This window comes from Nuphar pumila, chromosome 3 (assembly GCF_984573655.1).
Source record: "Nuphar pumila chromosome 3, dmNupPumi1.hap1.1, whole genome shotgun sequence".
Lineage (NCBI taxonomy): Eukaryota > Viridiplantae > Streptophyta > Magnoliopsida > Nymphaeales > Nymphaeaceae > Nuphar > Nuphar pumila.
In genome coordinates, this window is record NC_143251.1 from 139752926 (window position 1) to 139825014 (window position 72089).

Below are 72089 nucleotides of genomic sequence, written 5' to 3' on the forward strand. Positions count from 1 at the left end.
TAGCTACTCGCCGGTTGCAAGCCGGGAGTTCAAGATCTCAATCGGTAGCTAGCCGAAGAGCCAGGGTGTCTATACCTGCCTCCAAGGTGTCTCAAGAAGCTATACCTGCCCCGAAGGTGTCTTAAGGAGCTATACCTGCCTCAAAGTTGTGTGCTTCATGCTACATCCTACATGTGTCTAGTGGGCAATGTTTTAACTCCTAAGGGTCACCTAGTAATGTCTGAGATATTCCTAAGTTACTCGCGAGGTACACACCTCAACATTGCCCCAAACCAAGCCTCCTAATAGAGTTCTCCATCACATTCTATGTGATCATCCTATACATAACTTTCTCTCAATATTCACATCTTAAAGTCAGTGTGTTATACAATAATCAATGAATGTCCACTAACTACTTTTTAACACATGTTCACATGTCTAAACTGTTAAGGATGATAACCCACCACAGATTAATTCACGACACTTACAATGTCACTCTCAAGACATAAGCATGACATTTCCCAGGGTAATACCTACTGTAAAACCTATAAATTTTTAAGAAAAAATAAATAAAAGAATTGTCTTATTTTGAGTTAAAAATGTATTTTTATCTTTTATTGTAAATTTGATGTGTTTTATATGCTTAATTATATCATTCTGACAAAAAGGGTAAAATGGTCATTTTAACTATTATAATAAATAGAATATTATTAAAACATTCAGCTTAATCATTTTAACGAGTCCTAAAACCATTTATACATTTTTATAGGGATTTCAAATTTAACAAGACACATTCTAATGATTTTTGGAATAATTTCTTAAAAAGGGTAATTTGGCAATAAAATTTCTTATAAAATATTTTAACATGATAAATTATTGTTTTAGAATACAATTTTGGTTTAAACTTAGATTATTCTTTGCTAAATAGATTTAACTAGATTTCATTTTCATTTTTTGTTTTAGTTTTGTTGTTTCATTTCACATTTTTTTTATTTTATTATGCCATTTTGGGGTCGGGCCGGAACTGGGTTCAATCCGGACCCGATGAGACTCTTGAGCTGGGTTGAACCAGATTCGACCCGACCCAGATTCGACATTCCACCCATAAAACCCTAACTGAGCCTTGTTTTCTTTTTCTTCCTTTCTCATTTCTTTTTCACCATTCGTAGCCCCTTCTTCTTCTCGCCCGCGAGTCTCCTTCTTTTCCTCCCTCTTTCCTCTGATGCCATCTTCCCCTTCTTCTTCTTTTCTTTCTTCCCCTTTTCTTCTCCTTCTCCCTGTGTTTCCTCTTCGCTCGAGTGTCGATCATAGGGCAGCCATTGCCATAACCCTCTTCAGCCGCTGCCAGAGACCCAGCGAGGTCGTCCTCTCCCATTTGCCGCCTGTCTCCACCACCCCCACCACTTGGGTTTCATGCACCGCTCTAGCTCGTCGCTCCTCACTCAGGACCCTCTATTTGTTGGGTGCTCCAACCACTGTTGGAGCCTTCTTTTCCTTTGACCATGAAGATTCGTTCGGGTGAGCCTCTCCCCAACTTTCCTTCTATAACCTCCTTTCTTCTTTCTCGATGGAGTATTGTTCGATTGGGGTAGAGGGCCGTGTTCCACCAAGGAGAGTTCGGTGGGGATGTTTTAGTTGTTCAACATTGTTGAACCCTGTAAAGTAGGGTCATCTATCTTGGTGGTTCTCTTGGTCATCCTTTGGCAAGTTCTTTTTAAGTTTTTTTTCCTCCTACGTTTGTTTGTTTTGTAGCTTGGTAGTTCTGAGTTTTGATTTAGATAAGGATTTCACAAACAACGCATTGCAATGGTTGTTGTAAATCCTTCCTTTTATCTTTGATGGCCGGTTTTGAATTTTCGAGATTGGATTCTTCAGTCTTTCTTTTATGTGACTGCTGCTTAGATTAATCAATCTCTTTGGGATTGAATTTTGTTGGAAATTATAAAGATCATGTTTTCGTCATTTTATGATTTCTTTACAATCAAAGTTTTTCTTCTTTAATTATTGATAATTTAAATTTATCTTTGTCTAATTTCCATCACGAAGTCGCTTTTTTAGTCCATTCTTACCTCCATGATCATAGTTTGATTGCTTTTGGAGGGTTAGGTGAAATGCTTTTGATTTCACCCTCTTTCACCATTTGCCATTATTGTTGTCATCAATTTGTTCTTGGTCTATTTCATTGTCATCTAGAATGATCATATTTTGCATTCATCTTATAATTTTTTTTGGTTCTTTTTCTATCTTTTTTGTGTTTTGGATTTGATTCCAATAGGTATATATAAACTTTTCATTGGAATCGGGTACCTCATTTTTTGTGCCATCACCAAGGTGATGCACAGGTTACCGATTTGTGTTTTGATTCTTATCGCTCGTGAGTGAAAGCATATTTAGAATTTAGCATTTGTATGTGTGCAACTATAACGCTTTCTCCTTGTGAGAGGGACGAGTAGATCGTGTCATGTGATAGTTACGCTAGACTTTCAGGACCCCGAGTTTTGTTTTACCTTTTGTCGCATTGAAAATGTAGGAGTCCTAAACTAAAAATTTAGAATATAATTCATGTTGTATGATAGAAATCTAAAAGTTAGTTTGCACGCACACTGAATTCGTAGCACAGTCACATTGCTAGAAAATGTTAGAATTGTATTGCATTGTCTATATAATTGTACATTGAAATTTTTTAATAAAATCACAATATAAGTATTCTCCACCTCCATATGACCTAATTGGTACAAATTTTGCAATTATGAAAATTATCAACTTCGGCCTTAAAAATCTTGAAATTTTCAAAAAACTCATCTTTGTTTTTCATAAGCTAAACTTAAGAAAATTTAAAAGTCATAAATAAAGTTATGAAATAGAGATTACCCCCACGAGTTGGAGTGCTTTTCAAATCACAAACATTACTATATAAGAGTTCAAGAATTTTAGAACTTCTTTCCATTCCATGACTGCACACATCAGATTTATTATAATGATCATGCTTGCATATAGGAATTAATCTTAACTGACTCATTTTCTTACCATAACTAAAATGCACAGATCAAGTCTAGCATGCCATAATTCAAGAGAGTCAAGTAAGTAAGCATGAATGTAATCAATCTTATTGGTCATATTCAGTTTAAACATGGCATAAGAAATAAAGTCTTTGCCTATAAACATATAGTTTTTTCATAATATTAAGTTGTCAGATTCAAACACTAGCTTAAAACCTTGTGTGGTCATTAGAAAGGTTGATATAAGGTTCTTAGTCATTGTGGGTACATGAATATATTCATGAGAATAAGACATTTTTCATATGTGAATTAGAGTTTCACAGTCCTTTTCCCTTCAACCCTCACATGATGAAAGTCTTTCATATACACTTGATTGTCTTTCCCCCACAATATCATATGTTTTAAACACACTTCGGCTATGATAAATATAAATTTTAGATCATGAATTCACATACCACCCTTTGTTTATTTGAGCCATGAAAATCGAGCTTACTACAACCACTAGGTTCTCTTCAGAAGGTTCTACCTTAATGTCTTGTCTCTTGTAATGATGGAACTCTCTCGCATAATGTTCTGGTTTGCCACACACATAGCAAGAAATAATTTTATATTTGGATTTCTTGAAATATTTGGGTTTTTTATTTTTAGACTTCAAGTCGACCTTGAACCTTCGCTTACGATCCATCATATTCACTTTAGCACCAACTTCTTTAACATTTTCTCTTTTATCGTTGTGGCAAGCTTCTTCTTCAATCCGAAGATGATAAAAAGTTGTTTTAGGTGAAAACCTCATTCTTATATTTTAACATATTACGATAATCCTTTCATAAATTAGACAATATTTCTATAATAGCAACCATTTGCAAGGACTCGTTAAAGTTTATGCCTTCTACATTAAGTTGGTGAGCTAACAATTACATTTCATCAACTTGAGGTAGGAGTTTTTCATCCAAAAATTTAAAATCCATATATTTGGTAACATGAAGAGCTTTTGGTTACCCGCGTCCTCCATGTTGTATTTATTCTAAATATCTTTCCAGAGTTTTTGCGCAAAATCCACTTTTGAGTAAAGATCAAATAATGAGTTGGGCAGGGCATTCAAAATGTGCCCTTGGCACATGTAGTCATCTTCCTTTCACTTGTGATACTTCATATTCTCAACAATAGTTTTTTATTATTGTTATGGAAGACATGGTTCAGTCAACACATACGCTACCTTGGCTATGGTCGGGAAGATCATTACTTTGTTTTGGCACTACTTGAAATCGATTCTATCAAATCAGGATTACAACCAAGACTGTATCTCTCATACAATTTCAACCTCTTCTATCACTGAAAAAGATGACCACCACGAGCAGCTTTAGAAAGAAGACAAAGGGAGAGGGAGGTAGCTGGGGTTTATATAAATTGCAGCAGAATGGTCTAGAGGACCATTTGCATGGGCTCATAAAGGCCAAATAGGTGGCATGCAAACATTTAAGGTCCAAACAGGTAGCATGCACCTATTTAAGGCTAAAACGGTCACCCACAATGAGTTGCATGTGCCACTCTCTAACCCAACATGCCAAAGTCGTTGAGATTATGTGTTGCTCCCCGAAAAGTCAAAAATGACCTTGGACTACCACATGACCTTGGACTACCTTTGGTCAACCACCAAAACGGTTTAGAAAAAGAATGGCTTTTTAAAAGATATATTACGGTACAATATGGTCCAAAAAGATGTAATAAAAGATTGGTCAATGTCAAACTAGTTCAAAGTTCAATTGACAAGCCTCCTAAGGGCCTTGCCCTCTAAACGAACTCTATACATTTTAAACTCATTGTGTTTCTAAAAAATGATTAATGTGGGACTAAATAAATTTCATAAAGTGAGCTTTTATCCAAAATTCATTTCTCAAAAAACATAGGCAAAAAGAATATTATTTGGCCAAAGAGCTTGATTCAAAAAGCTATTTATTTTGAGTCAAAACCACAAAGAGATCAATTTGAAAAGAACATGTGATTCCAAATCACATGGTGGAGGAGTTGTCTGCTTAGGTTGAGCAATGGATAAGCGATAAGCAATAAGCAATGGCTTATCCCTTGACTTTTACCCATTGCTCTCATTAATGCAAGGAGTCTGACATTTATGGAAATAAAAAATAGAATTTTTTTTGTCATCCCGTGCGTAAGAGCTTGGCTCAATTATGTTCTAATGGCATGAGATGGATTCACTTAAGGCGAGCCCGTGTTAGAGAGAAGATGAAAGGAGGTGATTAGAGTGGATCAGATAACGAGTGATGAGGCTGGAGTTGTCAACTACATTCTTGTGAAGATGTAGTTGAAAATTCCCCATCTCCGCTCTTATCAACCACCAACGTTATTCCATCTCTCAAGTCGGAATTTACAAACACCAATAGGGGTAGAGGGATTCATTAAATCCTCATCTCTCCTCCCAATTCCTGTTCCCAAACAGAGTTTAAGAAGCATTGAAATCCTACTGAATCACTGGAAATCCCACTGGAGTTGGGATTCTCAAGCCATTGGATTCATGAAAGGAAATTTGGGGAATTATTGGGAAACTGATGAGAAGCATTTCAGATTATTAATAATTGAAACACCACTTTTTTGAGTTTTGCACGAAATCCCAATTCCAATGATTTCCTACAACTGCTTTTAAAAGTGACCAACATGCCTCCATAGGGATTCGTTTTGTAGTTGAAGGTCCCATACAATTATAGACCCAAGTTGCACCACCATGAACAAGTTAACAAACTTTACATTCCATGTAAATTAAGAGTTTGTTGGCGAATCCCTAAAAAATCAACATGGACAGGAAGTGTACCTGAATTCGCCATAGTTCGTGTAGGTAATTCGGCGTTCTCCTCAGCCGGTCGACGCCCACAATGAGCCCAGGCCTTAGGTCGACGGTGAGCCGGACCCTTTCCGCAGAGTCCTAATGCGGAACATAATTTTGGCAGGGAAATGCTACAAGTCTCTCATCATCCTAGTAGCCCCTAACCCCTTATGTAATGGGAGATTAGGCAGTTACGTGAATGTGGTTATTCCACATTCACGTAACTCCCACCCACAACCCCATTATGTGGTCACTAACGTGACCCACTAAGAGGGTGTCAAACAGGGTCACATTCGTGGGTTGGATCCAAAAACTAATAATGTCCAACATTCTCCCACTTGACCCATTGACACCAAAAGTGTACTAAATCGAGGTGTATACCGTTATCTCGATTTAATTCTTTATGTGAGTTCACATGCTACCCTTTATCACAAGGATGAATCGTATGAGTCAAGGATATGAACACCCCTTTATGAAATGTCATATTTCCTTGTATTACGCTACAATTCACCTTCAGTGCTTAGGCATGTAAAAAATTGCCTTTATGAATAGGTTGGTCTCTCACCTATTCTATTGGTCCTTTAATATTGTTATTCTGCTATTCTCTCTAACCCATATGAGAGATTCTTTATGCAAAATCAACAATGACACAAAACCTTAGAGAATCAAAACATAAACACAAATGTGATCACATAATGTATTGTCATACATCAGAAGGAATAAAAAAGACCCATACCCTTTACATGTTGGGAATATAATCCCGGTGCTAGCCCTTTAGTAAGGGGATCCGCAGTCATTTCCTTCGTCTCAATTATATCAATACATACCAGATGATTCTCAGTCCTTTCTTTAACAACAAAATATTTTAACTCCATGTGTCGACACGATGTTGAGCTCTTGTTGTTATTTGAAAAGGACACAACTGCTTCATTGTCACAAAAGATCTTTAGCGGTTTCTCAATAGAGTCCACTATACCAAGACCCATAATGAAGTTCCTTATCCAAATGGTATGTGACGAAGTCTCGTATAGAGCAATAAATTCCGCCTTCATGGTATGAGCAGCAGTGGTAGACTGCTTTCCACTTCTCCATGAGACAACACCACCCACTAGAAGGAAAATGTATCCAGTAGTGGATTTTCTACTGTCAATACACCATCCTAAGTTCGCATCAGAGTATCCAACGACCTCTAGGTGGTCAGCTTTCCTGTAGGTCAACATATACTCTTTCGTTTCTTGTAAATAGCGCATGACCTTCTTCGTTGCCTTCTAGTGCGCAATGCCTGGATTTGACTGATATCTACCAAGCATTCCTACAACAAATGCTATATCAGGTCGAGTGCAGGTCTGCGCGTACTGTAAACTCACAATTGCTCTGTCAAGGGAGAGGACGGAGCGGTACAAAACTCCAATGGACAGGTTGTTAAGAACCACCCCATGGGCAAAGATCTGGCTTCCCTAGTCATTAGAGTTAGGGGAAGAGACTATCAGACATTATCCTAGGTGGTAGATCCTATGGACTTCTGCAGAAGTTGGATGCATCCGTTGCCAAGTACCTGCCTTTGGGGAATCCTCTCTTGGCTAAAGTCGTCAAACTTCGCAATATCATCTTGAGGACAGTCTTTTAAGCTCAATTTATCCCCTTTCACTATAGGTGCCGAACTAGGAGAACAATTCTCCATCCCATATCTTTTAAGAACCTTAAGGATATAGGATTTCTGAGATAGGCCAAAGACACCCTTAGTTCTGTTACAACGGATCTCAATTCCAAGGACATAAGTGGCCTCACCCATGTCTTTCATATCGAAATGAGAGGAAAGAAAGTCTTTTGTTTCATGTAAAAAACTCAAATCATTAGTTGCAAGAAGAATATCGTCAACATATAAAACCAAAATTATGAACTTACTCCCACTAGTCTTAATGTAAATACACTGATCAACAATGTTTTCAGTGAATCCAAAGTTCATTATTACCTTATTGAACTTCTTATACCACTGGTGGGAGGCCTGTTTAAGTCCATAAATTGACTTATTCAATTTGCAAACTAAGTTATTTGAGTCATCTATACTGAAACCAGGAGGTTGTTGCATGTATACCTCCTCATCTAGATCCCCATTCAGGAAGGCAGTTTTCATATCCATCTAATGCAGCTCTAAATCAAAATGAGCTACGAGGGTCATGATTATCCTCAATGATTCCTTAGTTGAGACAGGAGAAGAAGTCTCATTATAATTAATGCCCTCTATCTGTGTGAAATCTTTTGCAACAAGCCTAGCCTTGTACCTCTCCACATGACCTTTAAAGTCTGTTTTGGTTTTATAAACCCATTTACAACCAACAGGTTTAACTCTATCAGGTCGAGATATAAGATCTCACACTTGGTTCTTTGCCATAGAGTCAAGCTCTTCTTTCATGGCATTAATCCAATATGTTGATCTTTCACTTTCAATGGCTTCTGCAAATGTGAAGGGATCTTCATCAATGTCTATGAAATCATTTGACTCTTGTAAATACACCACATACTCCGGATGGATAGCAGATTTTCTAATTTTGGTGGACCTCCATACAGGTGCTACAGGTGGTTCAAAATGAGCCTCTGTATCCTGTTGTTGTATATCCTCATCAACAACCGGATCTAGTTGGGATTGATATTCATTGACTGGACTTTCTCTTGCATTACTCGAAGGAACAATGATAGAGAAAATTGAGTCTTTATTCTTAGCAGGTGTGAAACCTGAATCCTGCATTTCCTCAAAATCAATATTTTGAGATGCATCTATCCCAACAGAACCATTTTCAAGAAATCTTGTTTTATCTGTTTCCACTATCTATGGTGTATGAGATGGACAATAAAACCTAAAGTCGTTCGATCTTTCTGGATAACCAATGAAGAAACCACTAGTTGTCCTAGAATCAAAAGCTTTTATATGTGGGTTATACAATTTAGCTTCTGTTGGACATCCACATATGTGCATATATGATAAAGAAGGTTTTCTACCTGTCCATAACTCGTAAGGAGTCTTTTGAACATCCTTCGCAGGAACCTTATTCAGAATATGCACTGCTGTCTTAAGAGCTTCACCCCACAAGGTCAAAGGGAGGTTTGAGTGATTCAACATCGCTCGAATCATTTCTTTAAGCGTACGATTTCTCATTTCAGCTATACCATTTTCGTAAGCACTACCAGGCATGGTATATTAAGGCACAATGCCTTCTTTTTTTAGAAACCGCGTTAATGGACCTTCCTTTTGTCCCATCTCAGTGAAACGACCATAATATTCGCCACCTCTATCTGACCTGACAACCTTAATAACTTTACCAGTTTGTTTCTCTACTTCTTTCTTGAAGTCCTTAAAAACCTAAAAGACTTCTGATTTTTCAGATAATAAGTAAAGATACATATACCGTGAGTAATCGTCTATAAAGGTGATAAAATATTTTTCACCCGTATAACACGGTGAAAAAGGGCCGCAGACATCCATATGCACTATTTCTAACTTTCCATTGCTGCGTTTGACATCTTTCTTATATGTGTTAGAGTGCTTAGCCTTTATGTAGTCAACACATGGCTCTATATTCGTAAAATCAAGGGATCCAAGGTTTCCCTCTTTCACGAGTCTTTGGACTCTTTCTTTCAAGATATGTTCTAACCTCCGATGCCAAAGTAAATAGGATTGATCATCCTTTAGGCCACGTTTATTGTCAATCATTGTGTTCTCAATGGAGTGAGATTTCTGAATTTGGAATTTGGTTCTCAATCGATACAAACCATCACTCATATATGCAGAACCTATATTCATTGAATTTTTTCATAATAATAAGTTCAGATTTTTCAAATTTAAATACAAAGTCAAACTTATCAAGTTTTGAAATTGAAATTAGGTTTCGACTATAAGATGAAACATAAAAAGTATCAAGCAAATCCAATATAAATCCCGACTCCAACACAATTCTGCTGGTCCCAACGCTCTTGACATGCGAACACATCTTATTTTCTGAGAAGATGCTTCTTTCATGCTCCGTTGGTTCCCTTTTGTTCAGAAATGCCTGCAAAGAGTTGACAATGTGCACCGTGGCACCAGAATCAATCCACCAACTATGCAGTGGAACATGAATTAGATTGCACTCATGAGAAACGAATGACCTATTACCTTTATTTTCGAGCCACTTCTTGTATTTCAAACAATCCACCTTCTTATGCCCATTCTTTTTGAAGAAGAAACACTTTATAGAAGGGCCACCTAACTAGGATTTGGATTTCGCTTGAGAGTTTGAATTCTCCCCAGTGGCTCTTTTCTGATTTTTCCTTTTGAATGAGCTTTTTTTTTGCTTCAACCTTTGTTTATCTTTATGAGAGGCCATATGTGCACTTGGCACCCTCTCACCCTTCAATCTCTCCTCTTTCTCAACACACTTAGCCAAGAGGTCATTAAAAGACCATTTATCATTATGTGTGTTGTAGGATATTTTAAAGGGTCCATACTCAGTAGGTAACGAGGTTAAGATCAGATGGACTAAAAAGGACTCAGAGATGGCAAACTTCATGTCATTCAGTTGAGTTGCAATATTCCTCATTTCCAAAATATGATGTCGGATGTGACTGTCACCAACATATTTCATAGACACTAATTTGGACATGAGCCTACTGGTCCTTGCCTTATTAGAAGTGACGAACTGAGCCTCAATGGCTCTCAGAAATTCCTTAACAGTCCTATAATGAGGAATGACACCTCGAATATTCTTAGCCACCCGAGATTGCAAAAGCAACAGGCTAAGTCTGTTCGAGCGCTCCCACTTCTCAGAGGCAGCCTTCTGATCGGCTGTGCTCTGCTCTGTAAGAGCGGAAGGTTCGTCAATTCTAAGGGCCAGATCTAAATCCATATAGCACAAAGTGAATAATACAATTTCTTTCCAATCAGAAAAAAATGATCCGTCTAAAATGGGGATATTACCAGAACCGTCGATAAGGAAGAAGCCTGATAAAACAAGGAACGAAAAACGAAAAGACATTATTATTATTGCTCAAACAAGACTCGTGTTAAAAAGGTAAAAGTGAGACCCTTTATTTTCACCTTTTCTGAGATAAGCGTAGTTGAGCCATTATCGTTTCACTTTGGTGAAAACGACAATACTCATAATTGCTCCGTCTCTTCAATTCTCAAGGAATTGACTTTAGTTGGTGAAACTAGTAGATCATGAATCCAGAGACAATTCGGCACTGTACCTTTGGGTACAAACATGCTTCATGGGCTGAAATACATAACTTCTATCACACCCTGTGTAAATTTGGAACACAACAACCTACCTTTGGGTAAAATCGATGTTTCATAAATTCACACATAATCATAATAACGAATATTAATACGGTCCAAAGAATCCTTAATTAACACGAGTCAGATCACTTTGGTGATTACATGAATCGGTCAATCAAGATCTTTTACCGAAAATCCTATTCGTATTATGAAGCACGCTCATGCACACATTTTAATGCATGTATATTCATAACATAATATCAGTTCATACTTCAACAAATATGCATAAACTAATTGTCATGAATTTAGTTACAATTCATGCTTAAAATCATCATGCACAACTTAACCAATGCAAAGTACATGAATTAACATGCATAAGTCATGCATTATTCAAAATAAATACTTTATAAAGCATGAAAAATAACAAAAACATGCTCATATGGGTAAAACCCAGGGTCCTCAAGTAGGAACCAGTCTGAAACCGCCCCGAATCGGTCATCTAAGGGTCTGAACCGGTTCTAAACCTTATAAACTGATACTTAATATGAACAAAAGTTCATAAAACCCTATAACTGTATACCAAAATCCCTGTATCTCTTTATATTTATGAAAACAGGGTTTCAACATCTCAGAACCGATGAAAAACTGGAAAGAACTGGTCAAAAAGAGCTTTGTACCGGTTCTGAAAGGGGTCGGATCAGGTTCCTGATCCGATTCAGTCTTAATAGTGTTCGGATCCTACTTTCATGGATCTGACCCGGTTTAAATGGGATCCGGGTCTGACCCGACCCATACTTGATACGGGTCGGACCCGGCCCGAACAGAACCCGGGTTAGACCCGGTCCGAAATGGACTCGGGTTAGACCCGGGTCGGACCCGGTCCAAAACGGACCCTGGGTTAGACCCGGTCCGAAGCAGAACCGGGTGAGACCCGGTCCTAAATGGACCCCGGGTATGACCCGGTCCGAAGCATAACCAGGTTAGACTTGGTCCTAAATGGACCCCGGGTACGACCCGGTCCATAATAGAACCGGGTTAGACCCGGTCCTAAATGGACCTCGGGTTCAACCCGGCTCTTAATGGGTCTGGATCGGACCCGGTCCTAAATGGACCCGGGTCAAACCCGATCCAAGAGAAAGACCCGATTCTTTCCGGATCAGACCCAGACCTGGTACCATTATGGGTCCGAGTCAGATCCAAAAATGAATAGCAGACCCGATCCACCCAAAAAAGGTTTGGATCGGGTCTGTCATCGGGTCTTCTCGCCGGACCCGATCTGGTCCCCTTAAAAACACAAAAACAAAAAACCCGATGGTTTTCTATTTATGGTTTTCAGGGAAACCGAAAGGGTTTCCGCCCTTTTCGGTTCCACGGCGACCCACGTCGCTGTAACGGCAACTGACACCGGTTGCCGATGACCTGCGTCACCCCACGGTGACGCTGATCCGACGACCGCCCCCGTTAAAAGACGTCGCCCTACGACAACGATTCGCGACAATGTCGTCCGATGGCTAAAGACCTACACCACCTACCGGTCCGACGATAGTCCGAGCGGTGTCAGCAAGGTTGCCGCCGACCAACGGCTGCCCTTGTCAGCAAAACGCCCCACGACAAACCCACTTCCCCCGGCGACCCAGGTAAGGGTTAAACATTTTTTTTATTGTCGCCGGTTTACAGGTTACTCCGGCGATGAGGTGGGGCTACATGGGGTCCGACAAGGTGGCTGCTGCTACCTGCAGCTCTCAGCAAAAGCCCTCAGTCGGCCGATAGCTACGGAGGATTTTCAGGCGATGGTTCCAGCGACCATCCCGGCAACAACGGATCATCCCTGCAGCCCGACGGCCACAGGTATATTCCGATCATCCTTTCTTTTTTCTTTTATAAGGATTTGATCTGCTGCTTACCGGTGGTTGTCGCCCCATGGTGACTCCACCGACATCGTAAATGCCGAAATGACCTACACTGCCATACGCAGCGGAAATGCGTGGCAACATGGGCCCATAACCCAATGTTGGTGAATCCCTGAAAAATCAACATGGTCAGGAAGCGTACCTGAATTCGCCATAGTTCATGTAGGTAATTCGGCGTTCTCCTCAGCCGGTCGATGCCCACAATGAGCCCAGGCCTTAGGTCGATGGTGAGCAGGACCATTTCCGCAGAGTCCTAATGCGGAACAGAATTTTGGCAGGGAAATGCTACAAGTTTCTCATCATCCTAGTAGCCCCTAACCCCTTATGTAATGGGAGATTAGGCAGTTACGTGAATGTGATTATTCCACATTCACGTAACTCCCACCCACTACCCCATTACGTGGTCACTAACGTGACCCACCAGGAGGGTGTCAAACAGGGTCACATTCGTGGGTTGGATCCAAAAACTGATAATGTCCAACAGAGTTGGCCTACAACTCTCTGCTGCATATAAAGGTCTTGTATATAAGGGGACATTTGTTACAAGCCGGAGAAAGCCACTTTCTCCCAAAAGCTCTTTCCTTTCCGGTCAGGATCAAGTGCCATCACATGGCATACTTTGAGCATGCATCTGACTGCCCTCCATCTGCTTTTAGGACAAACTGTCAGCCAAAGATGGAGAGCATCAGGTGCTCGTCACACTTCAAAGTGTGCCATGTGATGGCACCTGATCCTGCCTCTCTCTCTTAGGCAAAAGTCATTGCACAAACCCCTTTTCATAAAAAAATGGAGTAAGCACTTCTAAAGTATGTGTGAGACCCACATGTCTTTTTCCCTTGGGTAAGTGAAAAAGACCACGTATGTTTGGTTTGCATCTTATGTGATTTGGAATGACATGCAAATGTGATTTGAAGTAATATAATTTCAAATCAGGCAAGGGGTGTGTCACGGGACCAATGAGGCTCAGCGTGGTTGGTAGGTGCTGTCAGTGCACGTCTCCCTGTGATGGGAGGTTGCAGGTTCAAAATGATACGTGAAATAACAACTGGTGGGGTATGCTTAACCCCAGCTTCCTTTCCACAAAAAGGGTCTATGAAATAAAGGTGAAAGTAAAGTCGAAGACAAAACATTCAGGTGGCACAAGATAGTTGTGAGGGCTTATTCCTGAAACATGCAAGTACAAGATATCATTTCCATCATTTCTGGAGTCATTCCAAGATAGCGGGACCCGTTCCAATTCCAGTTATGCTGCTTGACCTTTTAAAAACTGAACCAAATTGAAACCTCTACAACTTAACCAAGCAATAAAGCAGAAAAAGTGAATATCTGATACCCTTCACTGCTCTGCAATTATTGAATTAGATTGAAGCCTTCACATTTTAAGCCAAGGCAGTGAAGCAAAGAGTGAATACCCTTCATACTTGTTAGCGTCTAAGATTTATTTTGCAGTTTTACCTACCATGAAAGTAAATAAGAATTCAATTACGTGCCAGTACAAAATCAAGAAATTATAGGAATAATAAATAATTAATTAACATAAATGAGATAAGGGTTGGTACGTGGGTGATCGGTGATCCTTTCAGTATATATATATATATATATATATATATATATATATATATATATATATATACAGGGTCACTGGGAGTGGTCGTCGGTTGTCTCCTCTGCGTTGTGTTGAGGCTCCCTCCGTGCTGTTTCTCTTTTCTCTCTCTACCTCCTCTCTTTCTCTCTGCAGGGGCGTCCTGGGGTACTCTCTCTCTCTCTCCGTTCATCCTTATCAGAGATGTTGTCGAGGCATGCATATATGATCTGATTCGATGTTGAATACACTATTTAGATTATCCTCTATTCTTTTTCTTCTTGGAGCCTATTGTTTATAGACCTAGCGTTTTGTAGGTGTATCGGTTTTTCTTTTTTTGTTTTTGTAATCACTTCTTATCAAGGGTCGATAATCGGCAAATAAACGAGGGAAGCAGAAGAAATGGGTTTGTGGGTGTCAAGGAAATCGATCTAATTTTATAGCAAAAACATGGTGGTGACTCTTATCTTTAAAAATGGTTTGATTAGACCTTCTTGTGTTGCATCTATTGAATGGTTTTGTTACCATAACATGCCTTCTTTTGTCCGATTAAAGATGGTGTTTCTATGTCGTTGTCTGTATCCTTTTGATGTTTTTTTATTGTTTGTGACCATAATACCATGGTCATGGTTGTAATATTATTGTTTGCTTGTTCATTCTTAGCGAAGTATATGTTTTCTAATGGTTATAATGTTTGGTCTTATGGTTGAATATGTTGCATTCTGGAGTTCTGTTTTGTTGTTGTAATCCTTGTGTCTCTGCCGCTATGCTATTTGTCATTTCTTGGGGGTTTGACTACCTCCCAGCAGACAATTAAAGTCTTATATTGTTGCCATGTATATGTTTTGCAGGCCAATTATCAGTCTAGTGGGTTTCTTGTTTTTCTTGTTCTTCTTTTCTCATTTCTTACTGTTATAATTTCTTGCTGAAAGTTGAAGTCCACATAAGAGATTGTGATGATTTGCATTGGGCGTGATCTTTTGCTTCCTGTGAGCTTCTGTAAGTGCAAATCATTTGTACCCGGCCTTCCTAGAAAACCAGCCAAAGAATGCTCTTGAAATTATTTCTACAAGTAAAGAACTTTAATTCCAATAAAGACGACTCTTGAGTCTTGACACTACTATCCATTTGGTTTGGGCTGGGTTTTTGTTCTCTTGTTTATATTATGCTGTCTGAATGTGGAATCCACATGAAAATGAAGCTGAACATGTACCTGATGTACCCTGAGCGATTAGGAACCAAATTTTTGGAAATAAATCTGCTTTTAGGCAAGAATCCTATCACGCATTTTCAATGGCCTATCAAGTCCCAGCAATAGTGTCAGAAGCTCTGCTGGAAAAGGATTTTATCTTCTGTCCTTCACATTCTGCTCATCCCGAATGTTGTAGCTCTATTAGTTGATTAGATGCTTTGTGTCGAATGTTGGTGTTCATTCTGATTCTTCAGATGCTGCTTGAATTGAATGTTTTCCTGCCTAGAGCAGAAACATCACTGCCAACCACTGAATGGTTGATAGTAATTTAGGTCATATTCAATGACAATATGCAATTTGCACATGAGAGATTTAGGTTTACATAACTGGCCAACCCAACAGAGTAAATCATGTGCCCCATTCTCACTGACCAACAAACAAGGGAGAAAAAAAATTTATTCTGATACAAAGGAAGTAATGTGTTGTCTCGAGTTATCAAAGGGATCTTTAGGATGGATTATTAGTAGGAGCAAGAGCAAATTTTGCATACTAATTAGCTCTTTAGAGTATAGTTGTTGTAGGAGCGAAGCACCATGCAATCCGGGTCTAAAGGATCCATCTGGATGCAGTTCTTAGTTTAGTGTTTTATCACAAATATAAAAATAAAAATATTATTTCCAAATGCTTAGAACAAGCATAGCAGGGAGAGGCAAGAAGCCTCTTTAACTAGGCCACAAGAGGGCTCTTAGAGCCCTTGGGGAGCTCCCAACGGCTCTAAACAGCTCTAAGGGCCAATTACATTAATGTCCTTTCACTTTAAAGGACAAAACAAAGAAGGAATAAAGAAAACATAAAGAAAAAGAAGAATTACAATGCTGCCTCTAATGGGCAGCTACTACTACATAAAAAGGAAAAGACTAAAATGCCCATAGAGGACATTACTAATTACATCATAAATATATATACATGAGTTTGATTTAAATTTGAATTTGAATTATGTAATGGAACTATCTCAGATTCAATTTAGAATTAGGGTCTTTTCCAAACTTCTTTTAGTTCTTTCATAAAGGTTCTTGGATTCCAGGGGAAAAAGGACCGAGAATGTGATACAAAATGATCTAGAAGTAATTTTATACTTCTGCTAATTCTGAAAATGGGGCTAAGCTTCAGATAAAGTCACTGATGGATTAGCTGCTTTGCTTAAGTGTCCATCAGCAATATGCATCACTATGTTTGGAGGGATCACAAGCAGACTTACATTGCCCAATCTTAGTTTTATTTCTCCACACATAAGTCTGGAGAATCTAGATCTGGACACAGCTCAGGTTGCATTTAAGTGTCAATGTTGTCCTATGTAGTCAAAAGCCCCAACTAGGCATCTACTAGTCCCCTTAGTTGGTCTAGGCTTTAGCAAAATGCCCAGGCTTTGCAATTCCTAGGTGGGTACCTTAAAAGGTACAAATTTTGCTGACTAGGCACCGACTAAGGCACCTACTCGACGACCAAGCTGTCTCTGCCTAGGCATGAGGATAGTTTTAGTCATTTATTATTCTTATATATGTTTTGTTATTTTTTTGTGTATATATATAATTATACATATGTGTGTGTGTTTGTGTGATTTATTCTGTAAAATCATGAAAACATGCTTAGTTATTATATATATATATGTGTGTGTGTGTGTGTGTGTGTGTGTCTATGTCACAGGGATTCGGCTAGCAGGGTGCCGCACCCGCGTCCACGCGACGCGATGCATGTGCGGGTGGGCACCGGGTGCGGTCAACCCGACCCTGGGTGCGGTCAAAGCACCCAAGGTCATTTTGGTCCAATTTTTCAAACATAAAAACAAAAAATTGACAAGAAATTTTTTTTTGCCCTATATGTCACAGGGATTCTCCAACTAGGTGCCGCACCCGCACCCGATGCAGTCAACCTGACCCTAAGTGCAGTCAACGCACCCAGGGTCATTTATGTCCAACTTTTGGACTTTATATATATATATATATATATATATATATATATATATATATATATATATATATATATATATATATATATATATATATATATATATATATATATATATATATATATATTTTTTTTTTTTTTTGCTGCACCCCCGCACCCGGGTTTTTTGGAAGTGCCGCATCCCCGCACCCGCACCCATGTGACATTGGTGTGTGTGTGTGTGTGTGTGTGAAACATTGAAAGCATGCACAGTTAATTTTAATTGATTATGCTTTTTATATATGTGTGTTACTTTATTTCTGATGAATTTTCCTATAAAAGCATGTTTAATATTATGAATTATGTAATATGTTATTTATATATGTATGTGTTACTGTGCTTCCGTTAAAAGTTGAAAGCATATTTTGTTGACTATACTGAATATGTTATGAATAATTGAATATATATATTGTGTGTGTGTATATTCTGGTTATGTAAATTAATAAATTTTGTGAAAGCATGTGTAATTTTGTACTTGTGTAATGAAAACATCTTATTAGTAAAAGAATTAAACATATTTTTATGTATATTTTAATTGGGGTACCGACTAGTCCTGCCTAGTCCTCGACTAGTCTCTTTAGGTCTCTACCGACTAGGCACCACCTAATGCTTTTGACTACATAGATGCTGTAAGATGGTCTGCAAGCCTTTGAACTGGTTCTTACTAGTTTCATACATTAAAGAACTTTTTTTTATGCCTTCCATACTTATTTAATTTTTATTGGTTCAGATCACATCGACAATGGTGAAAGCTGTTGTTGTGTTTGGTAGCAAGGAGGGTGTCAGTGGCACCATATACTTGACTCAGGATGGAGATGGTATTACAGTTTTTTTTATGTTGGAAGTTATCTATTCTAAATATGCCTATTTGAGATCTTGATGTGCATTGTTCATTTTTTTTATATGGATATTGTCTCCCATACACAGGCCCAACAACAGTAACTGGCACTGTTTCTGGCCTTAAGCCTGGACTCCATGGATTCCACGTCCATGCCCTTGGTGACACAACAAATGGCTGTATGTCGACTGGTATTGTTCCACCGACCTTGTGGATTTATGTTAGAAGTTAGAACAAGTTAATGGGCATGTTTGTTTTTGTCACAGTTGTGATTCCTCAGTCTGTGAAATTCTAAACTGAGTTTTTCCATCCTGTGATTGTTGGTCATAACTCATAAGGTTCACACCTATGACCAACTTTCATAGGTTAAAAGATCTCAACTTTCACATCTGAGGTTTAAGAATCACGTCATAGATAGCTGAGAAAGTTCAAGAATCACAGGGCAAAGAAAACCTGCCCAATGTTTACTCTCTTCTACTAGTGTTTTTCTTTTGACTATTTCTTCTTTCTCACTGTTCTTGAATGTTGGATTGTATAATCAGGACCACATTTTAATCCTGCCAACAAGGAGCATGGTTCCCCTAAAGATGAAATTCGCCATGCTGGTGACCTTGGGAACATCACTGTTGGTGATGATGGTAATTGTTTTGCTTTGTGTTGTAACATAAACTTCATAGCCATTTTTTCTGAAGATTTTGCTTTCTCTGTGGGTATTTTTCTTTCATTCTCTTAACTTGAATCATGAGTTAGGTGCCTTGGGACAAGATTGCTTCAGTTTGGGACTCAAGTTGCTCGGTGTCTCCACCAATAAGGTTGATGGTGTCTAGGATCCATGTTATTTTTCACCAAGTGGCTAGCCATTGGGTTTGGCCTTGACTGGACTCAGCTGTCTGACTCCTGAATTGTAGTATAGATTTCAGACGAATGTTTTGTCAATCTTTTTGATCTTCAGGCTTTTGCTTTTTCCTTTCCTATTGCATGTTAATTTCTAGGAAATCTAGCATAGTTTTTTGAACACCCTTATGCTTCCTTAATGCTGACAGGTTGGTATTGTCTGCATGATTTGTGAACTTGGCATCCTAAACAATAGTGTTCGTGTTGGGTCTCATAATTTTCTTTTGGCATTTAGTAATTCCTTCATTTTTTCTGGTTTGCAATTTTAGGTACTGCTACTTTTACGATCACCGACAGCCAGGTGGTTTGATTTCTTATCCGCTTTTTTCCTGCTCATAATATATTCAGGTTACTTTTTCTTTTTTCTTCTTACTGGTAATAATACTTTATTCAATCATATAATATTCATGTTTCAGATTCCTTTATCTGGACCAAATTCGATTGTTGGAAGGGCCATTGTGGTGCATGCTGATCCTGATGACCTTGGAAAGGGTAATGTCTGTTATTCTTTATTCTTTCTAGATGGCAACTCTTGTATTCAGCTTCACACAAATTGATCATTCTTTTAAGTTGCATTATATACAAATTAATTCTTTCTTATGTGAGTTCTTTTTATGTGCTGTTTATTTTTTCTTGCTCCCTTAGTTGATGTCTGATCAGAGTTTTTCAAAGCTCTTCCATAGTTGGGATATTTTGCCTTTCCTAGCTCCAAGCACGTGTTTGCATGCACGCACACACGTGTTAAATTATGTACCTTATTACCTAATGTAATATATATATTTTATATATATAAGGTAATACATATACATATATTAATATATATGTATATGTATCTACTTTTTATATATATAAAATATATATTTCTTATTATTTAGTCATAGGGGTAGTTTCGTCTTTTCTTCCATTTTACGCACATTCACCTTTTGAATGTGTTTGTAATTTCTTTTTACTTTTTCTTTTTCTTTATTTTTATTTCTTTTATTTTTTCACTTAAAGGAACCTTGGGGGGCCCACTCAAATAGACGTTGGGCCCCTCCAACGGTCACATTTGTGACCGTTGGAGGGGCTCCAACGTCTATGAGTGGAGCCCCTCCAAGGCTCCCTTTTGGATTGTTATAAATAGGGGCTCTCCCCTTGTATTCTCTTATGGCTTTGAGTCAAAGCCCAAGTTCTCAATAAATTGATTCCATTGTTTTTATGCCTTTGTGCATTTGTGAGTTATTTGTGGGTTGTGCTTTTTGTGCACAAGTGTTCTAAAGTGTTCTTATTGTGCTTTCGTGGTGGGTTGAATATCAAGAATATTAAGGTCTTGATATTAGTATCTTGTTGAAGATACTTTTACATGGTATCAGAGCCTCGTTGGAAGAAAGAAGATCGTGTATCTCGCCTCTTGTGAAGCACCTCGAAAATCGTGCCCTCAAGCTAGTGAAGTTTTTGAGTAAAGCATTTGCTCCGGGCAATATTTTAGAAGCAACTTTCGTCAAGAAAAGGTTGAAAATCCGTTAAGGTACGCTTTATTTTTCATCTTCTCCTCTCCATAATGGGTGAAAAAGACTCCCACTTCTCCCTTGGTTTTAAACTTAGTGGTTCGAACTATCATGTTTGGGCCGGCAACATGGAAGCCCATATCAAAGGGAAAGGTCTTTGGAGTTATGTTCAAGGTTCCATATCGGAACCCGAACCCAAGCTTTCTATTATAGAGAAAGGGGAAATCAAGATTCTTGAAGGAGAAGATAGACAAAAGGCCTTAGAAGAATATTCCAAAAGGCATGATGAGTGGGAAATGAAGAACTTCAAAATATTGTCTTGGATTTTTTCGTCCGTAGAAACCAAGATCAATGCCAACATCATCAAATTTAAAAAAGCCTCCGAAGCTTGGTTATACCTTGAAAAAATGTATACGTCAAGGGACTTGTCTCACAAATACTACCTCCAAAAGAAAGTCTTGACTCTTCAACAAAATGATTTATCTATTCGGGAATATTTTGCCGAATTATCATCTATTTGGGACGAGCTTGCCATGCTCGAACCAAAATGGAGCGGAGAAGCTATTGAATTAAGGCACAAACAACTAGAGGAAGATCGCTTCTTCAACTTCTTAAATGGTCTTAGACCCGAATTTGAGCAAATTCGGTCCTCCCTTCTATCGGCTTTTACCTCCCCATCTATTGAAGATGTCATCACCAAGCTAAGTGGTGAGGAAACACGTATGGGGATTAGTAAAAATAACCCAAGTATTCTTGCTACACCTTCTCAAAATGACTATGAAGTGGTCAATGCCGTGTCAAGACCCGGTAATAATTTGAAGACCTACAAACCGCCCCATTTCAAAAATCAAGGGCAAAATGATCGATATGGCAAGAGAGATTATAGCAAATTAACTTGCCATTTTTGTAAAGAACCGGGACATATCAAACCCAATTGTCCCAAATGGAAGAAGTTCCTCGCCGCGGCTTTAGCATCCCAATCAGAGGAACGGCCTTCAACATCAAATGAACCTCTTTCGCTTCATCAAATTATGGATGCTCTTCAACCTCTTCTCAAAGGAGGCACCTCTGGAGCCGCCATGTCATCTTCTTCCTCTCTTGGTAAGACATCTTGGCTACTTGATTCTGGTGCTTCGTTCCATATGACTCCAAGTCATTGTTTTCTTTCTAATTATTCTGAAAATCGTCTTCCATCTTTTGTCTCAACCGCGGATGGAACCCCTCTTGAAATTAAAGGAATGGGAAATTTTGAAAAACAAGATTTTTTTATCCCAAAAATTCGTCTTATTCCAAAGCTAAACTTAAATTTACTTTCCGTTTCTCAACTCTCGGACTATGGTTGCGATATAAAGTTCTTTTCTAATAAATGTTGGATACAGGATCGCCAGTCCGGGAAATTGATTGGGGAAGGCTCTAGGAGAGGAGACCTCTACTATGTTGATTTTCTTAAAATTCCCAAGAATCAATTTTGTAATGTTGCTCAAAACAAAGATATTCATGTATGGCATAAGAGATTGGGTCATCCCAACATTGTTAAAATCTCTTATTTGCCTTTTATTAAGCATCTTTGTAATGAAAATTTTGTTTGTAATGAATGTATTCTTGGAAAAATGAGAAGTCTTCCTTTTCCTCAAAGATCCATGTTTACAACAAAACCTTTTGAAATTGTTCACTCCGATGTATGGGGTCCAGCTCCGGTGATATCCAAGGGAGGCTTTTCTTACTATGTTATCTTTGTGGATGATTTCACTAGGTTTAGTTGGATATATTTTCTTAAACATAAATATGAAGTTTTTTCAACCTTTAAAACATTTCATATGATGGTTTTAAATCAATTCAATGGAAATTTTAAAATTTTTAGAACCGATTCGGGTGGTGAATACCTTTCCAATGAATTTAAAAGCTATCTTGAAAACTATGGAATTCTTCATCAAAAGTCTTGTCCCAAAACCCCCCAACAAAATGGGTTGGCTGAACGGAAACATAGGCATATTATTGAAACCACACGAACTTTGCTCATTTCTCAAAATATACCGAAAAAACTTTGGGCGGAGGCCGCTCTTACTTCTGTCTATCTCATAAATAGACTTCCATCTAAAAACTTGAACAAGATTTCCCCGTTTGAAAAATTATACGAAAAAGAACCTGATTATAGCAGGTTAAGGGTTTTTGGATGTAAATGTTTTGTCCTTACTGATAAAAATGACAAACTCTCCCCTAAGGCCATTCCTTGTGCCTTTCTTGGTTACTCTGAAACTCATAAAGGTTTTCGCTGTTATGATGTTAAGAGTGATAAACTTTATGTTTCCAGAAATGTAAGCTTTTTGGAAAATGTTAGTGGTTTCGAAAAACTTGAAACTAATGACGAGAATATAGATTATTCTTTTCTGTTTGATTTATTAACTGAAGATGATGATACTAGCGATGATGAAACAAATCAAAATGATGAAACTCATACTGATCAACCCATTAATGAAGAACCACATAGAGATCCTATAACCTATTCTCATAGAGATAGGAGTACTTTTAGAAGTGCCCTCGAAAGATATGATAATGAGTCTACCCCTTCAAGTGAAGGAAATCTTCGTAGGACCGAAAGATCAAGAAAACCCTCTTCTAGGTTCATCTCATATGAGTCTTTTTCACCAAAATATAGAGCTTGTCTAAGCGCCATTCACTCGTACATAGAACCTAGGGATTTTGAGGAAGCACGAAAATACCCAGAATGGATAATTGCTATGAATAATGAACTTGAAGCCCTAAAGAAAGCGAAAACCTGGGAGTTTCAAGACCTTCCTAAAGATAAGAAAGCAATAGGATGTAGATGGGTATTTAAAGTCAAAACTAAGTGTGATGGGTCTCTTGAGAGATATAAGGCCCGCTTAGTAGCAAAAGGATATGGTCAAAAATATGGGATTGATTATGAGGAGACTTTTGCCCCCGTTGCTCGGATGGTCACCGTCCGATGTCTTATAACCGTTGCTTCAATAAATAAATGGAACATCTATCAGATGGATGTTAAGAATGCGTTTTTAAACGGAGATCTAAACGAAGAAGTATATATGGATGCTCCTCCTGGAATGGAGTATCCTAAAGGGAAAGTGCTTCGTCTTCGGAAAGCACTGTATGGTTTAAAACAAGCTCCCAAAGCTTGGTATGATAGGTTTAACTCCGTGATGTTAGATAATGGTTTTTCATCATGCTTTACTGATACTGCTTTGTTTGTTAGAAAGTCTAATGCAGGGATTGTTATTCTGTTGCTATATGTGGACGACATGCTTATTACTGGGAGTGATTCTAAAGGGATTAAAAGCATAAAGTCCATTTTAAAGGATAAGTTTGAAATGTCTGACTTGGGTTTCTTAACTTATTTTTTGGGTATTGAGGTTGCATACTCTCATAGAGGGTATTTTTTGTCTCAAACTAAGCTTGCATCTGAGATTATTGACAGGTCAGGTATTACAGATGATAAAGTTTGTGAAACTCCTGCTATAGTAGGAGAAAAAATGAAGATTGATGATGGTGTTCCTCTCTCCGATCCTACTCCCTACAGGCAGCTCGTAGGATCGTTGATGTATCTAAGTATCACCAGACCAGATATCTCACATGCGGTGCATACGGCAAGTCAATTTCAGCATGCACCAACTTCTGTTCACATGGGTGCTATCTTACGTGTCGTAAGATACCTAAAGCACACTATTAATAAGGGAGTTTTTCTATCTTCTTCTTCTGAATTAAGGTTAATTGCTTATACTGACTCTGATTGGGGAGGTGACCCAAATAACCGTCACTCCACCACTGGTTTTTGTGTTTTCTTAGGAGACTCATTAATCTCATGGAGATGCAAGAAGCAGCAAAAGGTGTCTCTATCATCAACTGAAGCCGAATATCGTGCCATGGCAACTACTACCATGGAAATTGTTTGGATTCACCAATTGCTGGAAGACATGGGAATCACTATTGAAGGACCTACCAAGCTTTGCTGTGACAACAAAAGTGCGATTTATATCGCCAAAAATCACACCTTTCATGAGCGGACCAAACACATAGAGATGGATTGTCATTATGTTCGAGAGGCGTACCTCAAGGGAATCATTGACCTTCCATATGTCACGTCCGAATATCAATTGGCGGATTTCTTCACCAAAGCCTTGTGTGCTCCGCGTTTCAACTTTCTTCTTAGCAAACTCTCGGTCATCCTGCCCTAAGTTTGAGGGGGGGTGTTAAATTATGTACCTTATTACCTAATGTAATATATATATTTTATATATATAAGGTAATATATGTATCTACTTTTTATATATATAAAATATATATTTCTTATTATTTAGTCATAGGGGTAGTTTCGTCTTTTCTTCCATTTTACGCACATTCACCTTTTGAATGTGTTTGTAATTTCTTTTTACTTTTTCTTTTTCTTTATTTTTATTTCTTTTATTTTTTCACTTAAAGGAACCTTGGGGGGCCCACTCAAATAGACGTTGGGCCCCTCCAACGGTCACATTTGTGACCGTTGGAGGGGCTCCAACGTCTATGAGTGGAGCCCCTCCAAGGCTCCCTTTTGGATTGTTATAAATAGGGGCTCTCCCCTTGTATTCTCTTATGGCTTTGAGTCAAAGCCCAAGTTCTCAATAAATTGATTCCATTGTTTTTATGCCTTTGTGCATTTGTGAGTTATTTGTGGGTTGTGCTTTTTGTGCACAAGTGTTCTAAAGTGTTCTTATTGTGCTTTCGTGGTGGGTTGAATATCAAGAATATTAAGGTCTTGATATTAGTATCTTGTTGAAGATACTTTTACAACACGGACATTGAGTCTCTGGTTTAGACAATTTAGTACCATATTTGCCTCACACACGCACGCAGAATTGAGTCTGTGATTCCAACAATTTGGTATCATCTTGTAGCACCTCACTTCCACATTTTTTTTTACTAAACTGGCCATATAGTATCGCAGTCATTTACTATGAGCTTGCTTTGAATTAAAAAGTTTAAATAGACCCAAGGGGTTAGGCATTGTGGGATGGGGCCTAGGCAATTTAATGGGCAGCCTAGGTTCAAATCCCATGGGACTCACCCCCCTGCGTAAGCCGAAGCTTGGCGGCTCCCTAATGTCGAGGGGTAAGCCCTTGGAGTTTTACGCTGACAGGACAGCAACCATAAGTATGGCAGGCTGAGCCAGTGCTGCTAGGTCTGTGTGCCTGGGACGGCTTCTCCGAGTAAAAATAAAAATAAAAAGTTTAAATATTAAAACATATTGTAGAAAAGGACAAAAATGGATAGTTCAGATTGCATCAAAATGTAACTATTAAAAGAAAACCTTTACACCCAAATTGTTTGTAATTTTACACTCACCCACACAATCCGATCATAATGAAAATGTACAAGTAGGTGGATTCTACTCATTGGTAAGGTAAATTTGACCATCAAATGTTATTCTAGCCTTTGGGATATCTTTTAACTGATCATTTGTTTGCTATTTTAGTAGGTTCAAACAAAGCCTCTTTAAGTTATAGTTTTGCTATTTTGATAGGTTCAAACAAAACCAATAAATCATATGTTTAAGTTTGAAAAGATGCATAAAGCAATGGTCCAACTTGCATTAATCACCTTGCCACATATAGCTCCTAGACACGTACTTGTTTCATTCGACTGCACCTAAATGGTACATAGCCATTTTAACAAATATTTTGTGGTTCAATCTATTCGAAGCCAAGTAGTCTGCATGACAGTGTGTGTGTGTGTGTGTGTTATTATGTTAACATATACCCATTACATAACACACACACACACACACACACACACACGAGCGACTCAGCTGAGTCTGTGCAAATGACGTTGGAATGACCAAGTTGACTCAGTGAGTTTTCAAACACTGTTATACGGAAGTCATGGCTTCTTTATCTATCACTCTATGTGCAGAATGGCTTCTATAAGTGACGCAGTGGTGATGCTGGCAGCGAAACATCAATCGACTGATTGCACTGATCTGATTTGGGTGGTCGAACGATATTCAGAAAAGGAGAGAAATGCCCACTGGAAATCAGTGGGCCTGCTTCTTTTTATTGAAAATAACAGATTCAATAGATAAAAGACATTAGACTGAATGAATGAAAAAAAATACGTGAACTAATGCAATAAAGAATAAACACTGATAAAGAAAACAAAGAAAAGGAACTGCTGAAGAATAAGGCTGCTGTCAGAGAAAACTGTAATCTGTCCTTCGTAAAACCCTAGGAGAGGGTTTTAACTATTCAGCTGGCGGATCCGGGTCTCGGATCCAGTCATGGACCCGAGACGAGATCCGGGTCTTCTTCTTGATGGATCTGGATCCGGGTCACAGGTCTTGGAGTAGGGCTTGGGTCCATCCTGCCCTGCATCATTCTCCCCTGGTGGGAAAGAAGTCGGCTCTGACGACTTGTTGTCTCCACAGTAAGCATATAGATCAGACATCTTAAATGTAGGAGAAAAGTGCCAAGTTTCGGGCAGCTCAAGGAGGGAAGATCGGTCAAATAGGCCCGCTAGCCGGGGCAACCCGGTCTCCTTGGTGGGAAGGAGAACTATCCTGACCCTGAAAGACAAATGTGTACGTATTCCTACGGCCATCATGGATGGTCTTGCGGTCAAACTGCCAGGGACGTCCCAATAGGATGTGACACGCACTCATGGGCGCCACGTCACACCACACTTCATCGTGGTAATGCTTCCCCATAGAGAACCGAACTAGACAACGCAGGGTGATGGGCACCTCGTTGCCTTTCTTGAACCATGCCATTTTATAAGGTTGAGATAATTTTTCTGTTTTTAGGTTCAAGGTGGACACGACACTCTCGGACACCATATTCTCGCACGCTCCAGTATCAATGATAACATCACACGCACGCCCCTCACAGTTACACCGGGTTCTAAAAATATTATTTCGTAACCATTTCGTGGGGGCCGACTCTCGGGATGTGGTCAACACATGACGGATGGTTAACAAATTTTCGATGCTGCCATCGAACTCTACGACTTTCACCTCGTCATTCCCTTCAACAAGCGACTCACCCTCGCTCTCACTATCGGACGCAGACTCAACAATGCCCTCTGCTAGGTGAGTGTTCTTATTCATGGTGGGACACTTGGACGCAATATGGCCTAACTCTTGACACCTAAAACATCGAACAATGGACTCATTGGGCTTACCCTTGGATCTGGTGTGGTACGCGGGTCCAGACTGATCGGGTTTGCTAGGGTCGACTCCTTGGGTGGACTTTGAGTCTTCTTTCCTAGGGGAGCTCGCTTCCCTGGTTGGGAAACTCAACTTGGGTTGACTGGACTGATCACTACGGGAGGTCCTATGTTCCTGCCTCCTTTTCAATTTCTCCTCTACATTCATAGCATAACTACTTGCTTGATCCAGTGACTCGACTGTGATACAACTGAAGTCGTCAGAAATAGCAGGACGGAGACCAGAAATATACCTCGTGACCTGCTGGCGGGCGGTCTCCTCGATCTGCACTCGTAGGGAAAGACGATGGAACTCCGCAGTGTAATCCGCCACGGTATTGGTGCCTTGACGCAGGGTCAAGTACTCCTTGTAGGCTCTCTCGGCATGATATGACGGCACGAACTTAGACTGCATCAACCGCTGCATTTCTTCCCAAGTCTGTACACGCTCCAATCCCTATCGCTCCCTTGACCGCTGCATCTCAACCCACCATGTCTGCGCTAGGCCTCTCAATCGAGTAGAGGCTAGGGAGACACGACGGTGCTCAGCGACATCGTGGTAGTCGAAGAAGAATTGGACGGCATATGACCAATCAAAGAACTGCTCTGCATCGAACCGGCCTGCGAACTCTGGAAGCTCTAACTTCACCCCATACGTGGAGGGGCGCTCTGGTGCTCTTTGCTGACGGGCCTCCACCATGCCTGCAGGGTATTTATCCCAAAAAGTATCGTCCCACACTGCTCTATCATCGCGGTTCTGCTCACCTGGCTGCTGGTGTTGTGCGACTCCAATGACGTGTGGACGGCGCTCAGGTCGCGCTGGTCCCTGTTGAATCTGCCTCGGTCTGGTTGGCCCATGGGCGGGAGCCATCTGTGTCCCACATTTGGGGACCGGTATGACAGGTGGTCCTGCGATAGGTGGAAGGGTCGGTCGGGTCTCGGGCCCTAGGTGGGTAGAAATTGGATAGTATGGGTTTGGGTTATAGGTCGGTTTAGGATAATGGTATTGGGTAGGGTATGGTATTGGGTTTTGGATCTGGGTTGGGTTACCGGGTTGGTTCTGATTCGGGTATTTGGTTGGGTTGGTATTGGACTGAGATGACTCGCCCGACTGGATATGGATCAGGCCTAATCCTAGACTATTCGTCGGACCCAGATTTGGATAGGTTGGATCAGGAATTGAGTTGTGGGGGTAAGAGGCGTGGATTGAACTCAATCCCCGATCCATACGATTATGGGTCTGGTTTTGACCCGGCTCAAAATCAAGCTGGAGCTCCGCCCGGGTCCGATACAAGTTTTGGTCGGTATAGGATCTATTTTGGGGTTCAAAAGTAACGGGTTGGGTCGGATTTGTAGGAAATTGCGAACCGAACCCAACTGGGTAGGCTGGATAGGAGGGTGTGAGACCCGGACCCGCTCTCGAGAACCCAAAGGGTGGTCCTCGATAACCGGGTCCGGACCCAATTAACATAGGATCCAGACCGGACCCTGAGAGGTCAGGCTCAGTCCAAGCAAAATCAGCCCCCCGAACCTGCGGTTGGGTTGCGACATTTCCCCCGCGCGCAGGTGCTGGGAAAGTCGACAGACCCTCCCCCGCCCGGGGTACGTCTGGTGCGACGGTTGCCTGACTGGGTAGCACAGCCGGGCCACGCGGGCCGTGCCCGCCCTGCAACCCCTGCTGCGTGGGTCGGTGCCAGGAAGGCGCACCCAAACTGCAGTTGGGGAGCCCCTCTTCAGACTGGTCCGGCATCATGCTCGGGCCACGCGTGCCGTGCCCGACCTGCAGCCCCTGCTGCGTGGGTCGGTGCCAGGCAGGCACACCCAAATGGCCACTGGGACCCCCCTCTCCCCCCAACCGAGTGGTTACCCCACTACTGGGCATCAGCGGTACCTCGGGGTGGGGCGACGTGAGGTTGGCGTACCTGCGCAGCTCCCTTCCTGCATTTTCTGGTGGTGCGGCAGTCTGTACAGCTGGTTGGGCTGGATCGCCAGCCACCGCTCCCACGAGGACGCCAGGGCTGCCGCCCCTAACTAGATCCATTTGCTGTGTAGAAGGCGTGGGAGTCGTTGCCGGTGATTCGATCCTCGCAACCCTATCTTCGACCCCATCAAGTCGGCGTGATATTCCGGCCACGTCACGGCTGATACGCAACACATTCTCTTGCATCTTCGTCATCACTTCCATCATCCGCAGCATCGGATCTGCGTTGCCGGCATCTTCCTGCTCGATCGTCGTCGCCGGATTGCCCCTCACCTCCGAAGCCATCTTGCGTACGAGGGGAAAGGCGCTGGCTCTGATACCACTTTGACGCAGTGGTGATGCTGGCAGCGAAACACCAATCGACTGATTGCACTGATCTGATTTGGGTGGTCGAACGATATTCAGAAAAAGAGAGAAATGCCCACTGGAAATCAGTGGGCCTGCTTCTTTTTATTGAAAATAACGGATTCAATAGATAAAAGACATTAGACTGAATGAATGAAAAAAATACTTGAACTAATGCAATAAAGAATAAACACTGATAAAGAAAACAAAGAAAAGGAACTGCTGAAGAATAAGGTTGCTGTCAGAGAAAACTGTAATCTGTCCTTCGTAAAACCCTAGGAGAGGGTTTTAACTACTCAGCTGGCGGATCCGGGTCTCGGATCCAGTCATGGACCCGAGACAAGATCCGGGTCTTCTTCTTGATGGATCTGGATCCGGGTCACAGGTCTTGGAGTAGGGCCTGGGTCCATCCTGCCCTGCATCAATAAGTCACCATATTTTCTTTACAATTATGATCCAAAAAACTGATTAGTTAGAGGGGCTTCTTGTGGAAAGCACTGGTTCTTCATCCACAGCTCTTTGTCAGATATTCTGCTCGTTCAGTTCACCACGTTGTATTTACAATTGCTACTGGTTGTCAATCAAATGGCTTTCTATAAGTTCCTTAGTTGTGGTTCTTAATACTGACATCAGTGAATTTTATCTGTTTCTTTTAATACTTTGATATGTTTCTGATTCTTCATGGTGCTTTTAGGTGGACATGAGCTCAGCAAATCTACCGGAAATGCTGGTGGCCGGGTTGCTTGTGGTGGGCTCTCTTTCCTAGTTCTCTTGTTCTTTTCATCAGAACTTTCAGTGGCAGCAAGCTATCTTCTCATCAATGCGTTCACAATCCGTTTGCAGGTATTATTGGACTGCAGGCATAGAAATCAGCCGTTGTCATCTTGCATTATGGTGCAGAGGAGTATCAGGACACTTTATGTTTGGAATAAACGATAATAAACTGGACAAATACTGCTTATTAAGCATTCTGTTCATGTTCTACCTCATTCTAGTATTTGCTACTCTTCTTTTTTGATTTTTTGATTTTGTATGTGGTGAGTAGCCATGTGATGAACTCTCGTAGAATCTAGAATCTGATGATGTTATATTAGAAAATCAAGAACTTCAAACTCTCAGGCATTAGAGATCCTGAAAATTGCAGTAGCTTATGTTTACTATGGATGGTTATTGTTTTTCATTATCGTTTCTTTTTGAAGCCATAGTGACAAATATCGGCTATATTTTGAAAATATCACAAAAAAACAAACATGATATTTTGGTATTTTCAGAATATCATGATATTATCATTTATAACGTACGGTAATGTTTACCATTATATTGGTTATTTAAGGGGAAAACGGTACTTTCATCTTTTTATTTTTACTTTTGCGAATAAACTTGTAAGAAAAAAGAAAATTATCAATTTCTCACAAGAATTTGGCTGGCTTTATGCTGCCGTTTTTTTAATCCCTGATGTCACTAAGGTTGAAGCTTAGCTTGAGCAAGATGTGCTTGTAAAACTGAAAAAAGCACAGCCAATATCTCGTGAGAAATTGAAACTTTTATCAGATGAAACAAAAAAATTAATGTTATGAAAAATATATGTGAAAAGGCTAAATCATTAAAATATATTTGTATATAAAAAGGCATATTCTGAGATATAGCCAATAAAAACAGAAATTGTGGTAAAATAGGGATGGCAGTGGACCGGGGCGGGAAGGGGGATAAGGTCTCCACCCCCGCCCTGTCTCAAAATCCTGCCCTCCATTCCTGCACGGGTTTTGATTTTAACCTCTATCCTCATTTCATGTCCTCCATCCCCAGTCCAAATGAAGCGAGGTGGGGCAGAGCCCCGTTTTCCCTCAGTCCATTGCCATCCCTAAAGAAGGATTGAGGACGGGCCGGGGCAAGGGATTGGGATGAGCAGGGTGGGGAAAATCGGAAGTCCATCCCCTCACGGGTTTTGATTTTAACCTCCATCGCCGCCTCCATCCACGTTTCATGTCCTCCATGCCCGGTCTAAATGGGGGGAGGCAGGGTGGGGCCCCATTTTCCCCCAGCCATCCCTATGGTAAAATTGTTATATTTCAAAAAATGAAAATAATGTGAACATATTGCAATATTCTGAAAATTGACACAATATTTTTCACACTGATACTTGACCACATCCTTTACAAAACCAAGCACTGAGGGGGATGACATTTTTTTTTTTAAAGGCAAGCTGGGGTTAGGCAGACCCGCCCCCACACCCCACCACCACCAGTTATTATTCAACGTACCACTGGGGTTTTGAACCTGTAACATCCCTCCACAGGGAGATGTGCACTGACAGCTCCTACCAACCACGTGGAGCCCCCGTTGGTACCCTGAGGGGGTTGACATAGTAGGGTTAGGCCGAGACCCTCATGCAGGTGGTTAAGGTTCGAATCCTGCAGGCATCATATTCCATTGAGGAAGCTGATGCCAAGCATAGGCCCTGAGGGAGAGGATCTTAGCCTTGGAGAGTTTTACTTCCCAAGGGGTCGATCTATGATCTAGCTGCCACCCGGACCAGGGTTTCTCCAAGTGTTTTTTTTTTTTTACTGTTAAGACTAAGAATTGTGATCGAGATTATAAGCATATCGATGATCCTTATGGCATTATATATATGACCTAATTCTTGCTAATAAATACTTGTATGACTTATTTAATTTTTTTAATTTAGTGTAAATCATGGTCACTAAAGTTGTGTCTATAGTCAGCAAAACTCCATTTAAAACGTGCATTTTTCAATAAAACTTTGAAAACCAAGAGACTAATCCAACTGCATCTTTTTCATGAAATCGGCGAAACAGCTCGTCCTTTCGAGAGAAATGTTTAAAACATGAAAAACTCTTCTTTTGAATTTCAATCTTGCATTTCTTAAACCTTCCTTGATTTTCAAAGTAAGTTGTTATATATATATGTTTGATTTTTTCTTACATTTTTTCTGGATTCATAACTTGAAGAAACCACACCCAACATGAAGACCTGGTCGTGCTGGCCCAGCCCACCATACTTACGGTTGTCCTGCCTTCAGCGTAAAACTTCGAGGCTAGGACCCCTGCCTCGGGGCCTATTCTTACCTTGATTTATAAAATTAAAACTGAATTAAACTTTGTCTATACCATTTGCCCATTTTTTAGCTCAATCATTTTTTTTTTTTTGCAGTTTCTCCATCCATCTTTTTGAAAGGCAAAATCTGGCTCATTCTTGTAGTCAGCCAAGCTGAGATCCAGCTTATAATGAGCCCGAGTTAAACGAGCCGAGTTTGAGCCTGAGACGACTTGTTTACAGACAAAGTACATTGTTTTATAGTTTGAAGAAATAGAATTACAAAAAAAATGCATTGTTTCAGAGTTAGAAGTAATAAGATTCTACCGCTAAACCTAATTTTTGCAAACCAAATAGTTCAACAATATGTTACACAGATACTATATGATGTAAGATATATCTAAAATATATTTCTTATTGCCCAAGGCACTCATACTAGTCGAGCTGAGCTGAATCTCTATTGTTCATTTTCAGCTTACTGAGCTTCAGTGGCGGAGCCAGAAGTTTTTCGTTGGGTGGGCAGACTTCAGGTGGTGATGATCGACCTCTATCGGTGGCGCAATGGCTCGAAGCCTCCGTGGTGGTGAAGATCATAGATTGAGATCGAAAGCCTGTTTCGGTAGTTGAGCCACCTCCTTCTCGGTGGTGATCCAGCAGCAAGCCGAAGGTCTTCCAACTGAGGTGCCTCCTCAGCTCCCTCTCGGAGGGGACGGTCCTCGCCACAGCATGAGGCGGAGCAACTCCCTCGGCTGGCTCCATCCCATGTCCACCGTCACCTGCGTCTGGGTGCCATAGGGTACTCTGTATCGCAGGGAGGCTTGATCTCCACTCCTGCACCACCCTGCTCTGATCTTCTTCCACAAGCATTCGCAAGGAAAGAATGCAACCACCAAATCGTGCGGAATGAAGAAGAAGACCCGAGTCGTATCATATTTCGATTCGGTTTCTAATTCTGGGGTGGGCTACCGCCCACCGATGCCCACCCCTGGCTCCGCCACTGCTGAGCTTACTTTACGAGTTTGAACAAGCAGTTTAGGAGCCAAATATGAGCCGAGCCACGAGCTGCTCAGGCTTGTTTCCCAGCCCTAGTTATGAGATCCCAATATGTTATCGTAGGCCATTTTGAATTAAAAGGCCTGGTAAATTGTGGTATACGGTTCATGGATCATGATCCAAAATGAAGAATCCATTAACAGGGTATACTTATTGCTTCGTGCCATGTAAACTATAGAAGCCAGGCAGCAAAAGCATCTGGTTAGTGGTACTAGATCTCACCACTGAGTGGTCTTTCAAATGGGTTTAGTGTGGCTACCCCATGGAGTTTTATGCTGAATTTTTGGGTATGTGCATAAAAAGTATTGACCTGAATAATATTCGGGCCAGCCCAAATCGGACCTAAGAAATATGCAAGCGGATTTGAGTTATGATGTTTGCCGAGTATCCAACCTGACCCAGTTTTTTTGCTGGGTACCCAACTCGTGTTTTATGTGTGCTTATTTTTTTTTTTTTGAAAGGCAAGCCGGGGCTAGGTAGACCCCTACCAGTTATACAATGATACCATTGGGATTTGAACTTGCAACATCCCAACACTGGTGACGTGCACTAGCTGCTCCTACCAGACAAGCAGAGCCCCGGTTGGTTTTATATTAAAAATAAACTGAAATTTTACAGATCTGGATTTGGGATTTGATTTTCAAGACTTGGCAAAACTCGAACCCAAATCTAATGGGTTGCCGTTGACAGCACTACCCCCAACTTCCCTACCCAACACACACAAAATAAAAATGAAAACATAAAAAAACCAAAGATGGGGATGTAAATGGGCCGGACTCGGGTCAGATCTAGGCAATACGTACCTTGTCTGAATCCAACTAATTTAAAATCTGAAATTTACACGTATTCAGATTTGGATCTTACTCGGACTTGAACTTGCATGAAAAATTCAAAAATGAGTCCTGATCAGATTTGGATCTGATGTCGGATAATATGTGATCCATTGACATCCCATAGCTAGAGACCCTTGAATTTTGAGTACGGGTTCCATCATTTGACACAAGATGGGTTTCATCCTACATTCAATCCTAGCCATCCAATCAACAGCTAGAATTGGTCCACATTTCCACCTGGATGTGGACTGACCCTAACCGTCCAGATCCTTCAGTTGGATGGCTAGGATCGACATAAGATGGAACCCATCCTGCGTCAAAGGGCGCCAGATTTGACATGGAACATGTCTCTAAGGGTTTTAGATGCTTCCTATAAGGGTATCCTTGAAGCTATCTCGGGCCGTCAACTGAGACTTTAAGACACTCTAAATCTTGATTTGAACTATCCAAGGCTCTATGTTCTGACCGAGTCAGGTCGCGCCACCGCCAAGGAAATACACAAGCTGCTGTTTCAAGTTTTTCAAACACAACCTACCCCATGGTGACTTTCTGGGGCAAGGGGTAAGCTCTCAGAGTTTTATGCTGTCAGGACAGGAAGCAGATCAGGTCATGTTGAACATGAGTGTTTTTGCTCATGCTGACATCGTGACATTTTCATGTTTAAAAAAAAAATTAATTTCACTGTATAGATGTGATCTAGATGCTTGGTTCTTAGACAATCCAATTATGATGTATAATAAAGATCTTTTAAGACTTGAAAATCAATGGTTCAAAATTTTTGTAAATATTCAAGCATACAAAATCACATTTCTTGATCCGATTACGGTAATCCAATAGTCAATTCCAAAGAAATGAACTTCACCTAATGCATATGCAGGGTTAGATTTGCAAAAGTTATGAAAATGTTGGTTTATGCTAGTTTATATATTTTGTTGGTTTACATATTTCAGTTTTCTTATATATATATATATATATATATATATATATGTGTGTGTGTTGAGGGGGGGAAGGGGTTGCTATTGATGGCATGTAACTATTGAGATTGAAATCATATGTTCAAGCTTTATCGAGACAATCTGATTGCATAGATATGTTCAGGTTTGTGAGCTAAGGATCAAACCTTGTGTCATGTTATTTCAATTTAATAATATGGTTTTTTTAATCATGAATTTTAGTGCATTGTAGCATCATTTATTTTTTAAACTTTTAAAAACCTACTTACATGTCACAATCACATAAATCAAGATTCATTTCCTACAACAAACCTTGTTGATCACATTCATAATGTCCAAACTACAAGAAAAAAGTTTCAAAAAAAAAAAAAAAAAAGATTATTCACACTCACCAAATATTAATCCCAAATCTGACCGGTAGTTCAGAAAAAAATCAAGAACGTGATTTGTGACATTGGTTGAGAGAAAAAGACATGATAATTACACTTGACCTGTTCCTCTTCACACCAACCACAAGCAAACATCACCATTAAGACACTGATTGTTGGCTGCTCCTTTTTCTCAAGACAGTAGACAGAGTTTGAGTCCCTATTTATCAAAAGTAAGAAATGGGATGAAAAAATCCACCCAAGTTACTTATCAGCCAGCAGGGAAAGATGACCTAATATTTTAGCTATTATATTTAGCTGTCTGCTTTTATGGTTTCATAGTCAGACCCTTTCATAAAGCAGGAGTGGAAGTGGTGGAAAATGCTGATTGGTTCGATCTCGGTTAGCAAATTGATTATTGAATCCTCTTGAATGGACATTGTTAGCGTTTTCAACAAAGCACTGAGGAAAGGACAGAGCGAGAGAGAGAGAGAGAGATGATGTTAGAGCGATCTTATAGATTCTTTAGAGATTTGGATGACATTGTTTGTGATTGGATCCTGATATGTTAATCAATCTAGGGGTCCTTGATTGCAAAGGAGTGTGAAAGAATAAACTAAGGTTGTCAGACTAGGAAGAGGAAAACGATACTGAAAGCAGTAGCAAGAAGTGATGCATTTTAAAATGTATAAAAAGTGGAAAACCAGGAATAAAAAAATATATATATATAAGAATTGAATAAGAATCAAAATGAAACACAAACAAAAATTAAAATAAAAGTGATTAATATTACTTTTCATAATTTTTAATTACAAGAATTAAATTTTTAACCAAATCTAAAAATGATGACTACCCATTTAAAGAAAGCACTAGACAAAACTCATAAAAAACATGAAAAGTTGAGTAAGAGAACATATAAGAAGAATAGATGAAACTTGTGAAAAGCATAACAGAAGCATGAGAAAATCGAGGTTCCCATCAAGTTTTGGAAGCGAAGCGTATCGCGCTTCCTAAGCTAGTTTCCCAGAAGCGAGTTTTTCACCTATCTAAGAAAGCTTCTGATAACTCTAGGATAAACCTCCATACTAGTTTTCTTTAGTTTCTTCATCATTATTGTAATGACTCTCTAATGTAATCTGGTAGCGGTCTTGCCTAACCCCAGCTTGCTTATCCAAAAAAACAAAAAAAAGAAAAAAGATAACGCTTACTCCTAACTAGTAGAATCCAACCATGCCTGGACCGAGCAGCATTAGATGGGGTGTACTGAACACGAGCTTGGCAAGGTAGGCGCAAGGAACATGGGTGGCTTGGCCCATGTAGGCCAGGCACGAGCTGAGTTTTAGGAGTTTGGTCCAACCCATGACACGCTTCGGCCCAGCACACTCCGTTCATGGGCCGATTCTTGACGTAGATACAGCCATTGGCAAGGTGGTCAGCTCATCCATACAAATTTTGTGCTACCTCAGCTTGATCACTAGGTTAGATTAAGACAACCTTGGCAGCAGAACTCAGACCTAGGTTGGGTTTAAGTCATTGACTCCGTCCATCCTCTTTGACAAGCCGGTCTGCCTGTTATCCAAGATATAGGCCAGGCTGGCCCATTGCTCACCCTTAGCTAGTTGGTTGCTGTCAATCAAGGCTGGGGCGACTATTTACCAAAACCACATGTTGGGCAAACTTGAAAGGTCAAGAAAGTAGGTTCCATTATTTAGTAACTGTCTTGGCCCATATAATTTTCAGCAGCCAACTTCCACACAATTTAGGTAGGGGTGTTGAATGAGTTGAGCTAGCTTGGGCTCGGACTCATCTGATTAAGTAAACGAGCCCAGTTTGACCAATGGTTCAGGCTTGTTACATGTAAATGATTCAAGCTTGAACATGCACTTTAGTGAACAAATTAAGCTCCAATAGCCCAGGCTTTGGCTCAAGCCCGGCTGGTTTGCAGCCCTAAATTCAGGCATTTAGAAAAAACTTTTACAGAAAGATAGGAATTAGGGGTCTAGAAAGTAGAAGCATAATCAATTATCAAGCTGAAAGCCCAGGATCGAATCCCTCTGCCACATGGGGCGGCTGGTAGGGGTCTGCCTAACCCTAGCTTGCCTTTCAAAAAATAATAATAATAATAATCAATCAATGAGGGGGAGATTAATTTACATATTTGGAAGCATGTGAACTGCTGCCACAATGCACAAGAATGCTCTCAAACCTATGGACTCCAACTTGCTTTTCTATAGTCATTTGATGCTGTTTGTTATCATATACCAAACACACTTCAGTCGTATAGTTCACTGTTGTTTGGTATATGATAACAGAAAGCGATTCTGAATGATCCAACCGAACGTCCCCTAAGTAAATCATGCAATTCTCTTATATCAGTTTGCAAGTTGTATATCTTTATTTTAGTAGCCTTTTTTTTCAAAAAAAAATCCTATTGAATAACTTCGTCAAGGACTGTTTTAACGCTTGCAACCATAGTAACCAAACATTTAAATTTGCAAATCTCGGCAGCCAAATTCTCATGATAAATTGAAAAATTTTATAAATCTCCCATTTTTTCTAGCAAAATATCGGCAACAGTGGATACATACATTTTTTTTAAAATGTTTTTTATGAAAACTATAAATATAAATATAAATTTTTAAATCATGCATTTTTCATGAAAATTATCCGTTAAAAATGTAAATATTGTGATAAAGTGTGCTATTTATATTTTTTGCAAATCACAATATTTTTAAAAACTCGTGGTGAGAAATGTTTTGTCAATTCAATCTCTCTTTTTTTCTGAAATGTGTTCAAAAAATCAGTAGTGTTTGTCACACTGCCAATGATATTAACCAGCACGGCCAGGTCTTCGTGCCGAGTGCAGTTTCTTCGAGTTATAAATCCAAAAACAATTGCAACTTTATTCAGACTAACTCTTGTTTAATTTGCGCAAGCAAAAAAAAAGTTGCAAGATGTCACTGTCTTGAGCGACCGCAGACTTCGTCGTCTCCAATAGTAACTAAGATCAATTCAATTTCAATTAAGCATTAATTGTTTATTTATCATGACGAAGAAAAAGATTATTCTTTTTACCAAACATATGCAAAATGAATCACGATCTTATAATCTTATAAGAGTTAGCACAACCATAGTTGGCCAACTATTTTTGTATTATTATTCCCACATCCACCCAAACAGCAACTCATGTCACTCAAGTGAACTTTAGTTTCCACACCAACTTCTATGGATGGATGTCCATCCGGGTACCAGATGGGCCTTTGGGTACTTAGCCTGGGAAAATAAGTCCTAATTCGAAACAGCCTTGACTTGGGTTTGACCCAATATTATGAATAGGGCCCAGCTAGCTCAGCCAGTTTAGTGGCCAGGCCTAAAGCTCCCTCGTCGAGCCCTAACCTTAACCTAATTATAACCGGGCCGAGCTCATGTGAGGCCTATTCGGGGCGGCCTGTTATGTACACCACCTATTTGTGCCGACCCAGCCCAGACCAGTGTCCACCCCTACTAACTACAGACCCGATCCAGTTTCTCATGCAGCTTGGTCCTAGATGATGTAAAACGTGGTTTTAATTTTTTTGGGGTTTCAGGTCAAACTTGTGGTGCTACCATAAACAAAGTATAGTGTTTGGTGTAAAAAGAGAGACAAATTAATATTTCACATTAAAAAACTAGTTTGACATAGAGGGTTTTTGGTAACCCTAGACATATCACATTTTATTTGATCCTCAAATAATTTATGGAATTGGCAACTGCAACATTGGCTTTCTTTATTGTGATGATGACTTCACAGTGTCCCCTTGGATTTGGACACCTCGGGTTACTCCCCAAACATGGTAGTTGGCCCTATGCATTTTGTGCTTACTTTTTGTTTTGATATGGTATAATTATATTCTATGGTAAATAAAATAATACTATCCCTAGGGTTTAACTAGATGAAGACAATAAATGAAAACAATGAAGATTCAAAACCTGCCAACTATAGGCATGTTCTAGGGCAAGGGTGTACGTGGTGGCCAAGAAAAGGGAAGCTATGGGGCCCACTGAAATGCACGCTTCCAGGCGGGTCCTACACCCCTCCTCGTTGTTTTGTCCCAAACATGGGCCCCAGCTTCTATATTGGGATCGTGAAACATGTCTTGATTTCTATGATGTCCTTTTGGAAATCTTTGATGTTGTCCAAAATTAATAATATGGAAATCATAGGAAATATGATATTTTACCTTCTTTAATCCTTAATGGGTCCTACTTACACATAGGGGTGGCAATCTGGTCGGGTTGGCGGGTCAGCATACCTCAACCCGAACCCAACCCGTTTATTAAACGGGTAACCCGACACGATCCGCCAACCCGCTTAATAAACTGGTTGGGTCGGGTAAACGGGTTGGCGGGTCGGGTTGGCGGGTTGACCCACCCGCCTAACCCGTTGGTGGGTTGGCATACCCCTAACAGGAACCCGACCCGTTTAATAAATGGGTTAGGCGGGTCGGCCCATTTATTAAACGGGTTCATTTTTGCCCAACCCGAACCCGCCTAAGAGGCGGGTTGGCGGGTTGGGTTGGCTGGTCGTGTCAGGTTTTGCCACCCCTACTTTACACACTAACCATGTGACAATATGTCCATTAGATATAGGGATGGCAGTGGACCGGTGAAAACGGGTTCCCGCCCTGCCTCATCCAGTTTGGACCGGAGATGGAGGACATGAAAGGGGGATAAAGGTTAAAATCAAAACCCGTGCAAGGATGAAGAGATGGACTTACGCTGTCCCCCGCCCCATCCCGTCTCGATTCTTGCCTTGCCCCACCTCGCCCCCATCTTCAATCCTTCTTTAGGGATGACAATGGACCAGGGGAAATGGGGTCCCGTCGTGCCTCATCCCGTTTGGACCGAGGACATGAAACAGGGATGGAGGTTAAAATCCAAACCCATGCGGGGATGGAGGTCCAGATTTTGAGACAGGGCGGGGGTGGAGACCTTGTCCTCTGCCCCGGTCCACTGCCATCCCTATTTGCATAGGGGACTCCTGCATTATACCCAAGATTATTTAATAATGTGTCGAATATCCAAACCCGAACTCATTGGGCTTAACCAAGGTTGCCACGGGGAAATAGAAACGAGCTTGGAAAACAGAAACAAAAAATGAGGTTTTTCAAGCGCATGTGAAACGAGAAATAGAAAACGATTTGCGAAACGAACCAAGAAATACATGGGAAACGCATTAAACATTACAAAACAAAAAACAAAAAATATCTATCGTGTTTCCCAGAGCATGGGAAACACATTTCCCATGAATTTTTTGACGTTCCTCAAACATTTCGGGTGTTTCTCATCTCTGAAATGGTTCCTAGGGAAACAAGTTTCTCACTCTCTTATGGTGTTTCCTGTACCCTGAGCTTAACAACCTGGACACCCTTTTGCTTGGGTTTGGTATCCGAGTTGTTTGGATACCAGACCTTATATTGGATCCGTTGACAGCTTGTTTTGTGGTGAGTGCAAGTTTTTTTTTTCCATGGTCTCTTCTAGTGCTAACTATTACCTACTTTACCAACGGGGGCTCCACTTGTTTGGTAAGAGCAGCCAGTGCATGTCACCTTGTATTGGGACGTTGCAGGTTCAAAACCCAATGATATAATTGTATAACTGGCAGGGGTCTGCCTAACCCAGCTTGCCTTTAAAAAAACTACTACCCACTTTCAAATTCACCCATTTGACTAGTCATTGTGTTAGGTTTAGGCTTATATGTAAAGTTAGGCAATGGGTCGATCCAAGATTGCAATGGTTCTTTGGGCACAAGCTAAGCCCAAACCAGGCCTAGGCCCAGCCTTTTTCCTAGCGGACCAACACAGGTGGCATGGCTTGACCCAACTTGGCCCATAACCTAACAAACAGGTCGCAGGCTGTCATTTTGGTCTCAGAGCTGGCTCGAACCATGCCCATCAAATTAATGGGCAAGGTTTAGCTAAGCTCCAAAGGGTCAGCCAGACCATTTTGCGTGTGAGGGGTGAGGGTTATGCAAGGGGTAATCAAAACCCGACTACGGAGGACATTCCAACTATGCTTATACCTTTTAAGGCTGTCAACTCCTATTTATATGCTATAACTACAAGAAATCTGAGTTTTACTGGCGCAATTTTTGTGCTAGAGAAAGCCTTTACTGGCGCAAAACGAACCCCAACTTACTGTTTGGCACCTACTTTATTCCACTATGGTTCATGGTGCAAAAAAGTGATAAATAATTCATAATCTTTTGAAGAATACCTCAAGAGTGTGAAATGTGAAGTGTTCAAGTGGAATCCTGTCAAGCTAAAGGCCCAGAATTGAATCCTGCTGGCACAGGAGGGCTACTGTTGCTTAATCATGGTTCAGGCTAGGGCTGGAAAATAAACGAGCAGCTTGTGGTTCAGCTTAGCTTGGCTCGCCATGAACTCGTTAGTGTTCGGTTCATGAAGCTGGCGATCTGAGCCATAAGCAGCTCATTAACAGAAAACGAATCGAGCATGAACAGAGGCTGCTCGGCTCGGCTCGGCTTCGCTCAGCTCAGCTCGTATAAAATAAGTTATATAGTTTAAGTTCCAAAGTTATCATAAAATGCAACTTTGTACATTTGGTTAGTCAAAATAGAGGTTTTCATGTTCAAATCCCACCATTGACGTTATGTTTGTTGTTTACACCTGGCTCGGCTCAGGATTGATCTGGGCTCGTTTACTTATGAGCATGGTTCAACCTCAAGCTGGGATAAATGGTAAACGAGCTGAGCTTGAACAAGCTGGGCTGGGCTACCAGTCCTAGTGGGGGCATGTAAGGCTGGGTGGTTGCGTCTTGAACCCGAAGTTTTACCTTGCAGGAAGGCGAGTCCATTAAGTGACAAGATTCTCGGTGAGGGTTTTTTCGTCATAGAGAAAAAATGCATTAAAGAAACAAATGTTATAACAAATTAATTAATTTTTTTCTGCTCAACAGTATCTGTTAGTATTCACATCATAGTGACTTTCCGGTAATTAAGGTTCAAACCATTACGGCTAATTAAAAAAGATTTACTTTAAAAAATGCACAAAATATTATTATCTGCAAATTTAATATAACTTTTACTACCAAATCGGTAATTGCAACCACCAAAGCAATAACTTAATAAATAATAATTGATTGCAACGGAATCAACTAAGGGCACCTTAATAAAAGGGGATGGCAGTGGATCGGGGCGGGCGTGCAGAGGACAAGGTCTTCACCCCCGGCCTGTCTCGACCTCCATTCCCGCACGAGTTTGGATTTTAACTTCCATCCCTGGTCCAAACAGGGGTGAGGCGGGGTGGGGCTCCATTTTTCCTCAGTTCATTGACATCCCTAAAGAAGGATTGGGAAGGCAGCAGGGCGGGGGGAAATGTAAGTCCATCCCCTCCTCCATCCTTCATCCTCGTTTCATGTCCTGCATCCGCGTCCAAACCAGACTAGGCCGGGGGGGAGCTTTAAGTATGATTTTCCTAACACCAGAAAAAGAGGAGAGGGTGTTGTGTGTTCTCCCTGGAAAACAAATTTGCATGTTTCGGTGTGTACGGAGGAATATCTTGGGACCCGCAATAATTTATATGCCAATGTTGCCTATGATGACTTTATAATAAAATAACATATAAAAAAGGTTGATATGTTTTTGACAAAAATGTCCTCCCGAAAGATAGATATGCGTTGGACGAAAATGTCCTCCCGCTTCCCGTATATAGATTTGCACGTTCCGCCTTTATTTTTAGCTTGTGTTACAACACATGGCTGCCTTCTCGTTCCTGCCTTATGTTAGATAGAAAACTTTTCTAGGATCGTTTCTACCTCGTGAAGATAACTATAAATCGAAAGACTGGTTCAATCATTGATAAGCGTCATAGGGGGATTTGTCGGCCATCTCTTTTTACAGTCTTTTCTTCTTCTTCATTTTCGTTAGGCAGTATGGAAAAAAGCAATGACGCACAAACATTCCAACAAGTGTCATTAAGATCACATCGTGAGTATATTTCCATATCATCATGCTATTGTTGAAGAACGTATGTCACCGTGAGTGTCATTAAGGCGTTGTTTTGTTATTGCAAGTAGATTTTGTTGTTTCAATGGTTGGAAACTTGAAAACATTTGTAAGGCGCTGGGACCTGTTGACAAGAATGCTTGGTTACAGATGCGAGCAAGGCCCTCTACCCCATCCGATATCGTTCATTCACTCAGTATATTCAATGTAATGCAAATTGCGGTTGTAGTAACATGTATATCGATTTGTGTAATATTTTTTTGTTTATTAATATCGATTTATAATATATTATGCTGAAATATCGTATATCGATTTGTAATATATTATGTATTTTCTAGTGTTGATTTGTGAGATATTGTTTTGCTTGATAATATTGATTTGTAATATATTATGCTGAATTGTCGTATATGGATTTGTAATATATTATGTATTTTATAGATTCATTTATGAGATATTATTTCGGTTGAAAATCTTGATTTGTAATATATTTTATTGAATTTCCGTATATTGATTTGTAAGATGTTATGTGTTTTCTAGTGTCGATTTGTGAGATATTGTTTTGTTTGTTAATATTGATTTGTAATATATTATGTTGAATTGTCGTATATCGACCTATAAGATATTATGTGTTTCCTAATATCAATTTGTGAGATATTATTTTGTTTGTTAATCTCGATTTGTAATATATTATGTTGAATTTTCGTAAATCAATTTGTAAGATGTTATTTGTTTTTCAGTGTCAATTTTTTAGATATTGTTTTGATTGTTATTATTGATTTGTAATATATTTTGTTGAATTGTTGTAAACGTATATGCTGGCTAACTCAAATTGATGTTTTGCTCATGACAATGTTGAGCATATCAACTGATTGCAGTGAAGATGATGTGTCTCAATCACTGGAAAGTTATGGAGCAACGGACATCCGTACTATCAACGCACCTGAAGAAGTGAATATGTGCACTATTGATGCACATGATAATAAGGGTGCAGGCATTGGATTCACTCTAGACTTGAATATTCCAGTAGACAAAATGCAATTTGATAATGAAATTCCATCAGACGAAATGCAATTCAATAATGAGGTAGACAATCATGACAGTGCACTTGACAAAGGTGCAGGCACCTCAAGTTTACATGATATTACACTTAACTCTTTTCCCCTAGAGGGAATGCAGTTTAATAATGAGGAAGCTGCATACAAATTTTACAATGATTATGCCTTAAAACTTGAATTCAGTGTTAGAAGGTATTCTTGGGCAAAAAATGCACAGGGTATTGTGGTGAGAAAGGCATATGTTTATTCTAAGCAAGATTTGAAGAAGTCAAGTGGAAATCCAACAAGGAGCAAGCCATATTCAAGATGTGGTTGTCCAGCGAGACTGGTGTTAAGAACACTTCTGAATGGGAAATATGTAGTTTGTACTTTAATCAATGATCATAACCATGATTTAGCCCATTCTTTTATGACTCCTATGTTAAGGTCACAACGTAAAGTAACTGAAGTGCATGTTGCAGTTGTTGAAATAGTTGATAGCCTCAGCATTGCACCAAGGAAGACATACAATTTGTGCGCACGCATAGATGGTGGTCACGAGAATGTACCATTCACACCTATGAATCTAAGAAACCATTTGAGAAGGAAGAGGTCAGACAACATGAAGAATAGAAGAATATGTTCTTTGGTTGATTACCTGCAGAAGAATTCAAGCAATGACCCTGGTTTTTTTAGTGCAATGCAACTGGATGAAGATGGGTATGTTGTGAATATGTTTTAGGCATATTCAAAGTCAAGAGTAGATTATGAATGCTTTTATGATGTGCTTATTTTTTATACGACAGAGAAGATTAATATGAAACAGTGGCCATTTGTGAACCATCACTTATGGAGTTGCATATTAGGCGACGCTTTTTTGTATGACCAGACTATGGAAACCTTTGAGTGGTTGTTCAGAGTATTTACACAGGCAATGAATGGGAAGTACCCTAGAGTTGTACTTATAGATGGTGTTCATGCAATTGCGGATGCAGTCTCATGTATGGCCATATGCACATCATCGCCTGTGTTTGTGGCATATCTTTCAAAATATAGCAAAGAACATAGGACATATTTTTAATCAAAAGACAAGGTTTGATAAAATATTTAAAAAATGTGTACTTGAAAGCATGGACGAGGTCACTTTTCTGTCTAATTGGGAGCAAATGATTCAGATGTACGACCTTGAAGACTGTGTGTGGTTACAAAATTTATATGCAGACAAAGATAAGTGGGCATTGGCATATAGAAGACAATACTTTTGTGCAGGTATAATAAGCACAAATAGTTGAATTTATGCATGGCACACTGAAAAAAACATTGTATTCATGTTTAACAATGTTTCGCTTCATAGAATAGTATGAATTATTTGTAAACGGTCTTAAACAAAGTAAGCTTGAACAAGATGTGTAATGCTTCAACACCCGCCCTGTAACTTTGGGCATGAAAATATTGATGCTACATGCAAATCTGTACACAATAACTGTATTTGAATGGACTAAGAAGGAGGTTATACAGGTCATGAATTGCAACATAGAAGGACGTGTGCAATATGAAAATATGCATAAATACCATGTTGTATGGGAGGGCGAAGAGCAACCATAAAGAAAAGAAGCACATGTTACGTACAATGTTGACAACAGAACAGTTGAATGTACGTGCAAAATGTTTGAATTCAAAGGTATTCTATGTCGTCATGCATTAAAGGCACTTAATCAAGAGAAGATACAAGAAATACCTGAGTCATATATAATGCGAAGATGGACGAGACAAGCAAAGATTGAACTGCTGGATAGAAATAATGTCAGTTCATCTGGTGTTGATGAGAAGTGCTACATAGCCTCCCATTACCAACAACTATGTAGGTCACTTATGCATGTTGCAGATTTGACATCGAAAAGCGAAGAAGCCTATGTATGTATAAGAAAAGTGTCAAGGGAATTACTTGAAAAGTGCAGTTAATTCACCATGAGTCAATTGCAGTTCATGAAGACCAATCTAAGAAAACAGGATCAAACAACATAGGTGAAATTCATATTTCTTTTGACTCTTATGACAAGTTACACCGAAGCGTCAACATCATCTTCAACAAGTCAGGAGTAAACCTTATAGATTATGATGAAATTATTCACCTAGCGAAGGGTATTAAAAGGAAACTTGCCTTTGATCCCAGTCGTCGGATGACAGAGGGTTCACTGTAATTGGTTTGCAAGAAAATGTGTAAGAAACAACCAACTCTTAAGCAACCAAGCCCTTCATATGAACAGGTATGTAATACAGTATATTGCTTCTCATGTAAATTGTATTACGTGCAACTTATCAATATCTCATTTGTGTAATTTTCAACATGCAACAATACCGTACAGACGTGCATTACAACGTTCAAACCTGCAATCCCCCCGACCTGTTTCAGTGGAATGATGGCATGAGTTTGACAAGTCTTTTGGTATGTAACAAATTTGAGATGATGTTCGCATTTCTTGTTGAACTTATTGTAGTGCGTGATATTGTTATGTTTAATGACATACTCAGTTCAATTCAAAAGTGAGCAACACAACACAGGAATCACATGTGGATTCTTTAGCTATAAAATACTTGTAGCATTTAACTTACATTAGTGCAAATCATTGTAATGTTTAGTATTCTGTAATTCTTTGTTGTAATTCTATAATTCTTTGTTGTAAATCGATAATTCTTTTTTGTAATTTTATAATTTTTTGTTGTAAATCTATAATTCATTGTTATAATGTTATAATTCTTTATTATAATTCTACAATAAAAATCATACTACAAATATCATAAAACTCGTCCCTAGAAAATACATAATATCTCACAAATCGATATACAATAATTGTGCATAATATCTTACAAATCGATATACGGCAATTCAGCATAATAGCCTACTAATCGATATTAACAAACAAAATAATATCTCAACAATCGCTACTAGAAAACACATAACATCTTACAAATCGATATATGGCAATTCAGCATAATATTACAAATCGATATTAACAAACAAAACAATATCAACAAATCGACACTATATCGGGAAGCTTCATTCTAAAAAAGGCGTGTTGCAGATGCGGTTTCGCCTCATTAATTTTCTCGAGAGAAGAGAGGGTGTGCTGACAAAAACAGTAATCAGACTGATATTAAGAAGCCAAAGATTGAACCCGTTGATGAACCTTTCCCTATTTCATCAATTAATGACCTAAAAGTAACCATTTTTAAGAAAACTCATAATTCTCTTTGGCTTGATATCTTACAAATTGATTCACGGCAATTCAGTATAATATCTTTCAAATCAATATACGGCAAATCAGCATAATATATTACAAATCCATATTCACAAACAAAACAATATCACCAAATCGATATTCGAAAACACATAATATCTTACAAATCGATATACCGCAATTCAGCGTAATAGCTTACAAATCGATATTAACAAACAGAACAATATCTCATAAATTGACACTAAAAAATACATAATAGCTTACAAATTGATATACGACAATTCACCATAATAGCTTACTAATTGCTATTAACAAACAAAACAATATCTCACAAATCGACACTAGAAAACACATAACATCTTACAAATCGATATACGATAATTCACCAATAATAGCTTACAAATCGATATTAACAAATAAAACAATATCTCATAAATCGACACCATATCAGAAAGCTTCATTCTCAAAAAGGTGAGTTACGGATGCGGTTTTGCCTCATTAATTTCCTCGAGAAAAGAGAGGGTGTGCTGACAAAAACAGTAAACAAATTGACATTAAGAAGCCAAAGATTGAACCCGCTAATGAATCTTTCCCTATTTCATCAATTAATGACCTAAAAGTCACCATTTCTAAGAAAGCTCGTAAGAATTTTCACTTCTCTTTGGCTTGATATCTTATAAATCGATTTACAGCAATTCAGCATAATATCTTCCAAATCAATGTATGGCAAATCAGCATAATATATTACAAATCGATATTAACAAACAAAACAATATCACCAAATCGATATTCGAAAACACATAATATCTTACAAATCGATATACCACAATTTAGCGTAATAACTTACAAATCAATATTAACAAACAAAACAATATCTCACAAATCGATACTAGAAAACACATAATAGCTTACAAATTGATATACGATAATTCATCATAATAGCTTACTAATCGATATTAACAAACAAACAATATCTCACAAATCGATATTATATCAACATAATAGCTTACTAATCGATATTAACAAGTGTCAGTTGCGTAATTTTGTAAGATGTTTCAATTTTTAAGATATTTGTATTATGATTTTGAAACGTGTGCATGTGCAATTGACATTGTTATGATTTGTGCGCTTGAAGTGGCTATTTGCGTATTCAACACATATGTGCCAGTGTGTAATATTGGTTTATGGATCAATGTGAATTTTGAATAGTCTTACAAAATTTGTATACACAATCTACAAAATCTGTTACAAATGTCTGTACACAAAAAAAATCTTCTATTCAAGAAATTGAATGTTGAACCAAAAATTACTATTGTTCTCTCACTCTCAGCAGTAGAACGTAACCCTCTTCACGTTATCCTTGTGAATAGGTAGACGTTTAAAACAGCTTCCTCTTACTTCTGTGGGCCTCGCGTCCTTCGTTGCTTTCTAGGTATTTCTGCAGTCTGGGGTTTTATATCCATCGCAATTAGAAAATCCATAAGTTTTTTGCATAGTTCTGTGCGGAATCCAGAAATATCATCCTGAAAAAATAAAAAACGATAGTCAGACCAATATAGAAATATAGTCAGTAATAATATAGGATAATAAAACATGTTTAAGTGTACAACATACAACGGTGAATTTTGGTACTCGTCCATAGTATATTGCTTCAATATACTTCATTACAAAAACGCCACAATCGACGCCATTATTTTGTAAAGGAGCATCCTCGGCGACGTGAATCCTCCACGGGCTAATGTCGACACCCAACATGTCTCTGAAAAATCTAACCTGTGGTTTATGCAAAACCAAGTAAATTTTAGGCCACGATAGAAGATACAGTAATCTTATAGATAGAAAATTACCAAATGCACAATGTCACAGTCTATACCAATGTTATAGTCCAAGAAGTTATATAACCATATTTTTTGTTTTCATACATCCAACACGTATAAGACCCAATGCTTTTTCGATTGCCACAATGTAGGAATCAATATCCAAAAATCGATGTTAAGAATCAGCATAGAAATTGATATTAAGAATCAAAATAACATCTTAAATCAATATTAGGATTCAACATATAAATCAATATTTAGAATCAGAAAAATATCTTAAATCGATATATAAATTCCTATTGATAGCTTAAAATAGATATTAAGAATCAACATATAAATCAATATAAATAATCAAAACAATATCTTAAATCGATATTAGGATTCAACATATAAATCGATATTAAGAATCAGAACAATATCTTAAATGGATATGTAAATTCCTATTGATAGCTTAAAATAGATATTAAGAATCATCATAGAAATCAATATTATGAATCAAAACAACATCTTAAATCGATTTAACATCTTGCAAATTGATATGGTCATAAACCTTTTAACTTGATGAGAAGTCTGCCATTTGGTCATCGTCACCCCAGTATTGTAGTTCATCTATAAATCCAGCCGCATATGGCATTCGGAGGACGATACTCTGTTGAACGAAATAGTAATAATAGTAAGTTTAAAATACGCAGGTACATTAGTAAATCAAAAAAGAAAATAAACATATAAGATAACCAATATACCATAAAATAAGGGGTGACGACGCATACTGACATGAATAATCCCTTGCTTTGAATATACATGACAAAATCGTGTATAGTCTGTTTACAACAAATATGCACTTGTTAATATACATGACCACGACATACGTAAATATATAACAGATAGTGCTTTCATACGTACAAAATTACTGATAGTGTGTTTTTCTACAAATTCATCTCGCATCCGGTCGATGTTCTCTTCGAGCATTTTGTTGAGTTTTCGGGCACCTTGTTTTGTGGATGTTGCACTCAAATTAGCTGAATATTCAGTAAAGGAACTATTGCATTGTATTCAGTAAGCGAAATGTAAACTACATAAAAAAGATGAAATAGGTTAAAGCAATCGAAGGTACCCTTTTTGTGGACAGTCGACTGAATTGCAGCTTCCTTCTTCAACATCGATACTGTTTTTGCGACAATGGTGGTTAATTAATACGTTGGGTTTTATGTTCATTGTTCACGAAGCAAGAAAATAAAATGTCGCTTGTTCCTTGCTCTCAAAGGAAATGTCGTGTGTTCCTTGCGGAACACACTACCAAAGTTAATCATTTCACATCCCGCCCGTTTTCAAAAATACTACCTCTAAAGATTATATTAAATAAATTAATTAAATTGCATATTAAATAAAAGATATTGTTTCATTTGCCAGTATCATCGCAACGACGTTAGTACGTGTAAATGAATGACACATCGCTTAACATCAGTAGTGTGTCAGATGATGTTTACCTAAACTCTAGACCCTAAACCCAAAACTAATCTTATGCGACGTTCCTTGCACTTAAAGAAAATGCTACAAATAATAAACCCTAAACCAAAAATCGCTTAACGGTTGATCAAACCTACGTACAAATTGTGGTAACTTCATAATCGCTCTACCTAGTAATCGCTATTACAGGAATCGCTATACATAATAAACTCAAAACTAGTAATCGCTATATGAGTTAGCAAGCGTAAGTACAATTCATGGTAACTTTATAATCTCTATACTTATTAATCGCTATACTAAGTAATTGCTATCACAGGAAACACTATAAATAATAAACCGTAAACCAGTAATAACTATACGATTTAGCAAACGTAAGTACAAATCATGCTAACTTCATAATCGCTATACTGACTTATCGCTATTATAAGAATCACTATAAATAATAAATCTTAAACCAGTAGTCGCTATACGAATTAGCTACTTGTAAGTAGTAATAGCTAACTTCATAATCGCTATACTGAGTAATCGCTATTACAAGATTCGCTATATATAATAAACTCAAAACTAGTAATCGTTATACGATTGACCAAATGTAAGTACAAATCATGATAACTTTATAATCTCTATACATAGTAATCACTATACAGAGTAATCGCTATAGAGTAATCGCTATCACAACAAACGTAAGAAAAGAATTAAATAATTACACTAATTAATCACTATATGTGTCACACTTATTAAGGAAAGAATTATATAATTACAACAAAGAATGAATGAATTACAATATAGAATTATCGGGATACACAAATCACATAATATGTTTATTCACTGACACTTAACGACTCAGATGTACCTATAAACCGTCTCTTTCTTTCCCTTGGTGGAGTCTCTTTATTTGGTGGCCTCTTCGTTCCCTTGATCTCATTAAACCCACTGGTAATCATCTCAACCAGCAACCTAATTTATTTTTCAAAATTTTGCACGTCCTTTCGTAACTCTTTATTCTCCCTCTCCAGCATCGCAAACCTTCTGTCGGATGATACATTCTCTTTTTAGAGCAGTGTTTGCTCTCTATCGTGTACTGCAATAGAGGGAATCACAAGAAGTGACAAAGGGACACGAGGGATGTTACGTCTATGCTGGAAGACGACATGATCGAGGATAAGAGTGTCCTTACTTTCAGGTTGTTGCTTCTCAATCTGTCGATTTGGATGCATGGGTTGTCAATATTGTTTGAAATAGTTTGGGTCATATTGTCGTTCTTTATAATCATATGGTATGGCACAAACACCTCCTTTGTTTCAGTTATCTAATTATTTCTTGAAGTGTTTGTGCCAATTCGTGTTCTTGACTCCACCACTGTTTATTTTCCTTCTAAATAGCACAGACACTTTTGGTACCGACTGTCCCAAGCCAGCTTGTAGGAGTACTTGACTGTCATGCTGCAACTCAGCTTCACATTTGCTAAAGAGCCAAATATCCCAGACAGACAGTCTCACTGCCACAGCAACAACCTCTTTGTCCTCATCCTCCACATCTACATAGGGTCTCCAAACAACCTGTGCATTCAAGATTGTGGTTTAGATATAGAAATAATTATTCATGCAAAATGTTGAATGTGATAACGATTTATACTAAGGAAGACAAAATCCTAAAGCGATTATTATTAAAGAATACTAAACATTATAACGATTTACGCTAATAAAAGTTAGATGTTAAAAATATAACGATTTGTACTAAGGAAGACAAAATCCTAAGGTGATTATTACTTAAGAATATTAAACATTATAATGATTTACGCTGATGAAAGTTAGATGCTACGGAGATAACGATTTGTACAAAGGAAGACAAAATACTAAAGCGATTATTACTTAAGATTGCTGAACATTATAACGATTTACGCTGATGAAAGTTTGATGCTAAGGAGATAACGATTTGTACTAAAAATATAAAATCTTAAAGCGATTATTAATTAAGAATGTTAAACATTACAAAGATTTTAAACCATTTACCTCATTTAATTGTAGTCCATCTAAAATGAACTGAGCATTTTCCTCTTTGACATTTATTGAAGCCCACTGGCCGATTTTGGGGAAATCACAAACCACAGAGCCACACAGAGGATGCAAGGCGACAATATGCTCCCACGTCTAGGCCTACAAAATCAATATATTAGTAAGACTACAACCTTCCACGAGCTTAGTCCACAAGTACTAAATATTTAATAAACAAATACCTGAACAAATGGCCAAAACCTGTAGATGATTTTTGTACCATTACTCGCATGATACAGTTGACTGTACAAGTGTGCAAGCATAGCAGTACCCCATGCCCAGTTGTTGACTTCATCTAAGTCTTCCAGGAACTGCAGCCACAAGTAACTTATTCTCAAACTAGAACAAACAAAAAATAAAGTAAGTCTAAAAAAATAAAGAAGGAAGGCGCGCAACTCTTGGTCAGCTGCTTCAGATGCACATGCAGCGGACTGGCCTTCACATTTATTACGGAAAAAATAAACTTTCATCGTTGAGAAATTTCCTCCACCAGAAATACACTCATGGCATTCCTCTATCGATATTCCTAGAAGGGCCGTGCAATTGGTCCTTGGGTTATAGTTTGAATCCCTTGTTAGGATAGTACTTGCCTGGCACTTAAGACTCGTAATTTGTGCCACATCTTCTAGGGTCATGATCATCTCAAAAACCCCAAACTGGAACGTGTTCGTCTTATGGTTTCACTTACTGACAAGGTGGGTCATGGTGTTCCAGTAATTTTTAAAATAATGTTGGTCCAAAAGGTCGTTGAAGTGCATCATTCGTAATCGGTCCTTCTGATATTCACTCAGCTTTTTGTACCATGACAGAACTATAAGCCACTAACACCGCCCTTTCAGTTTTTCACCTACTGCTCTGTTTCTCTTCTGACCAACTTGTAACACAAAATATCAAATCACAATTAATCGTTATTCATAGTAATCGTTATCATAGTAATCACTATCGCATTAATCGCTATACATAGTAATCGCTATAACAGTAATCGATATACAGAGTAATCGTTATTCATAGTAATCAGTATACAATGTCATCGCTATACATAATAATACCTACAATAGTATATCGCTACATCCAGTAGCGGTTAACGTACTTTGGTCACACTTGTCTCATCTCCATCCCCTCCCTTCCATAGCTTTTATACTTCTTCCTTCCTTCGCTCTTTTGTGTTCATCCTCTTCCTTTTTCTTTCCTTTTCTCTTTCCTTCTCTTCCTCTTCTTGCTTCTTTCTTTTTCTTTTCTTCCCTTCCTCGTCCTCTTTATCCTTCCTTTGTCTTTCCTTCTCTTTCTCGTCCTTATTCTTCTTCTTTTTTCTTTCCTTCTCTTTCTCGTCCTTATTCTTCTTCTTTTCTCTTTCCTTCTCTTCCTCATCCTCCATCTCCTCTCTTCGTCTTTCCTTCTCTTTCTCATCCTCCTTCTCCTTCTTTTACCTTTTCTTCTCTTCCTCGTCCTCCTTCTCTTTTATTTGTCTTTCATTCTCTTCCTCGTCCTCCTTCTCCTTCTTTTGCCTTTCCTTCTCTTTCTCATCCTAAATTTGCTTCCTTTGCCTTTCCTCTTTCTTCTTCTTCAATTGTCTTTGCTTTTCTTCTTCCTCCTCCTTCTTTTTAAATTATCTTTGCTTATCTTCCTCCTCCTTTCTCTTCTTCAAATTCCTTCGCTTTTCTTCCTCCTCCTTATTCTTTCTTTATTTTTCTCTCTCCTCCTCCTCCTTCTTCTACCTTCGCTTTTCTTCCTCCACTTTATTCTTTCGTTGCTTTTTCCTCTCCTTCTCCTCCTTCTTTTGTCTTTGCTTCTCTTCCTTCTCTTTATTCTTCCTTTGTCTTTCCTTCTCCTCCTCCTCCTTCTTTTGTCTTTGCTTCTCTTCTTCCTTATTATTCTTTCTTTGTTTTTCCCTATCGTCCACCTCCTCCTTCTTTCGCCTCAATTTCCTTTGCATTTTTGCTTTATCCTCCTCCTTCCTTTCCTTTTGATTCTCTTTGTCATCATTCTTCTTCTTTTTCATTTGTACTTCTTCTTTAGCATTCTTCGTTGGATCATCATCTTCAATATCTGACGGATTAGGCTCAGCTCTATACTTTAGCAGCAATTGCTCCCTTTCTTTGTCATTCTCAATCGTCAATATTTTGTAGTACGCTTCTAATTGCTCATACAAAGCATACTGTTCGACGATTTCGATTATAGATTTTTCCTCGAATGATGAAGTGTTTTTTCTCTTACGAATGTAAGCCATTGGTAACCTGCACAACACTAAAACTCACTGAGACAGCAAAGGGAGCTCTGGGGAAGAAGACAAAGCGTTAGATTTTTTGTGGATCGTTTATGGGGTAATATTGTGAGGATCTCCTTTTATGGGACCCACCAAAGATTTTATAATAAAATAACATATACCTTTTAGCGGTTCACGTTTTAGGCGGTTTACGCAATAACGTTTTTGTCGGCCACAAAGCGATATGGAAAATCCTATTGATAACTTATAAATCGATATACAGAATCATGATAGAAATTGATATTACGAATCAAAATAAAATCTTAAATCGATATTAAGAATATTATGCTGAATTATTGTATTGATGATTAATATATTATGCGATATGTATATCGATGTGTAAGATATTAGGTATTTTCTAGTATCAATTTGTAAGATGTTATACCATGTATTGTTCTATTGTGATCTACACAATGACGTCTATGTCGATCATAACTGAATGAAAATCGTAATTTGCATGAGTACAAATCGCGATACAAGTGCACGGATAAATCATTGTCTCATCTAGCCTTCAAATTTACACATCGTTATACACATCGTTTAGGGTTTAGGTATAATGTTTAGGATTTAGGTTTAGGGTTTAGTGTTAGGGTTTAGTAAGATATGACACAATTTATAATATATTTTGCCATATGTACATCGATTTGTAAGCTTTTATGTGTTTTGTAGTGTCGATTTGTAAGCTATTAGGTTGAACTTCCGTATCGCTTTGTAATATTTTATGCGATATGTATATCGATGTGTAAAATATTATGTGTTGTCTATTAACAATTTCGTTCACAAAGAAAGAGTTTTGGGATGAATCCATTTTCATTAATCGTGAGCCACAAAAATAGAATTGTTAATATTTTTTTGCATCACCATTTATGAAAATGGCTTCATCCAAAAAGAACATGAATTTTATTTAATAATGTATCATTCACATGTATAAATTGTTATAATAGGTATCATTCACATGTATAAATCGTTGTCTCATCTAGCCTACAGACTACAATTTCGAAAGTCTTGTTGATAGCATCATACAAATTGATATAAGAAGTCTTGTTGATAGCTTATAAATCGATATACAGAATCAGCATATAACTCAATATTTAGAATCATAACAATAACATATAAATCGATAATAAGAATCAAAATAATAACTTAAATCGATATCAAGAATCTACACAAAAATCGATATTAAGATTCAGAATAATATCTTAAATCAATTTGGAACCCTTGTATAGATATATATAAAACCCTACCCGACCCGACCCGTTGTTCAAGTGTAAAACCCTAGTCTATTTAACCTCTCTTCCTCTTTTCTGCGGCAGTGCAACTTCTTCTTCTTCTTCTTTTTTCTCCTCTGCTTTCATCTTCTTCTTCTTCTTCTTCTTCTTCTTCGATATTTCTGTCAAATGCATATCTATCTTTTAGAGACTCTCATTTTTACAGAAGCGATCACCAAAACATTCATAGTATTCATCGTCGAGTTCATTTTCTACTGCAAAGCGATTCTATGTGCAGTTGCAGATACATCATCTCCAAGAAAATGAGCTTGTTAGTAATGGCAGCCCACTGCACCATTTTCCTTGGGCTGAGGCTGATAGAAACTCCAACAGTGGTGCACTCTTAAGAATATGCTTCACAAACTTCAGCTCAAATACTCTTAGGGTTTAGGGTTAGGGTTTAGTAAGATATTAAGGGTTTAGGGTTTAGGTTAAGCGTTTAGGGTTTAGGGTTAGGGTTTAGTAAGATTTTAAGGGTTTAGGGTTTAGGTTAAGGGTTTAGGGTTTAGGTTTAGGGTTTAGTAAGATATTAAGGGTTTAGGTTAAGGGTTTAGGGTTAGGGTTTAGTAAGATATTAAGAGTTTAGGGTTTAGGGTTTAGGTTTAGGGTTTCGGGTTTTAGGTTTTAAGGTTAGGGTTTAGGGTTTAGGGTTTAGGGTTTAGGGTATAGGATTTAGGTTTAGGTTTTAGGGTTAGGGTTAGGGTTTAGGCATTAAGGGTTTTAGGGTTCCTGCTTTAAACGTATAAATTGGTGCTTCAAACATACAAATCAATCTAGAAATCGCACCCTTCATAAGTACATATAGTTGTAACGTTTGGACTTCAACATTAAACATCGTTGTACGATTTAACAAACTTGATTACAAATCTTGGTAACTTTATAAATCATAAATCTCTATTGTATTAAATGTATAAATCATTGCTGCTTTAAATGTGTAAATTATAAATCATAAATCGCCACAACGATTTGCCTTTGTTAAGAAAATATGTGTCATTCATTTATAAAAGAAACATCATTTCACATCCTGCTCGTTGTCAAAAATTAATATGCCTTGCGAGACCTGGATTTCGGTTGTGATGTTTGCGATTTAAGCAATGACGTCTATGTAAGGAACAACGATTTACCTTTGTATAGAAAATATTGGAATAGTATAACTCAAATCGCGGTTGTAGTAACATACTATCGATTTTTGAGATATTATTTTGTTTGTTAATATCGATTTGTAAGCTATTATGTTGAATTTCTGTATCGATTTGTAATATATTATGCGATATATATATCGCTTGTAATATATTATGTGTTTGCTAGTGTCGATTTGTATGATATTTGTATTATGATATTGAAACATGTGCGTGCGATATTTACATTGTTGCATGATTGCGGTGGCGATGTGCGTATTCAAATCGTTGTTCATTTAGCGATTAAAATTGAAATCGCTTCGTTGTGTCGCAGATGTCATTAAATCGATGTCTCTTGAATCGCTATTGTCAACACACATATACGATAAGTCGTTTCTTTTATTGGCACGGTAAATAACAACTCGATGTATAGTACATTGCGATGTGACTGACGATCATGACAGATAACATGAAAAATGATGTACATCTATATTTAATTTTGCATGTCGGCAAGAAGAAATCTTTTTGCCTCATAAGTGCACATAGTTTTCATTCTCCTCCTCCTTCTTCCTTTGCTTTTCCTTCTCTTCGTCATCCTTCTTCTTCTTCTTCATCTTTAGTTCTTACTCATCTTTCTCATCTTCAATATCTGAAGGATCAGGCTCCGCATAATAAATATCCAACAATTTGTTCCTATCTTTTTCATTCTCAATGTTCTTTACATAACCCTCACATATATCGGATTGGCAGATGATTTCTCCAAGAGTCATCCCCTCAAACGGCGAAGGCTTTCTTATCTTACGAATTGTAGTCATTGTTAACCTGCACAACACATAAATGTAACAGCATCATTGTATGTTACAACCGCTTTCCCAAGTATATATTATTACAAATTAACACATTCGTTAAACAATCACCAACATTATAAGCCGTCGTAATATTTGGCTTCATAAATAAATATCGTAGTACGATTTAGCAAAATTAAGTATAAATTGAGGTAACTTCATAATTACACATCACTACTGCATCAAACGTATAAATTGTTGTTGCTTCAAACATATAAACCGTTGTACAAATCACACCCTTCATAAGTACATATTGTTGTAACATTTTGGCTTCCTAAGTAAACATCATAGTACGATTTAGCAAACTTAAGTACAAATCGTGGTAACTTCATAAATCATAAATGCACATGACTACTGCTTCAAACGTATAAATCGTTGTTGCATCGAACATACAAACTGCTCCTTCAAACGTACAAATCATTGTAGAAATCGAACCCTTTATAAGTACATATCGTTGTAAATCATAAATCACTGCTGCATTAAATGTATAAATCGTTGTTGTTTTAAATGTATAAATCATGAATCATAAATCGTAAATCGCTACTGTTTTAAACGTATAAATCGTTGTTGCATCGAACAAATCACTACTGTATTAAATGTATAACTCTTTGTTAATTTCAAACTTACAAATTCTTGTAGAAATTTAGCCTTCATAAGTACATATCGTTGTCTTTTATGACTCTTGTTTCAGTATGAAAATTGGTGTTATTTAGCATGTATAGTACAACCACTTGTAAGATTTAGCATTCGGATTTACAAATCGATTTGTTTACATAATGAAAACTTACACAAAACTCACCTTCTAGGACACAAGTTTTGCTAATCCGACAGTAGAGGAGAAACACCTAGAAGGTAGATGCAGCCGATGGTGGCAACGGTGCTCTGACTACGCTCCGACGGCAGCAGACGACGACAAAGGGTGGTCTGGCGACAGCAGACGATGGAAAAGACTGTGTTGTCAAAAGAAGCTCCTGTTACAGCAGATGGTGCATCGTCAAAGAGTGATCCGAAATGTTTAGGGCGACATATTGCGAAAACGATGATGATTTTAATTTTTTCTTGCTAGAAGACATTTTTATCTTTTACTCGAAACATCATTTTATCGTGCAAATGACGAAAAAGAGTACTTAAGTATTTGCAAACTCTGGCAAAAGGATATTTTTGTTCTTTACTCAAAACATCGTTTCATGACGTTAATGGCAGGAAAAGATACTTAATTCTTTGCAAATGCACCGAACTTCGATGCTAAGTAATGCAGACACGTGGAAACAAGCCCTACGTGCTTACATATGTGGCACTCGTTCAGACTCGAGAACACGCACCTGCATGTTTCGAGAGAACATGGAGTACATATAACTTGCTTCGGAAAAGAGGGCTCTCTCAAATTTATTTATTTTTTGAAGTCTCTAAAGAAAAAAAGAGGGCAGGGCGCCAGTGGCACCTCATTTGTTGCACGTGTGCACCGCAACGGCCAGCACCAGGCTTCGACACACGTGTGGCCTCGGTCACGTGTGTCGTTTTTCGAAAGTTTGTGGTTTTAGAGCATTTAATTAAATTCTTAAAAAATGAAACAAAGGACGAGGAATGCGTACGTGCGCACTGTGCCGACGTACCTTGGACGAGACATCATCTAGGCTGTCAAATCCTAGAAAAGCGGCCGCCGAGATGTTCCCAGTGGGACCCACGTTCCGCATATAAGGACACGATAGGGACAATGTAGGTTTGTAGGATCCCCAAACGTCCTTTGCGCGAGGTTCATGTAATGATGAAGAGTGAGGGTTACGTAAGCGCGGTCCTCATATATCTTGGATGTGACAACCAATAGATCGAACTGTAGAGGGCGCCATTAAGTAGGATGCACACGAACCGAGTTTTAGCCGAGCATGGCTGTTCGAACTCGGCTGGTTTCAAAATGCCCCTGTTCGAGCCAAGTTTCAACAACATTGTCCAGACTCTGCTCGGTTCCAATCTCGAGCCTAACAGCATTCTAAAAGTCTATACACTAATGAGCATTTGAGAAGGGTGGGATTTGATCCCTGACCTTACCAATCATTACACAGACGATCCACCACTCGGTCAATCCATGTATTTTGTTAACTATGACCCAGAAAAATATACAAATACTAAAACCCCTAGATCGAAATTCAATCTCAGCAACTTTTGCTGAAGAGGCTAACGCCCTACCCAGTAAGCTAACGATAACTCTTAAGTTTTAAGTCGGAAACATATTATATATATATATATATATATATGCGAGGCTAATCGAGCTTTTGAACTTAATTGAGTTCAGCAGATTAATCAAGCTCGGCTCATTTATGCACACGGAGCTTGGATTTGTGTTCAAGCTCGGCTCATTTATGTTTACATACAAGCTTAAACGAGCGGAGCTTGAGCTAGCTTAGCTTACTTTGTATCCCTACTATTTAGAACTTGACCCTAGAAGATTGATGTTAGGCGGCCATAAACTTGATCTAGTGGGTTCGTCTGGCTGAGTCACATGGGATCCGAACTTTCTTTCGGGGCAGGACCTGGATCCGGATCTGCTTGAGATATAGTCACATAGGGCATGATCCAAAACCAAACCCTAATCCAACTCATCCAAGATCCAGTTATCCTTATCGCGGCACTGCCACTGGGATCACATTGTTGGAAATTGTTTTGATCAAATATGGTCCAATAGATGGACTCAATGTAGTTGATTTAATAGGAATCGACCCATGGATCATGAAGGTAATTTGTTAAAATTATTAAAATTGTAATAATTTTTTTGCCACCATGGGATTTTTTAACATGGTTAAAAAAAAGTATAAATGCAAATTGGGTTACAGCAATTCAAATACCAATTTTCACTAAACGGACCATGTAGATCACATCTGTATGGTTAGATTTGATCAAAACAACTTGAGATTATGAGATATCAAAAAGGGTATGAATGGATTGGATTGTGTTGGATCTTGATTCAAATCTTACATCATTTTCATATGCGAAAACTTTAAGTAAGATCCACGCATGAAATTGGATTGGGTCTGGAGTTTCGCTTTACTTTTGAAATTCTGATGAGATTTAAATCAGAATTTTAAGTTGGAACTACGTTTAGGAACCGAAATCAAACCCAATTCTTTCAGGGGGGGTCGTTTGATTCACAAACAGGCTTGGACAAGGGCACCATGTTCTGCTCTGTCTTGTCCATGGACAGCCTTGGACAAGGACAGTGAACACCACTTCTTCTTTTTTCATAAGTGTCCAGGGTATCTTGTCAGCCCCAGTTTTAAGGGAAAGGGTCGAAGTCCTCCAAACATGAAAAGGTGTCCCACTCGTCCAAGCATCCTGCATTTGTGTTGGCTCATGGTAGGGGTGGCAATCGGGTCGGGTTGGCGAGTCAGCATACCTCAACATGAACCTGACCCGTTTATTAAACGGGTCGGATGTGGCAAACACAAACCCAACCCATTTATTAAACGGGTAACCCGACACGCCATGGTTAACCCATTTAATAAACGGGTCGGGTCGGGTAAACGGGCGGGTTGGCAAGTCGGGTTCGGGTAAATGGGTTAGTGGGTCGGGTTCGGGTAAACGGGTTGACGGGTCGGGTTCAAGTAAACAGGTTGGCAGGCGGGTAGGGGTCGGGTAAGCGGGTTGGCGGGTCATGTTCCGGTAAACAGGTTGACTCGCCCCCCTAACCCGTTTATTAAATGGGTCAGCCGGGTTGGCGGGAACATGAACCTGACCCGTTTAATAAACGAGTTAGGTGGGTCGACCCATTTACGACACGAACCCGTTTAAGCCAAACCTGAACCTGGCTAAGAAGCGGGTTGGCGGGTCGTGTCATATTTTGCCACCCCTAGCTCATGGGCCCCACACACACGGAAGGTAGACACTAGGGGTGTCAATGGGTCGGGTTTGGTTTGAACCACGGTGGAACCAAACCTGGACCAGATTTTTGGGTATGGTAACTGGTCTAAACCTGGTTCTAATCGAGTCCACTATAAGAAAAATCATACCCAGACCCGATAAGAACTACATGAACCAAACCCATACCATACCCGATAAAACCATATTTTTTATCATTTTTACATTGAAAAAATGCAGGTCTTAATCGGAACTCGGGTCAGGTCTGGAGCTAATATAAATTTTCATAAACTATACTTGGGTCCATGTATTAATCGAATCTTCTTGTTTGAACCCAAGTCTTAATCGAGTCTTCTTATTTATTATCATACCCAAACCCTATAGAGTTTGGTTCGGGTCACGAGTAAAAGAGGCTCATTAACACCCCTAATAGACACGGGTAAAAGAGGCTCTCTAAGTATTTTTCAAAGTTCATAGCACATGCCTGCTTCATGCATTTAGGAACAGAATAACGATTTAGACAGTTGAGTAAGGCAAAACACAAATTGATCCTTGGTTCAATTACCCTTGATTATGGCGTCAGGAACAGTTGGACCTCACACAGACAGACGAGTCTCAATCTACGGAATTTTCTCATATTTTAAAACGGAGGCGAGTTATTTTCAAAACTTTTTCAAAAGGTCAGTTTGACTTGCAAAAGTAACAATATAAATGTCCTTTATTTCATCTCAAACCCAGTACATTTTCGTGATCCACCTCACTCTGGTGTTCATTTCTCATTATTTTTCTGAGAATAATGTCATTTCTCGATAATCCAGCTTAGGAGTTTAGTTGAGTAAGTATCTTTTTAGTTCATCTGAGTTTAGAAACCCTAGAATTCAGTTCAAACTAATTCAAACTTCATTTTCTTAGTATCACTCTTTTTTCTGTAGGGGCAAAATCATTTTTCATGTCATTTTTTATTTAAAACATCAATTCTATCATTTTCCAAGTTGGTATAATTACAAATCTGGGTTCGAATCAATTTCTTTTCTAAAATTTTAGCTATATATATTCGAGATTCAATTTATATTTGGATCGAATTCAATATCGGATATGATACTCAATACCTAATTTCTATCCTCAAATGAGAATTTTCAAATTTTTATCTCTGTCAAGGGTCTGGGACTTCGAATACCTTTTTTCATATGCATGCCCTTCCTTAAAAGTCAAAAGATCACGTGTAATATGATTGCACAAATATTTGTGAATTAAGCACCTGATATCTTTGGGACATGCCTTTGGGGCCCAAGGCCTGATGGAGGACAATCAGGTGTTTAGTGCATAAATTTTGTGTCATGTGATTGACCCAATTGATACTCTCCCCAAAGGGGTTTGACATAGTGAGAACTAGAACTAGACCTAGTTTCATGGTTGTCACCCATTGCGCAAGGTGAAGAGAGGGCAAGGGGGGTAAGACCATGGAGTTTTCTGCTGTCAAGGCAGCGATCGCAAGTATGACAGGCAAAGCCTGTGCTGATAGGTCTTTCATCCTGAGAGTGGTTTCTCCTCGTAAATATCTAAAAAAAAAAAATTTGCATGCTCTTGTTAATACCGGCTTTAAGACTACCAGCTACATTTTTGGATCCATATTCAGTCTTTACTTCATCAGTATCTCATTTGCGTCATCAACATCTGATTTGGATCTACTACGGATTAGGGTTCGAATCAAGTGCAGCCCGACCCGTATGCACCCTTACCCCGCTTCAGCCTCCGCGTTTTTCACACGAAGTGCGTGAATCGAAGCCCTCAGTTCCCTCACTTCCGACGGTTCAGATGGATGTCGCATCTCAGCCTACATGAGCGACGTGCGCATGGACCCACTTCCCGATGATTTTTTGGGTTCATCATAAAAACCGATATGCACCCATACGAAAAAAAGCAAAATGATTGAGGCATTTAATTTCTCTGAAGGCTTCAATAAATAAAGCCCCAAAAAAAATAAATAGTTTTTTAAACTTTTTATGTGAATTTTTATCATTTCTTTAATTCCCCATTTAATTTTTGCATTTCCCAATTATATATTCGTCTTGTCGACAAAATCCAGATACTGATCTCGATTCCTCACGGGCTCCACACCCCGAGAAATAATGGATCTGCCCCTTCCCAACCGTACCGCCTCACCTACCGGTTCGGTTCATACCCGGTTTCATCAGACCGCATCGAATCTGAAAATTAAAACAAACTCGAATCCAATTTGAATAGGCTCGATGTTCAATTGGGATGTCTTGATGCTTTTAGAGCCGTGTGAGTTATCCGGGCTCAAGTAGATATCGGGTCGGTTTGGGTATGAATGGGTTGGGTCGAGATAGGTTTGGATGTGAATAAAGTCGGGTCAGGTATGAATAATTTTGGGTCTAAAGGCAGTTCGTATTTGGTTCAGTTGGGTATTAAAGGACCATAAAATTGATAGAATAGTGTAATTAGTACGTAAATAATTGGTACTATCGAAGGTAAACTAAACGATTCTGCTGTACATTATAAGTACAATAAGGATTGACTCAATCTGATCATATGGATGTATTTAGCTTGATTTGTTTGCTGAAGTATCACACTTGGGAATGCAAACGGATTGGATATGATTGGATATCCAAACCAAGTCCTGCATGTTATTTCTGGATACGAATCCTTTAAGTAAAATATGAATGTGCATTCCAGTTAGATTCAGATCTGTTCAATTGGATTACTTTCAGATTTGGGTCAGGTTCCGATCATCATTTTAAGTCAGGTCCTGAGTTAGTTTGATTCGAAATCTGAACGGATTGATCTTTTTTTACACGTAAACAACTTGATTTTGTCTTTTTTTTTTAGATCCATTATTACCACGTATTTCGGATTCGGAATGAACCTTACCTCTTCGGATCTGATTTGGATTTAGATTCTGATTCGGATCTGGAAATATCCAGCCCAAATCTGACCCGTTTGCACCGTTGCTTGGGATTTAGGTTCATATTCATGTACAGCTTAAATTGGTTCAGGGGTACGTTACAGCATTATTCGATCTGTCCATTCGGGTATGAGTTGGGTCTGTTATTGTGGATTTGGGTTGTTACTGGTTAGGTATAAGTTGGTTTGGATACAAAGAGGTTCTTGTACTGGGTTCAATTCATGTATGGTGCACAACATAAAGAACCAATGGGATCAGTGAGAAAACAATTTGAGTATAAATGGTTATGAGTCTTAACTTTTCTTATTCGAAGACCAACTCATTTTTAAATAGGATCTGACCTGACCCAACAAAAAACAACTACAACAACTACGCCTTCATCCCAAAATAATTGGGGTCGGCGATATGAACCAAAAAAGAAAATCATTATGGGTCTTCCACATGAATCCTTCTCCTCCAATCATTTCTATCCAATGCCATGTCCTTGGTGAGGTTCAAAGCATTCATATCCTTTCCTATCACCTCCATCCATGTCTTCCTAGGCCTACCCCGACCTCTTTTAACTAATATATTTTCCCATTTCTCCATCCTTCTAACTGGAGCATCATTAGGCCTTCGCCGAATATGTCCAAACCACCGTAAACGATTCTCTCTCATCTGATCTGACCCATGGTCTATTAATAGGTCGTGTGAAGTCTTACCAGTTCGGTTTTTATTTTTCCTTTTTCTCATGAAATATTTATGCATAAATCGAGTTATACCTATTGCTTCTTTGTTCAAACCTATAAAGGAACCCGTGCCTTAGATCAGAGAAACAGATCAAAAAAATCTTTGTCGGACGATCAAAACAAAAGAAATCCTCTTTTCCTTCTCTTTTTCCTTTCTTTTCTCTTCTCTCTCTCTCCCATGATTTTTGTCTTCTCACTCAGTCTCTCTCTCTCTAGAATATCGATTCTAGAGAGTGGGTAAAAAAACTATCCCTTATATAGGTTGTTCTAGATAATTTTTTTTCTGCTTTACCTTTTCTATTTTTTGTAGTATTTTAATAATGGGCTCCTCCCGAAAGTGCGGCCCCTCTAGAGTCTCATTCTTGTTAGGAGATAGAGTTCTACAAGTGTAGAACTCTATATCCAACTACTTCTCTTTTTAATTATTTTTTTATCTATTTAATATTTATTATTGTTTTTATTTAATTATTCCTAACAACATTTGGGTCTTTCTAGAAGGCAACACCCTCTCTAGAATCTCTATATAATAGGTAGAATTTCACAAATATAGAACTCTATCATATCCAAAAAACAAATTTCAAAATTTATTAATTATTATTATTTTATTAATTATTAATTATTTAATTATTAAATAATAAATTTTAAGGATGTTTTAGAGGATATCTCCCCTCTCTGAAAGTCTTCTTAACATGAAATTTAATCAATTTAACCTTTTAAGTGAATTTAAAACTTTAAATTGATTAGACATGGATTTCAGATATGGATCTGAATCTAATATTCAAATCCATATTGATCTCAACCTGGACCAAAACCTAATTAATATGGGTCTTGGACTAGGAACAAAACCATATCAACTTGAATCAAACGGATTTGATCCGATCTTGGTAACATAGAGGCAGCTCATTTTTGAAAAAATATGATTTTCGAACCATCTGTATCCCGAATTTAGAAAAATGAAATATTAATATTCTTAAAATTATCAAACGCATCTAATGATCTACTACTTGATTTTTGCCTTCAAATTTTGCATAAATTTGCTCGATTTGATTTTAAAGGTAAAAAATAAACAGTTTTACAAGTCTTATTTGCCTCATTTAGGTCTTGTCAATGGGTCCTGGGCCATGCCGAGACTCAACTGATGCCACTTAAAATCGAAGATTTCGATCTAACTTACAAAATACTTAGCTTATACCTAATCAAGTTACTAACCCACGCTATCAACTACGGCTAGGATTGAAAATGGTTGAATAAGTGGATGACCTGGGTCTGGATTCTACTATTTATTATTTGGGTATGGCCTAGACCGGGTTCTATGTGGATGCAAAAGTCCATGTGGGAACTTGGTGCAAACCCTGTACAAGTAGAATTCACAATTACTTCTTGTATGGGAAATGAAAACAAGCTGGATCTTGTCAGTACGAACTCAAATTAAGATGGATCCAAAACTGCATGTTTGATTTGGATCAGGTATTGGAATGATGATAGCAAACCTGGCAAACATGCGTCTGGAGTTAGGTTTATAGTGGGACCTAAAAAAATGAACTCAGGCAGGTCCATTATCATTACATCTGATCCGAATCCAAACTGTTTACAACCCTACTGTCAAAGGTCCAGGTCGTTTTGCTTTGGCTCACCATGGTGCCTGCAAATGGATCGGATGTAGGTTAGATCATGACATACCTGAATTTGAATCTGAAATGCAAACGGTAGATCCGAATTCAAACCTTGATCCAAATCAGTTCCAGTGATGCAAGGCCAAACCTGAATTTGAAATGCATGTGGTAATACTGGATTCAGTAAATGAAATTTTTTAAAAAGCTATTTACATGTAAATAAAAGGTAACCAGATCAGAATCAAAATTAGATCCAATGAGGTAAGGTTGAATATAGATCCCAAATACATGTGGTAATACTAGATAACGTGATTTTGTCAGTACATGTGCGTATCGGCCGAATCGTATCACCAGAAAATCGATATGATACTGACTTGTTTTTTAATAAATATAAAAATAGCTTTAAATTATTTTTAATACTGTTTTAATGGCTTTAACACGTGTCATGTTCTGATTGACACTGATTGAGAATGATTCACTTGAGAATCGGTATCAGCCCGATTCATCTGAATGTTGGCCAAACGATACAGGTCCGATTCCGATACTGACAACATAGTGTAGGATATTAAACTCCCAAGGACTTGAGTCCTGATCTTATATTACAAAGAGCGTATCGGGTACTTGTTCGAACACTTTCAAAGGTACTCGGCCCAATGACTGGATGCCACGCATTCTGTCATCTCCACCCCGTCGCAAATGATGGGTTGCGTGGCATCCAGTGATTGGACCAAGGCAAGGTACTCGGTTCGATCACTGGATCTCATCTTCATATTGCAAGTATAACAATTTTGGTTCATAAACTTGGTTGTATTTTGTGATAGCCTGATATTTATAAAATGTACGTGAGATATGATAGATCACTTTGATTTTGGTGTGTGGAATTTGTTTCTAGATTGCTCATTAAAATATACTTATATTCAAATTCACTTTCTAGTACAATTTTATAATTTATGGAAGATATTAATTCATTTCAAAACATGTGAAAGTACACATAAAATTAAAATCTATGACTTAATTCAATGACTGACATTTATAAATATTTTTTTTTATTCAACCCACTCTCGACCTTAAATGCAATTTCTTGATGCGATTTAAAATATTAATAAGTTTAATTGCTTGCAGATTGAGTTTCATTTTATCTGTGTAAGTGAGTTTATGTACTGCATGCTTTATATATATTATCAACAATTCTTCACAAACTCATGTAAAACTTATACAAGCAATATTCTTTATCACATCATACAACTAGGGTTAGTAGATGAACCCAATAAAGGGTGTTCAAGCTTGGTTCATTCTTGTGGTGAGCTGAGCTCAAGCTCATGGAGAGTCTGAGTTAAACGACCTGAGTTCGAACTCACTTATTAAAGTAACATAAAAAAAACTTTTTCTTTAAATTAAAATTATTAGAAATTGACCTTGGAACCTACTAAGCCAAGCTCAAACTGGGTCATTACAAAATAAATACACTGTTTCAAAGTTGTAAACAATAGGATTTAAACTCTGAACTTATTACTTGCAAGCCAAACACTTCAATCATCTACTCTCCATGACACACACACACACACACACACACATATATATATATATATATATATATATATATATATATATATATATATATATATATAACAAGCTAGGTCTTCCTTGCTTAGCTTATTTGGTTGCTTCTTTATGAGCTGAACACAAGCCGAGCTAGGAGCAGCTCATTTCATTTCCCACCCTTACAACAATAATGAAAGTTTTGTTAATGTTTTCTTTTTTAAGTGTAAATTCTTGTATTTGTCATTGATACATGTTGCTTCCTACTCAAATTAATCGCAATTAGTAGTTTTTTTGTTAAATAAATTAATATTTATATAAATTTCTATGAAGCTACCAACATTTCCTAATTCTTCATTTAAGGTGGCTTGTTCTTAACTAACATTTCAACTCAAGTTGATATATTTTTTTAATTGTTTATAACTTAATGTTTGAGGAGAATGCAACATGTCTCTTCTCGTATTCTACATCATTCATTAGCAAAGTCTAAATTAGAGTTACCAGTTGAGAAGGATTCGGGAAGCAGAAGCGAGAAGCTCTTCTTGAGGCACTTTCAAAATTTTAGAAAGCTAAAAATGTGAGAGGACTCAGAAACAAACCAGAAATTATCTCGAAAGTGAAAAAAGAAGCAAACCGAAGTGACTTAGAAAGCAAGGAGAAAGCGAAGAAAGAAAGAAAAATAAAATAAAAACACAAAAAGAAAAAAGAAAAAAGGAAAAGCGAGAGGGAAGCACACTTCCTAGTTTTTTTGGCACTTTCCAGCACATTTTGAAAGCGCTATGTTTCTCGCTTCTGAAACGCACTTTGGAGAAATGCATTTTCCCATGTCCTATAGCTAGAACTGTTAACCTTGGTCTAGATGCAAGACTTTAATTTTTAAAGAGCTTAAAAAAAGATAAAATTCAAAACTTTATACCCTCTGGTGTTAATATATTAAAAACTTGATTTCCTAATCATAAATATTGCCTATGAAAATGGAAAAATGTTTCCACCCCAGTGAGATACAAACCCCTACCATAAAGCACTTTCTTTTCATATCTAACCCTAACCCTAACCTTGAGATGTGACGTACATATTTGGTTAAGTAGCATCTGCCTCTTGGTTCATATTTTTTTATATGTATGTCGGATTTCTGGGAGTTGAAAACCCAATGTAGTACTATTTATCGGGAAAATGGAAACCTACAAAATACAAAACCTACTAAATGAAACATGATAATGGATTTTTGGTGTGTTTTTTTCAATTTCAATCATAGATGTGTCTTGGACATTTTGAATGGAAAAAAATGATATTTGAAGCCTCAAAAATCATGTAAATTGTAGGTTGTTGATTTTTGAAACCTTATAAAAACATATTTATGCATCGGAATCAAATGTTCCAATAAATGATCCCTATAAAAACAAGCATATAGATCACATCTATACAGTCATAATTTTGTAAAAACACCAAAAATTCATGAAAATCCAATAGCATGTTTCATTTAGTAGGTTTTGTATTTTGTAGGTTTCTATTTCTGCTATATACCAAAATTTCAACCCTCCAAAAATCATATTTTTATA

General features: G+C 38.4%; 1 protein-coding gene across 2 annotated transcripts; it reads left to right on the forward strand.

Moving 5' to 3' along the window:
* Nucleotides 1-1466: 1466 nt before the first annotated feature.
* Nucleotides 1467-31661, forward strand: LOC149844079 (superoxide dismutase [Cu-Zn] 1). Of its 2 annotated transcripts, XM_090002043.1 has the most exons (8): nucleotides 14609-14725; nucleotides 18484-18571; nucleotides 18681-18782; nucleotides 19134-19229; nucleotides 19755-19786; nucleotides 19902-19977; nucleotides 31199-31252; nucleotides 31348-31661. In XM_090002043.1, the coding sequence occupies exons 2-8, from the start codon at nucleotides 18496-18498 to the stop codon at nucleotides 31368-31370; spliced, it is 459 nt and encodes a 152-aa protein (XP_089858169.1). In that variant the 5' UTR covers nucleotides 14609-14725; nucleotides 18484-18495; the 3' UTR covers nucleotides 31371-31661. The 2 variants fall into 2 exon arrangements, with proteins under 2 accessions (XP_089858170.1, XP_089858169.1); XM_090002044.1 differs by lacking the exons at nucleotides 14609-14725; nucleotides 18484-18571 and adding an exon at nucleotides 1467-1497.
* Nucleotides 31662-72089: the final 40428 nt, after the last annotated feature.

Coding starts and splice junctions, on each gene's coding strand:
- LOC149844079 (XM_090002043.1), top strand. CDS start 18,496: ATGGTGAAAGCTGTTGTTGTGTTTGGTAGCAAGGAGGGTGTCAGTGGC. Junction 19,978..31,198: donor TCCTGATGACCTTGGAAAGG/GTAATGTCTGTT, acceptor TGGTGCTTTTAG/GTGGACATGAGCTCAGCAAA. Junction 31,253..31,347: donor TGGTGGCCGGGTTGCTTGTG/GTGGGCTCTCTT, acceptor ATCCGTTTGCAG/GTATTATTGGACTGCAGGCA.